This window comes from Macaca thibetana, chromosome 4 (genome assembly GCF_024542745.1).
Source record: "Macaca thibetana thibetana isolate TM-01 chromosome 4, ASM2454274v1, whole genome shotgun sequence".
NCBI lineage: Eukaryota > Metazoa > Chordata > Mammalia > Primates > Cercopithecidae > Macaca > Macaca thibetana.
The window spans coordinates 22,543,495-22,605,551 of record NC_065581.1 but is presented as its reverse complement, the minus strand read 5'-3'; the positions used below and the strand labels follow the sequence as shown (position 1 = coordinate 22,605,551).

At 37.6% G+C, this 62,057-nt stretch overlaps 1 protein-coding gene and 1 long non-coding RNA gene across 3 annotated transcripts; both read right to left on the bottom strand.

The window, feature by feature from the left end:
• Positions 1 to 1,353: 1,353 nt before the first annotated feature.
• Positions 1,354 to 37,580, bottom strand: LOC126952041 (uncharacterized). Of its 2 annotated transcripts, XR_007724774.1 has the most exons (4): positions 37,344 to 37,580; positions 9,731 to 9,834; positions 7,327 to 7,429; positions 1,354 to 1,883 (listed from the first exon to the last, which is right to left on the bottom strand). It is a non-coding gene; the product is annotated as an uncharacterized LOC126952041 (long non-coding RNA). The 2 variants fall into 2 exon arrangements; XR_007724775.1 differs by lacking the exon at positions 37,344 to 37,580 and having other exon boundaries at positions 9,731 to 10,293.
• Positions 37,581 to 40,333: 2,753 nt separating this feature from the next.
• On the bottom strand, positions 40,334 to 42,540 carry HDGFL1 (HDGF like 1). Its single transcript, XM_050786381.1, has one exon. The coding sequence runs from the start codon at positions 42,380 to 42,382 to the stop codon at positions 41,630 to 41,632; it is 753 nt and encodes a 250-aa protein (XP_050642338.1). The 5' UTR covers positions 42,383 to 42,540; the 3' UTR covers positions 40,334 to 41,629.
• Positions 42,541 to 62,057: the final 19,517 nt, after the last annotated feature.

The following is a 62,057-nucleotide window of genomic DNA, read 5'->3' as shown; positions in this document are numbered from 1 at the left end:
CAAATTGTTATGCTTCCTGCACTAGGGCCAGTATAGTCTATGCATTGTAATTGCAAAAGATTGTTCTGTTCCATTTTACACCAGAAGAATATAGTTACCTACGTCTGCCATTTCCTATTATGAGAAAAATAATACCCTGCAGACTGATACATTATAAGCAATACATTTATGCATTAGTATATTTCTACTTTGAAAATGAAAGATTATTATTTTTCATGACCCACATTCTGCCACAAGAAAAATATATCCAGGTGTATCCAAATAGTCTCAAAGACTTGTGTATATATTTTAAATGTTTCTGTATTGGGACCTAGTCTAATTTAATTTGAAACATCACTGAATTTTTAAGTGCTTAATTTTTATGTAATAGACTTGAAATACAGAACATTTACTAGTCAATTAACTTTTCTTCCTATCTCTCCTCTAGTACATTTTTGGAGATCGGATGCTTTCCCTAGTCACCTGATCAATCCGCACTGTTCCAGGCTGATAAGCACGTCATTTTCAAGATCATCCTCCATACTCTTTATCTCTGTGTACACATAGAATATATTCCCGTTATTTTTAAAAGTTATCTTTCTCAACCCCATAACAAAATCGACTTTATAAACACTCATTGTGTTCGGCCGGGCGCATGGCTCACATCTGTAGTCCCAACACTTTGGGAGGCTGAAGTGGGTGGATCACTTGAGGCCAGGAGTTCCTGACCAGCCTACGAATATGGAGAAACCCCGTCCCTACTAAAATCACAAAAATTAGCCGGATGCAGTGGCACACACCTGTAATCCCAGCTACTCGGGAGGCTGAGGCACGAGAATCACTTGAGCCCAGGAAGCAGAGTTTACGGTGAGCCAAGATCGCACCACTGCACTCCAGCCTGAGTGATAGAGTGAGATTCTATCTCAAAAAAAAAACAAAAACAAACAAACAAAAAACACCATTGTGATGATAAATAAACTGAAATGTATGATATTTAGAAATTGCTTAAAGCTTATCTCTGTGCTTCTATCATACTTGCCATGGTTCTCAGAAATTCCGAGTGATCATGAATCATCTGCTGAGCGTCATTATTTCCTCCAGATTCTTTCAGAAGACCTGGGAAGAAAGCCCATTTGGCAATCACTGCATGGGAATCACCTACAGGAGAAAAAGCAATAACAAATAAAACTACTAGAAAATCAAAAGGTTATTTGTTGCTTTGAGATATATTTGATATTTCCTAATTACTTTTTTGTCAAAATTTGATTGTGTTACACTGATTTATGTTAAATGTTTTATTCCTAGACATTTATTAATTGAAGCAAAACATATGATGTAATAAGAAGAAAGCCACCCTGAACTCAAAATTTTATACAACGTAAATCACAGGTAAAGAGATGAAAGCTGAACTCAATGCTAAGCAACTGAATATCAAATTGTACGTCTGTTGGTAATGAGCAGTGTGGACACCAGGTATGTAAACTACCTGGTCTTTATTTTCCATATAAATTAAATTCCATATTCCAAGTCAGTGAACTTTAGAGCTGAATCAGCTCATGTAGTTAACTCTCTCGTTTTAAACAGGCTACGAGAAGATACATTATTTGACATTAGCAATCACTCGATCATCTACTAAGGCAGGTCTAGACTCTATGTCATTAATTCTTTCCTTTAATGGACACTACGCTAAGGACTGATAGGGTAGGAGAAATCATTTTGAGGCTATGTAAAGATGGTGGGGAGTAGGTGTAGGTGAGAAAATTGATAGTTGACTGTTACTGCAATCCAGGCCATCTGAGAGTGTGCAGAAGTCTCCTCAGTCTTCTCCCTGCTTCAGAGTGCTGTGGAGTTATGGTCTAGTGCCAGTGTGGATTCTTCTCTCTCATTTGATTGGTCTTCCTTTCCTAGAGATTGTAAAAAGTCATCCCTCAATTACCTTGTCAAGTGGTTGTTAGATCTTAACAAAAGGAAACTAAAGCAAAAGGGCCAGGTGTTTTTTATTTTGTCTCCCCAGCAATGTTCTCGAGATGTTTGGATTGGACATGATGTGGCAGATACTCCTGTGTTTCCGCCCTGTGTTGAGAGCATGTGGACATTTGACCATAATACAGGAAGGCAACCAGAAAAGCACTCAGAAGAGGCACAGTCAACCCTCAGTATCCCTGGGGGATTAGATCCAGGATTCCCCACAGATACTGAAATCTGTGGATGCTCAAGTCCCTTATAAAAAATGGCATAGTGGCTGGGTGTGGTGGCTCTTGCCTGTAGTCCCAGCACTTTCGGAGGCCAAGGCGGGCAGATCACCTGAGGTCAGGAGTTCAGGATCAACCTGACCAACAGGGTGAAACCCCGTCTCTACTAAAAATACAAAATTAGCCAGGCGTGGTGGCAGGCGCCTGTAATCCCAGCTACTCGGGAGGCTGAGGCAAGAGAATCATTTGAACCCGGGAGGCAGAAGTTGCAGTGAGCCAAGATCATGCTGTTGCACTCCAGCCTGGGCTCCATTTCAAAAAAAAAAGCATAGTATTTGCATATAGCTACACACATTCTCCGATATACTTTAAATCACCTCTAGATTACTTATACTACCTAATACAAGGTAAATGCTATTTAAATAGTTGTTATACTGTGTTGTGTTTTTACATTTGTATTTGTTATTGTTGTATTGTTATTTTTATTGTTTTTTTCCTAATATTTTCAATCTGTGGTTGGTTGGATCCATAGATGCAGAACCCATGGATCTGGAGGGCTGACTGTAGTCTGTGTGTGTATGGGTGTGAACATGGATGTGTGCCAAAATCTAAAGTCAGTTTCTGAGGACCTACGTTCTGAACAAGATAAAGGGCAGACATGCTGAAGTTTTAGGTTTTTATTTTTTTCCCTTGTGTGAGTGGTCTAAGGGAAAACTGTAAATTTTTAGAGTCTAAAATGAAAGTGTGGAAGAGAATTTTTCCTGATCTCTTTGAAGAATATCTGTTCTGTAACTGGAAGACACTGATTCTGGGCGTTCTTATCTAATTACTCCTGCTATTCTTCGGGGAATATAAAAAAAGAATAAATTTATCATTACAAAACATACTTTACAAGTAAATGTCTAAGTTAATAAATAGACTCTTCAAAAGAAAGCATTTTTTTCTTCCTAATTCTGTCTTTTCTTTTGCATTAATATATTGGAAGATGTCTCCCTAACACCCTACATCTTTAGAAATTAATCAAGTTCTAATTTCTTCTTGTAGGGGTAATACTATAAATGTGATTATAAATACATCATATCTTTAAAAGAAATTCAGGTCACTTCCTTTATCATGTGAAGAACAGTACTTATTGGTAAAGGGGATGTCGAGAGGATAAGATAATTTTGGAGGAAAACAATTTAGATTTCTGGAATCTTGCTAAGGTTAGCCTGAGATGACCTTGCTAAGGTTATATCCTGAGAAGAATAAATATCACTATTATTATGCAGAAAAATGCTGTCAATACTTTGATATAAACTAAGTCTTACTGTACTTTAATGGCCTTATCTAGTCTATTAGAGAGATATTTTCAGACATTATCATAATCACATGTGAACTTATAAAAGCCTGAGAGTTAGCACAAACTTTTGATGATGGCTTTTTTCATGAGTGAGGCACTGTGACTGTAAGCTCAGGTGTCACTAGAAAGAGGATTCCATCAGTAAAGGAGTAGGAGGGAGAGCATGGAATCTGAGCATTGACAGTCCGGAGGTACATTGCTATTGCAATATTAGGATGGTTAGTTTTGAGTGTCATTCTAAAAATATTTTACCAGTAGTATATATATGTATGTAGTAGGAATTTATATGTGTTAATATTATCATCTCAGAGAATGAAGGCAACAAATTTTTTTTAATGCGATTTCACTTTTAGTGTTATACCTGTCAAGAGAGGCTCTATTATTTAATGAACATGCTAAGTTGACATAACTAAGAGACCCCAAAGCACAAGGGTTTTTAATAAGATTGACGTTTATTTCTCTCTAACACTGGCTGGAGGGGAGTGGTATAGTATTGGAGGATTTCTCGCACGGTGGAAAGAAGGGAAGGGTCCCAAGCTTTGAGGATACACCCTGTCACTTCTGCTCATGACTGGAATCTAGTCACATAGCAGTCCATGCTGTAAGGGAAACTAGGTAATAGAGTTCTTCTCTGAGCAGATATGCTTTCAACTGAAACTGAGAAATTTACTTTTTAAGTCAGGAAAAAAGGAAATTGGTAAACAACTGGCAGTTTCTACCATTTGGCATTCAATTAATTTTTTTAAATTGACAAGAAAAATTGTCTATACTTATGATGTACAACATGATGTTTTGATGTAAGTATATGTGGTAGAATGGCTCAGTCAAGCTACTTAACATAATAAAGTGATATTTATTAAATGAATAAGTGCCATTTGTTTGACATTTGTTTAAAATCCAGAACCATATGGATTCTCAATTGAGTCAGGACAGTTTTCTAAGACAATGTTATATACTTTAGTATATACTTTTAATAAAAATTTGCATTAAGAATCATTGATAAGAGAATGTTATTCACAAATGTTCTTCCCCCCCCATTAACAATAAATAATGAATTTTCTTCTTCCTACATGAGTATTTTATGTTGTATTACGAAATACTGCTATAGTTAAAAAGAAAACAAAATAAACAAATGGAAGTTTGTTAGAAATTATTAAGGTAACTTCATATACTTACCCATTCCAACATATATAGTGAGGAAAATAACCAAATATTGTTACCCATTACTGCCCATGGAGAGTGTCTCCAAGTCTCTTTTATCTTTCCAGGCCAATTGCCTTGTTCTTACTTAGGCCAATTGGCCCATGTTTATTTTCCTGGCAGTTTAAGTAGATTGTCAACTGCTGGCCCTGTACCACATCTCTGTCTATTATTTCAGAATGTGTAGCAAGGCTGAGGAAGCTTAATTATTTCAGAGCAATGGTTGTAATAATTAAATAACAGGCACAACCCATTTTAAGAAGAGTGGCGGTAAGTAATTTCTTTCCCTCCACCAGATCTTGTTTAAATTAGCTATGTTCGTTTTCTAGTTTGTTGGCCAGCCTGAATTGAGAATTCAGTCATTACCTACACATTATGCACCACTCTGCCACAGGCTTTCAAATACACTTATTTATATGCAGCCTTTGGGCTTCCCAAAACTATTTTAAAAGCAAGCTGACCTAGAGATGCTCATGTTTTCTCAAAGGGACTGAAATGTCTGGCTTATAAAGGTAATTTTAAGGGCAACGATTTATTTAAGTTTTGAACTGGAGAGCAACAAAATTGCACATAAGATACTGATATCAAAATTCAAAACAAAGAAAATTTTAGAGAATAATGAAGGCAAGTACAGATAATATAAAAGTAAATCAAATTCTAATCTAAAAATACTCTTTATAATTTCAATTAACTTATTTTTCTAATGCTACATAAACATAAAGCTAAATTATTTATAAATGCTTTTTATGTGTTTTAGCAACATTATTAGTTTCTCATGTTTCAATTTCTCCATGTGGATGCTAAATCCATCCCTTTGAAGTAATTAACATAATCACTAACATTATAAGATCATTTTCCTGACTCCAAATAAATGACCATCAATCTGGTGCCTACTTTCTATATTCAGAAATGCTTAAATAGTTCATGATTAGTCAAATGACTATGGAAAAACACTGTGCATAAGATGAAAGGAATAATGACTCATACCCCCCACAAGGAAGATGAAACTCTTCCACATCAGAATTAATTCACTGTAAAATATCTGAGTATCAGGAAGATAATTGAAAGCACTAAAAATAAAATCAAATGCAGTAGGTAATCGAAAGGTCATGAGATTGGTCACTACACTATTATGAGATTTTTTTAAATGTTAGTAAAGCTTATAAATATGACCATAGCTTATATTCTGAATATAGATTACTTTTCAATGAAGTTTTTGTATGTAAATATATCTTATGAAAATATTTTATATACTATAAGCTTTCACTTATCAAATCACACTATCAATGAAAAAAACTAAAGGTTACCAGACATGACAAACCGAAGATTTTTAAAATTTTGGTAAGGATGACTGTAGCTTCTATTCTGAATTCAGAGCAACATTTAAATGATGCTTTATCTATCTAAATATTCGTGTAATGAAAATGTTTCTATGTTACATGTCTCACATTTCTCATCTCATTGAATGTAAAATGAATCTGAAACTTTAAATGAGCACCCATTTAATTTCCCCCCCAAAATACTTTCTGTTGACAGTAGGTTGTATTGATTTTCAAATGGGAACCTATATTGTCTGAAACAAATCAGAACAAATGAGGAAGATATTATTCCTAATTTAAAGGTATAAGCACATTTGCTTATAAGGAGACATGTTGATCTGTGTATTTTTACACAGTGGATCAGTGATATCGGTTAACAACATAACTTGCTAACCAATTTTTCAATACTGAACTTAGGGCCCAGTTCTAAGCAAAACTATGAAGAAATGTGTTTACTTGTAGCATCTCTGTGTGTGTGTGTGTGTGTGTGTGTGTGTATCCCTTTTTTCTTAAATACCTGCTGTCTCCTGTTGGTCCCTATTGTCGTGATACTCACGATCGAAGTACCGTGGCATGCATCCATTGAGCTGTGTCTGTTGTGGTTGGGATTCATATGACTGCTCAGTGACTGTGCTACATGGGTCATAAAATATTTTGAAAACCACCCCTGGTGAATACTCTCTGAGTCAAGCCCCTCCTTTCATGGGAAACTTTCCTGCCAGAACTCAGTGCCAGGGTTATCTTTCAGGGTTATCTGCTCTACTTTAGTTCTTACGGTCCTGGAGAATCATATAAGATCTCTCTTTGCTTTGGTCAACATAAATCTCTGAGGTGAGTTTTTAACATAGCTTGAGTGACTGCTGTCTGATTGTCTATCACAGACTGTTACTCACCCTAGGGATCAGGCTGTGTGTTGATCATGTCTAGGTGTTGTCATGTACCTTAAAGTTATTGTAACTCTGGAAGGCTATTATGACAGTTTTCCGAGCAGATGGCTTCGAAGAATTTTGAGAAATGGAGACCTTTTTCTAATCTGTATAAATAGTTAATAAATATAATTTCAAATTTCCAAATGGTTAATAAGTATATCATAAGATGTTTAACATCATGTGTCATTAAAGCAAAGAAAATTAAAATCAGACATGGTACTACTGAACATCCACCAGAATGGCTAAAATTAAAAGGATAAAGAGGAAATTAGACTCTCATACACTGACAGTGGGAGTACACCTTGATACAATTACTTTTGATTACTGCTTGGCAGTATCTGATAAATCTGAACACACATACATACCCAGCAATTCCAGCTGTGAGCATATATCCAACAGGAACGCATATATATGAACTCCAACGGACATATACAAAATGTTCATGGCATCCTGTATAAAAGTCCCAAACTGGAAATAAAAACAATGTCTATTTACAATAGAATAAGTAAAAAAATTTTTATAATGGACAATAAAATACCATATATCAAGGAAAATAGAAGAAACACTGCTACATGCAAAGATGAATAAATACATTGATCAAGAAATCTAAAAGGTACACAGTACATTATTCTACTCATATGAAGTGAAAGAGCCAAAAAAAAAAAAAAAAAATTAATCTGTTAGGCCTGGCACAGTGACTCACGCTTGTAATCCCAGCACTTTGGGAGGTCAAGGTGGAGGGACTGCTTGAGCCCAAGAGTTCAAGACTAGCCCGGGCAACACAGTGAGATCCCATCTCTACAAAAAATTAAAAAAAAAAAATTTAGCTGGGTGTAGTGATGTGTGCCTGCAGTCCTAGCTACTCAGGCTACTGAGTTAGGAGGATCACTTGAACCGGGGAGTTCAAGGTTACAGTGAGCTATGATTATGCCACTGTACTCCAGCCTGGGCAATAGAGAGAGAACCTGTCTCTAAAAAAATTAATTAATAAATAAAAATAAAAATCTGTTGTGGCTTTTGGAGGCAAATGACTAAGGATGAGAGGGAAGCTTTTGATCTGAGTGACAGTTAGATATGGTGTTCACCTTGTAAAAGCAGACTGGTGACCTACTCTAATCCCTCATAAGGTAGCACTAGAATGCCATGGTCAAAAACGACCAATTTTGTCCACATCAAAAAAAATCATTCCTCTCTCAAGGACTAATTCATATTATCCAAGGCAAGACAGTAAGATAGGAAAATAGAATGCCAGTTCATCAGTTTAAATTAGCAAATACAACTGTTTCATAGACCATATCTGTGTCAATATGATTGACGCATTTACTCCATGAAAACAAACTCACGTGGAGAGCGATATGATACAAATACAAGAAAAATAAATATTGACTAAGAAATGTCCTTCTACTTCACAATGCACAGACTTTATCATGCGAGGTATGAAGGGCAAGTTTGTTAAGTCAAGGGGCATCCAGTTGTATCTAACAACACTTAAAGTTTGCTACTCAAACACACAAACCTTTATCAAGGTCATCTCACAGCTCTCAAGTGGTGTCAGACATAATTTTGACATAAAAAGCAGTTTGCATGTAAGAATTTCAAGATACTTATGGAAAGTGTGACTCTCAGAGAAAGTCAGGAATTGATATTATTTTATAAGTGGTAAGCTAAAGTTTAAAAATACGAAAACTTAATCGAAGTCATGTTTGTTTTGAGGTCATAGGTAAAACCAGAAAAGGACTCAGGATGCCAGGCTTCCATGCAGAGGTACAAGCATTCATTCTTTCAACAGTTACTTATTTAGAAATTGTGTGTGTGTGTGTGTGTGTGTGTGTGTGTAATTTTTTTCCAGCTGTTGCTCTATGTGTCACAAGGCCATTACCAAACAAGTATTTGCCCTCAAGGTGATTACAATGTACAGGGAAGACAAACAATAAGAATATATTAAACAAATAAAAAAATTAGTTAATGATACCCTGTAAGCTCTGAGGAAAATGCAAATCAAGATCAGGGATCAAGGCTTACTAGAATGGGATACTAGTTTCTATAAGGAGGACTTCAGGGGTACTGTCTGCAGAGGAAACACTTGCACATGCACCTGAGTGATCAGATGAAGACAGTCAAATGAAGAGATGAGATGAGAGCCATCCAGGTGGAGCAGACAGAAGGCATAAAGACCTTGAGGCAAGAACGAGGTTGGCATGGAACAACAAGGAGCTCAGTACAGCTAGAGTATAGTGAGAGGGAATGTGGCACCAAATGATGTGGGAACCAGACCATGCTGGGACTTCTAAACCGCAATGACTGACTTGGGTTTTATTTTAACTGAAATGAGAAAATATGTGTAGGACATTGAACAAAACATAAAGGTAATGCCTATATTTTTGAAAGCTTACTGTGGTACATTATGTAGAAGCATATTTCTACTTGAGAAAATTTGGAAGTGAAATACCTTTAAAGTGTCAACATATGTACTTCCCAATGGATATAACATTCTCTAAAATGTTTTATAGTAACACCCAGTTGGGTACCCATTCCTACTTTTACCAGGCAATTAATTTCTTGGAATTTTGTGGTTGATAGCATCATCATTGCATTCGTAAAAATTTATGAGATATCTGAAATAAAGTATGGGCTCATCTCAAAGTGATCTGAAGAGAAATTTAATTACAAGAAATAGTATGATTCACTGTAGTAATCTGTTCTCATATTGCTATGAAGAAATATCCAAGACTGGGTAATTTATAAAGAAAAAGAGTTGAATGGACTCACATTTCCACATGGCTGGGGAGGCCTCACAATCATGGTGGAAGGTGAAGGAGCAAAGTCACGTCTTACATGGCAGCAGGCAAGAGAATGTGTACAAAGGAAATACCCTTTAAAAAAACATCAGATCTCATGCGACTTATTCACTATTATAGGAACAAGTTGGCAAAAACTCATGCCCACGATTCAGTTACCTCCCACTGGCTCCCTCCCCTGACACATGGGGATTACCAGAGCTACAATTCAAGATGAGATTTGGGTGGGGACACAGCCAAACCATATCAACTTAACATTGCCAATATATGATATAGAAAATTCCTTAGATTCTCAGAATTGGTATGACATTTATGGTTCGCTGCCTCCATAGCTCCACATATTTCTAGCTTAAGGAGAAAGGGGATTTCTTGGGTAAATTTTCTAGGTTTAGTCAAGATTATCATCTCTAGTGCTCCCAAACTCAGAAATTAGTTTTCTCTGTTAATCCAGATTCCTGCAAATGAAAAATCTTGACTACATGTTACCTCTCAAATTACAGATTTCATATTTCTCTCAATTCATTTGAAAGTATGAACAGCGGCCGGGCGCGGTGGCTCAAGCCTGTAATCCCAGCACTTTGGGAGGCCGAGACGGGCGGATCACGAGGTCAGGAGATCGAGACCATCCTGGCTAACACAGTGAAACCCCGTCTCTACTAAAAATACAAAAACTTAGCCGGGCGAGGTGGCGGGCGCCTGTAGTCCCAGCTACTCGGGAGGCTGAGGCAGGAGAATGGCGTGAACCCGGGAGGCGGAGCTTGCAGTGAGCTGAGATCCAGCCACTGCACTCCAGCCTGGGTGACAGAGCGAGACTCCGTCTCAAAAAAAAAAAAAAAAAAAAAAAAAAAACGAAAGTATGAACAGCTACTTACCATTTTTTTTTAAGAGACAAGGTCTTACTTTGTCCACTTGGCTGGAATGCAATGATGCAATCATAGCTTAATATAACCTCAAATTCCTAGGGTCAAGCAATCCTCCCTCCTCGGGTTCCCAAATAGCTGGGAGTACAGGCATATACCCCCATGCTTGGCTAATATTTTTATTTTTTATGGAGACAGCATCTCACTATATTGCCCAGGCCGGTCTGGAACTCCTGGCCTCAAGCAATCCTCCTGCCTCAGCCTCCTCAAGTGCTGAGATTACAGAAGTTAGCCACCATGCCCAGCCCCCCATCTTTGCTTTACATGAAATCACAAGTTGCTTAGCTTCTCTTGTAGAACAAATGTCAGAAGTGTGCGTAGGACATTATCTCCAAATTGGCTATCTCTTGAGTTCACCCTCAGGTGAAACACCAAGCACCAGGAAATAGGTCAGGGATGAATCCAATTTCATTAACATCTGAAAGCTTTCATCTGGTGGAACATCCAATCCTCCTCTCAGAGCAAAACCGATCCCTCCCAAGAAAGTTATTAGTCAAAAGGCCAAACTCAAATCCCTGTGGTGATAACTTCTAGTGCCATGAGCACTGGATTAAGTAAGGTAAATAATAGATGGCCTGTTCACAGGGGAATTCATTTCAGCCCTTCTCAAGAAGCAGATGGAATTTTAACCCACTCACATCTGATCTCAGTTTGGAGTCATCCTTCCTTTTTTCTAAAGAGCAGACACTGAATTTGGGGCTCGTTAAATCATTTCCCAGCTATCTTAGCAGTGCCTAAGAAGTTGAAAATTATATGATGAATCACTGTTCTGACCTTTTGTCCTGATATAGTTAACTACCTCAGTTATTTGTCTTCCAAGCCCAAATAATCATGTTATAGCATTTAACCTTACACTGGCAGGGGTGAAGACTCAAGTGTGAGTTACTAGAATAAGCTGCTTTTGACTTTGATTGTGTATATGTGTGAGTGAATACACACACACACACAACTATGCTGGACAACATTTGCTTCCTACTCCAGATTCACTCTGGATGAACCAAGCTTGCTTCTCACTGAGTTCAACTAATGGGAGGACCTGGCAGGAGCTGAGTGAGGCCAGGGTATGCATATCCTGAGTTCTCTCCCTGCTCAATTGCTGGCCAACAGTGGCTGCTTTTCTCCACAGAGGGCCACACCTCCTCTCAGGCTGCCCTATCTTCTGGCTTTGGGTCTCTCTAGCTCTCTTAACCTTGCCACACCTTTATAAAAAGTCCCCACATTAATTTCCTTTTGTTTGAGTGTACTATCTCATTTCTGCCTTGCCATACTAGCCTTTACTTACAGAATTTGATTTCAAAAATATTATATGGAGACTAAATGTCCATTGCACACATTATTATTATTTTATTTTACCATAAAAAGTCAAGGGGATGAAGTCATCTAAGGATTTTCATTAGAATTAGTGTTTATTGTAAAAGAGCAGTTTTATTTAGCTCTCAAAACTATCAATTGGTGAAAATTTGCCCTCGCACGTATCAGCCAATAAACTAAGGTTAAACTTTTAGAATAAATAGAACAAGATGAGAGCTAACATTTATTGTAACTCCTCTGTGTACTGGAGAATTTACATACTGCACTCTTTAATCATTATAACAACTATATGAATTAGAGTAAGAATCAGAGCAAATATTCAAAAGCTAACCTCGCCCTGAGCTATTTCTACTGCATCCATGCTGCTGTCATTCAAACAGGTTAATTTATATATTTTTAAATTTTCATTATTTGCTATCCAAAGAAATGAGAAGGAAGTCAGAATAGGGAGGAATTTATGAAAATTAATCAACCATTGTAATCACTGCTGCCTCACGGTATTCGCTTTGAGGGCAACCATCTCAATCCCAACCACCTCTCTCAAATTTAGCTATCAGCTTTTCAGCTTAGTCCTTCTCAATCATTTGAGACTCTACTTTTATGAGGTGGACGCTCCATAGGCTAGAAGAGTGACTTTCTGTCTACAGTCCTTTGTAACTAGAAAGCAGTATCTCTTTAAGGTAAAGCCACTGGCTCCTCTATATTGGTGAACATTAATATCCTTTCCTTTTCAAAGCAAAATGCAGAGTACATGTAGTATCTCCACAACGCCACAGGTTTTGAACACAATTTCACCTCTGGCATATTAGCTGACATGCAAAAATCTAGCACCAACGCTTTTCCACCTATGTTTCTTTCTTGCTGTTAACAAAGGGTTTGTTCAGCTCAAGGATTCTCAGCTCTCCCCTGGCACATTAGCGAGCAGGCCACTGACCCTCATCTCGCCTCTTTGCTCTGTGATTATGGGACACTGAAAATCTCCTGCAGCTCAGATTCCCATAGCTCTTCTGGCCACTTCCTCTGTCTGGTGTCTGACCTGCCTCTGGGTCTGCTAATTTAAACTCAGTTCACTAGGGCCCCACCCACAACAGGAGAAGTACTCTGTTGCCTTTCCATTCTCTCAGGGCTCCCATCTCCACCTCAGCTCTGTGACATCATTCATCCATCTGCAGACTTCTTCCTGTGCTACTCCCACAGCTTCGATCATGGGAGTGGATGGAGGTGGGGATCCCTGTTACCCGTCAGCTTTTCCCTTAGCTTAACTGCAAATGACCATATCGATTGCAGGAGGGCAGAGTGTCCAGTCAGCATCCCCAGAGAAGACTGTCTGAGGGGGGTTAGCCTTTTCCATTTTCCTTTTAAGGATTCATTTTCCCTTTCGCTTGGGATTTGCCGTTGCAATTAATCTCTCTAAATCTGTGTGTTCTGCCCTCCCTTTTAAGATTCCTACTTCTATTTTCTCTTCCTTGGTTGCTGTCTCATTTCCTTCCACCTTTTCTTCCTTTCTCCCTTCTTCCCTTTTTTCATTTTTCCCTTCCTCTATTCCACTTTTCATTTTTGCTCTCTTCTGAGCAAAACACTAAGCAAAGAACAGCAAGTATGTTTTCAAAGGTAATAATTAATAGGTAAATCCCATATGTTTGGTAGTCTTTAGTGGGAAATATGGCTTTTTCAAGAAAGAATGCACTTAATAGAAAGTGCCATGCCCATGGCAGAGGGAATACCAAATAAAATGCACATTTGTTAATGCTGTAAATTCAATAAATATACTTAACTCTCCACATTTAAGAGGACATTATAAGCTGAGCAGGAGGGTTTGAAAGCTTTCTGAATACCTTCACTATATAATCTTAAGAATTAACCTTATTCATACTACAAAATAAGTTCTACTCATGCATGTTCACATGGCTATTATATTAACACCAAAGATAGCAAATACATGGCATGGTTCCCACACATTTACAGCCCCCCTTCCACCACCCATGGCCGTGTTAACCTTTCCTAATCAATCATTAGTATCTTCCATTTGGGCTGAGAAGCTGGCTCCTGCCTTTCTCAAAACAGTATTCCAAGCAGCTTCCACTGATTGATAGAGGATATCAGTTGAGGAGAGGTCTTATTTTGCATTCCCTTAAAAGAAGTAGAAACATCAGATATTAACCATGATTATTGCCACATATGGCATTATGGGTTGGTTTTTATACTTCAGTAAATTATCAAAAGGTGCTACCTTAACTGTGTATTATATTAATAGTCAGATACAAATATTTTAAGAAATTGACTATCCTGTGTAATTTGAAGACAGACACAGATTTCATCCTGAATACCAAAGTAGAAAGTCATGTAAATTATCTGAGCAATTCTTTTTATCTTACGCCATTTTCTGAGTCATAGAAACACCCTGGGGTAATCATATTTCATTATGTCGCTTTAAAAAACAAGGATTAGAATTGACTTTCAAACATAGTTTAAGATACCTTTTATTATTTGTATGGAGACAAAGAGAGAAGGGGAATGACAAAAAAAAATTTAAAAATCTGCACTATGGTGATTAGTGGAAACTTGTAAGTAGAACACTAGGGGCTACACAGAAAAAATAGTCGTTAAGGGGGAAAGCATTTCGTTTTTACTTCAATTGATAACATTCAAGTTACTTTCAGCATAACACTTGGAAAAATATTACTCAACATTCACAGGCAACAATATTACCCCAGCTTAAAATGTGTGTGTGTGTGTGTGTGTGTGTGTGTGTGTGTGTGTAGAGTTCCATCTAATTCAACATTACTTACATTTACCTTGACATTTACCTGGACTTTTGTAATGACATTTATACTTAACAATTTATTCTTAACACATATTCTACAATGTTATTCTCAAAAGAATCTCTTAGTAAATATTGGTCAAGAATAAGGAATAATGATATGTCAAGGAAACTAATATTGGCTTTGACTTTTAGCAATTTTTTTTCATTTCTATATAAAAAAATGAGGAAAAATTAGCATTCAGGATTTGAGCTCTACTACATGTCTCATGAACAATTCTGGGAATGATTTCAATGCCATGGGAGAAATTTCAGTAATACAATGATAGGTTGGTGTGAGACAGGTCCCACTAAAATGGCTTAGTTACATTTCATTTACTCAGAAACTCCTACCTTCCAACCCTACAGTTACAGGACACAACCCCTGGCTAGTCAAAGAGGAGCCACAAAGGTTTCACAATAATTTGACAAAAATTTATTGAGTGTCTTTTATTGCTAGAGTAAGTGTTTCTTAGAAAGTGAACAAGACAGATACGTTCCCTGCCTCATAGAGCTCCCAGGTTAGTGGAGAATGCAGAAAAATACATGGACAACTACAATCTAGTGTGTTAGTATTTTCTAAATGATGATTCATGATAGTGCTGCATGGATATCACCTGGAGGGCTCTTTAAAAATACATATTCTCAGGACTCTGCTCCAAGCATCCTGAATCAGAACCATGTGTATTAGAATGCCAGGGAGGCCAAGAGAGACAGCTCATTTCCTAGAGGAAATGAATCTTGAGAAGGGATGGGAAGTTTTCAAGGAGGAGAGGCTTGCGTGAGGTTGCTATCAGGGCAGGGTATGAGCAGGTGCTGGTGGGGGCAGGAGAGGAGAAGTGTGTTATAGTCTGAGGGAGCAGAAGGCATGACACCTTACATAGAGGCAGGCATTTATATGGAAGCATCAGAGCATACAAAATGGAGGGAGGCAGGAGTACAGATGTAGTTGACAGCTATAAAACTACAGAAGGAAGCTCTAGCTCATGAGGAAGGGCTTGTTAAAGAGTTTGAACTATAGTATCCCAATAGCAATTGGTAACCATTAAAATGTTTTAAGCTGAGGAGAGATTTGCTCAGGATCGCCATTAAGTCAGTGTTACCAGCTCAGGCAATGCTGGAGATAATGAACGCTGATGTACAGAGCACAGATAAAAATGATAGTTTGGGAGAAAGTGAGAAATTCCATTTGAACACAATTTTTTAATCCCTGTATTTCCATCCTGTAGCAGTTAATGGTTGTGAAGTCCAGAGGAAGGTTATGAATGATAGACAGATCTTGGAGTCATTAATCATCCATTCAATAGATATTCTTTGAGCTCCTCCTATGTGCTACACCAGGTGCTAAATTTAGGCATACAACCGTGAATAACAGGAGGCTTGGTTCCCACCATGGTGGATCATGCATGTGGATGTTCATTGAAACTCTAGGAGTACAGGAGATCACCAAGAAGGGTATGCGACTAAAATGCATAAGGATTTAGATGGTGCTTGGTACATGGGATAAACTAGCAAGCAAAAATCTAATAGTGATAATTGCAAAACAGAGAATTAGAATAAGTTGAAATGATGCCAAGTGATCTAATGCACATAAAATATCTCTTTGAAAACTGAATGACATTTTTAAAAAGCCATCAATGTGAATTATGAATATCAAGGGGGAGAGTAGTAAAAGGCAGAGGGAACGGCTAACGTGAAGACCCTGAAATGGGAGACAGCCTGGAAGATGATGAGAGAAATAGAGAGGACACATGAGTATCTCCTGTTGGGCTCTGAAAGCCACTTTAATGCATTGGAGTTTTAGTCCAAATGAGAAGGGAAATCATTAGATGGTTTTAAGCAGGTAAGTGACAGGATCTATATTATATATATTCTTACACATCACTCTTGCTGTTGTGTGGATAATTGATTTTGGAAGATTGAAAGCAAGGAGATGCTTTAGGAGCCTATTTCAGTCATCCAGGGAAGAAATGAATGTGTCTTGGTCTAGAAATGATTGGGTTCAGTTTATTTCTCTGAGTGAAAAACAGCAGATTTGCTAATGAATTAAATGTAAAGAAATTAAAGACAGGAACAGAGAGGACTCTTATATTGAGAGAGCAACGTGGACAGTATAGCAATTCATGAAATGCAGAAAGACATAAAAGAATGAGATACTTGAGTTTTTCAGAAACACTCATATTTGATAATGTTTTGTTCTCCAATTACAACGTTAATTTGATGTTTTCTTTCTCCAACTACAATGGAAGCTACTTGAAGAAAAAGACCACAGCTCCTATCAACAAACATTTTGGTTTTTTCTACCCTATTTTTCTCAGGTTTTTGATATGATAACCTGAAGTAAAGAAGTGCTTATTGAATGACTGGATAAATGAAAGAATATGTTTCTATGTAGAAAATAAGGCACTGTGTTTCTGCTGCTTAATCTTACTATGTTCCCTCAGACCATTAATCTCTACCATGAAGTACTTGGTCTTTATCCACTGAAATGGCAATAAAGACAAGTTGTAGCTCTTCCCCACACTTTTAGGAAAAGAAATATGAAAAACAAAAGAAAATTTCTTTCAACAGGCTTTTCCAAGAGAGCAAATTTGCCCTAGTAGAGGTTATTGAGCATTCAAGAGCTATTTGACTCCAGGAGAATGGATGTGGAGTCATTTATATTCCACATTCCATAAGTACATTATGCTAGATATCATCTGCATGTAATTTAAACCTCACATCATCCCAAAAGGGAGACGAGATGATAAAGGTGATGATGATGATGATGATGATGACGGCGACGACGACGATTGCCATTTCATAGATGTGGAAACTGAAGTTTTAGAAGAGGAAGTGACTTGCATAAGGTCATTTAACTAATAAGGGGTATGCATAGTCAGGACTCAAACATGCCATGTCAGTGTTCATAGCTTTTGCTTTTCCACACTAAGGTTTCCAGTGACAGATATTAATAAGACTTTTGTCTGAACAGTCAAACAAGACCTATGAAAGTCCTATCCATGACTTCACTAGCACTCAGTCATTTTTCTCCAGGTTTCACAAATGAGCAGATCAAGGGTTCTGCAGGAAGACCTGGCATGCATAGACACCTCTACATTAGTGCAGTCAAGGATCAGGAAACCCCTTTCTAATTTGGGCAACACACATATGAAGGTAAGGAAGCTGAGTCAAAAGTGCTGTCAGATACTTTTTTCTCCACTAAAATTAAACCCAGAACATTGAGGTGTCTGGCCCAAGGCCTTAAAGTCTGTGGTCCAATAATATAGCTGTGTGTCCTTTATCCCAAATGCCTATGTTAGTTCATGAGCCTCTTTGCCCATAAGAGGATATGTACAGGCAGGAGAGAAGTCAGGTTAAGGTACTTAATAAATGGTTCCCCATGAAATTTTCTTCCTCTATCCAACAAACTGGAAAATAAATTTTTTATCCTTTTAATTGATGATGCAGCACGATGTTACAGATAAAAGATTTTTAAGAAAACCTACAACAAATCTACTCCATTATCTTCCTTTCCTGAATCTGCCACACTGGCTGCCCTTATTTTTTAATTTATGACAGTTCAGTCTAACCCATTCTACATACACACACACACACACACACACACACACACACACACACACACAGATGCACATGATTCACTTCTATGACATCACATAAACAAGGAAACAGTTCAGGCAACATGGATTAATTTGGGGAATGTGATTGGCATTGAAGGAAACTTCTGGGTAAGGGGTTCTTACCCTTTATTGTGCCATGAAGCCCTTTTCAGTCTGGTGATTTCTACTGATCCCCTTCCCCAAATAACATTTTTAAATTCATAAAATACATAGAATGAAGAAGAAAGCCAATTTTACTGAAATTATATTTCAAAATATAAGAAAAAAGTTAATGGTGTAGTAATTAAGGCAATTTTTTACTGATATATTAAATAAAGAGATTTAGCAGTTGCTTTAATAACTACCATAATTTTCAAGTGGTGATGATCCTAAATAATCTTTAAAGCTATGTATAACAACCATAAGATGTCGTGAAAAACTTCTGTGATTCATATTGGTAAAAAATTATAGGCACCTGTAATATGTAGTTTGTCTACATTCAAAAACGAAGTAAATACCAAATTCTGTTATTGGATCACAAAACTAAAAATGTAATTTTTCCACATCCAGCGTCAATATTTAGGTTAAAAATTCATGTTTTAGTCTCAAAGTATTGGAGTCCTCCTACAACACTAGGAAGACTGTAAATTAACTTATATATATCTGAACTTTGCAGTCTTCAAAGGGAGTAAGTACTGTTATCTAATGCCCAAATAGGAATAATCCGATGCCCTGCTGCAAAGTGTCTTCAGCCAATTTAAACAAGAACAACTCTTAAATTATTTTTGGTGGAGAAAGTTAATCCCTGAATAATTTGAGGTGAATGGAAGTTTGCTATTCCTCTACAACCTTTCACCGGGTTATAATGAAAGTAAGTTTTCAGCCAAATCCTGCTACAAATATTGAATATATTAAACTTTTATATGCAATCAAACCTGAAATAATTGCACAAAATCTCACCTTCTGCCTGTGTAGATGCTGCAACCACCACCCTACATGAAAGTTTCACTCAAAATAGATATGAAAACATTCTGGAGGTGAGAAACTGTGACTTTTATCATACCATGCAATTGAGAACCAGCCACAGAGCCTTTAAGGAATCAAGCATCAGGGCCATCCTTGAGAGAGCTGGCTTTGAGTCTCCCCAAATTCCTACATGCTGTCTATGCAAGTGCCTGTAATATCAATAAAAGATTGTAGCCAAGTCACATCTCTGGGACAATTTTCATGTCATCTAATCAGTCAGAGTGCAGTTCTACCAGTCATGCTAAATAACAGGCCACCAAGTACACTGAGCAAATCCATGTCTAACATTCACTATGCTAATTAGCATATCCTCAAGTGCTATTTAAGATATGGAAAAAGGGCTTTTAGCAGCCACCTTTAGAATTAGCCTTCCTCATATGATGCTAGCTACCACTGGTAGAGTGTGGATTCGTGATCAGAGAAAGTGACTAGCCCTAGAACTGAAGCTCAAACTAAGTAGCACATGCTTTATATTGCATAGTATGTGTCAAAGTATTTAGAGATAAATTGTTATAGACACCATAATAGTCTCATTCATAATAGTTTGAATACAGCAAGTGCAACACTTTAATAAATTTCTGATACGGTTCGACTGTGTCCCCACTCAAATCTCACCTTAAATTATAAAAACCCCCACATGTCAAGGGTGAGGCCAGGTACAGATAGTTGAATCATGGGGGGCCGTTTCTCCCATCTGCTCTTGTGGTAGTGAATAAGTCTCACGAGATCTGATGGTTTTATACATGGGAATTCCCCTGCACAAGCTCCCTTGCCTGCTGCCGTGTAAGTCATAACTTTGCTCCTCATTCGCCTTCCACCATGATTGTGAGGCATTCCCAGCCATGTGGAACTGTGAGTCAATTAAACCTCCTGCCTTTATAAATTACCCAGTCTTGGGTATGTCTTTATTAGCAGCATGAGAACAGACTAGTACAGTTCCCTCCTCAGGTGTTTCTGGATGCCTGAACGAATGTTCACATGTCCCCAGATCTGCCATGTTGTCATTTTTACCTCAAATTGACCATCACTCAACCTTGATGTATTTTCTCTTATCTCCCCCCATCATTCCCTCTATCAAATCACCAATGCTTTAAAAACACTGGATTCAATTTCAGTATTGAAATAAAATCCTGCTTTAATAAAGTCTTTAATTTGTATTAATTATCTTAAATTGTCTTGTTTAGTAAGAACTCAATATATTAAAGTGCGAGTTATTTATGTACTAGTTTAGTTGTGTCCTTTTGGTTCCTTACAAGGAAGGAAATTTAAAAGGTAACATTAATTCTAGTTATTATGAAAAAGTCTAAACGTTTTTTATACAGGAAGCAGTAAAATGCATTAATTGTACAGGAACTAGAAAATATATGCTAGTGGCACTCACAAGTTATTACAGTCTAATTGTAGTTAATTTTATTCTCTGGGACAACTAATCTCTCGATAACATTTGCAGCGATTGATTAAAATCCACTCCTTGCTAAAATCAAGGTCTTTAGGTAATTGATGTGCTAATAGACCTGCAATTATTTGAGACTGTGCTTCCTCACAGAGAGCAAGTCAAGGAATGGATAAAGTCCAAATAATGTACCTATTTTGCAACAGAAGCTATGATAATTGCCAGGAGACAGCCTGCTTATCAGTTGTGAGAGGTTTTCATCCTTCATTAATATGTAGTTCAGTTGGACATCAGAGAAACTGGCCCCCATGGGAATATTCTCCGAATCTCCCATTATCTCATTTTCCATACACTTGGCTTGACCCACTTTTTATCTACATTTGCAGAAAGATCTGGCTTTTCACATATGAGCTTTCTAAACAATCAGCTAGCCGTGAACCTGCGTCTCCAAAGCTCCATGTAGTGTCAGCTGCCGTACATTTGGACAAGTGTGTACACCAATCAAATATTAGTTTAAATATTCCAGACTAAATATTTGAAAAGTAGACAAAATAAATATCCCAAAGGGCTAAGCTGTGAGTTTTCTATTCTGTGGCTTGTGCCCCCATGTGCTTACTGTGCTAGGCTCTCAGTCGGGGCCACACATCTTTAATGTCTTCAGGCATCTGGGAGAGCCATACAACAACTCCAGATTTGTTGCACATCAGGCTGAGCTCTCTACTGAGTCTAAACTTACCCACAGAAAAATTGGGAGCAATGCTTTTAAAATTCCATTAGTGAAACAAGAACCGTTTTCTTCTATCCTGACCAGACATGATCCAGGTGGCCAAAAGAATTGTTGCTTGAGACCAATTTTCTTTTGTTCTGGGGCTTGCGAGGCAATGTCTAAGTGGGGCACAATTCTTTGCAACCTCTGCTCTCTTTATCTTTGCTCTCATCAAGAATATTCTTGTCCCTGAGTTTATAATTGAAGTTCACTAAAAATTACTCTTTACAATTATAATAGGAGGGATAAATGGGTTTATCTTTCCACTTCATCCTCACTATGGCTCAAAACAAATATCCAGTGTGGTCAATTGTAGATAAGTAACAAGAAAAACACAGCTGTTCAAGTAAAACACAGTTTCCAGGTACTACAATAATGGTTAATATATATGATGGTGCTCACTATTCCCAGGCTCCGTGCTGAGTGCTTCACTCATACCATGCCATTTAATTCTTACAACACGTAAGTATTATTTCACTTAGATGGCATCCTAACAAGTACTGTTATTCTACCCATTTTACAGATGAGTCCACCAAGGAAGGAAAAAGTTAGCTTCACTTCACTAAGTTCCCACATGGATTAAGCAGCAGACCCCAGACCAAGACCAGAATGCAATCCACTCTTTGATGAGAACATACTTGGATATGACCTATGCTATTTTGAATGAAATTTAGCAAGGACGAACTGTCCATCAATCATTTTAACCAAGTTCACCTTTTGTTGCCATTTAAGTTTAATTTTGTCCCAGGAAATTCATAGTGAGTGATTGTGATTACAATTTCCTCATTTTCATGCCTCTGACATTCTTGTTGAAGATGCTAATCTTGTGTAAAGCTGTCTTTGGAGTTGATGATGCTGCCACTTCTCACTCCTATGGGAAATGGAGAGATGTGGCGCATAAAATAGAATAAAATGTATTAAAGCAAAATAAAACCGCTAATAAGAGTAATCACTGTAATAGATTTTAAAATCATTTTAAATTTAGTTTTAATTACCTAAATCCATCTCAGAATTACTACTGATGTGATGAGAAATTCATAAATTCTGTGCAAATGGAAAACAGAAATTACATTGTTTATTAAAATACTACTTTACTACTCCATCTCTATATTATCATATATCCAGTGTGGTAAAATATATGTAAATTTATGCATGTATACATAAATTACACATTTATACATATAAACTTGAATTTATCAGAACTACTCAATTTCATCTTGGTTAATAATTTGGTATTATTAACCTTCAATATTCACATCAAGATATATTCTCCTCTCAAACATGATAAAACGAAAGCATTCTAAGATTATACAGTGTGTTTTCTAAACAAAATTCGCTTCCCGTTTTAGAAAGTTGATGTCATCAAGGCATCACCATCAAATTTAACTTCTCTATTTTTCTTTAGATAAAAATAGATAAGAAAGCGTTCTAAGTGTGTCAGTCTAAGAAAAACTTTAATTAGAATCTCTGGCTGTTGCTTAGGTTGCATTCTACAACTTATTTCAGCTTGACAGTAGGCAGGAGACTTCCCCTTCAATTTTAGGTCGAAGTCAGAATAAAAAGTGCTTTAGAAAAAAAAAGATAACTGTTTTCTGTTCTCCTAATTCCCTTCTGCCCATAGAAGGAATCTATGCAGGATATTTGCAATAGCATCTCAAACCCACCTGGCTCTCCTGTATTTCTCACTTGAAGACATCAGATGGCTGATTCCACAGGAGCCTGTGGTTGGATCAGAGTAGAAAACTGCAACCTGAGAGGATTGAGGGAAACCTTGCAGAGCCCCTGGGGTAGTGGTCAGGTTGGAGGTTTCACATCCTCTAAATGAGGGTCGTCTTTATTTTGCTGCTCAAATCTGGTGGGCTTTCTTGCCAATGAGTTTGCTATGGGCTCAAAACATTGTTATTTTGCCTGAACAATCTCTGTGGTTAATGGTTGGTGTTAGATACTGCATGAACCTTGGGTTTGAAACTCAAGACATACTCCTGTGGATTCTCAATTTGCCTTTTAGTTAAGAGCAGAAGACCTCCAATTTATCCAGACCTGTGGTTGAGCTGTCAAAATGCCTAGTCTGAAAATGGATAGGCCTATGGCCAGGAACTCGCTGACAAGGAAACCTATAGTTGCAGGGCTCAAAACTTCTCAGATGATAGGATATGGGAAGAAGTCAGTGGATTTATTCAGAAGCTCAAGCTACAGATAGAAAATGCTACCCACGAAGAGGTAGATCAACCTCCTAACTGATGTAATTGTCTCCACTGGAGTAATTGTCCTCAAATGCAGTATCAATCACGCTACTCCCTTGCTCAAGATATTCAGTAACCAGACCCACTCTTAACACGTTGCAGGGCCTAGGGCAAGAGTACAGATGGATACCCACAACATGGCGTTAAATCTATACAAACTATAAATCAATATAACAAACTGATGAACAGACTATGTCCCCCTTCTGTGAAAAATATGCCTCCATACTGAAAAAATTTCAACATATATGTAAAGCTATCGTTGTTGAATGAATGTGGCTAGGGACAAAGTAAAAACAACTAAACTGTATTATTGTACATTTCTGAGTATTCTTTGTAGAGTCTGATGATGTTAGAATGAAAAGTCACAAAAATGCATTGATTATTATATATTCTACAATATCCATTTTAGAAAAATTACTAATTATGTCGTGTTGAAGATTTGTATATAATTAATGTTCTAGAGATAATAATGACCTAAAAGACTAAAAGTATTCAAAGTATACAAAAGTGGAATATATTTTCATTGAAGATGTAAATTAAATGTAAAAAAGTTATTGTTCATATTTTCAAAGTCTTTTCTTTCAAAATATTCAAAATTGCCTATAAAATTACAAGGGAAAAGACATATCATTATCAATAAAAATGTTAAATATTTCAAAGTAAATATTAAATTTTTATAGTGTTTAAGAATTAAATCTTTTGATATAGATAAAGCCATTTTATCATTCAACATAAAATTATGTAGTTTTATATATAAATATTTATGCTTATATAGTGTGTGTATGAGTAGGGATATATATAGAGAGAGACAGAAATAAATATTTTGAGTAATTATAAATATTTAACAGTGTAAAATATTTTTTAACCTTCATATGCAAAGTCTGGAAATATCACCCTAATTCTTGTCTCCTTTTTTCTACAAACTAGAACGTGAAGGGAAACAAGTAAGTGGACCTCTTTTTGTCCTGTTTGGAAATTGTTCTTAGTTATGCAAGAATGTACCGCAGGCATGTTATCTGAGAATTGGTGATCAGTTAATATAAATTTTTAAAATTTTTAAATTCTCTCCACTTTTCCCCTCTGAAGTTCTTCCTATCTTCGAAGCAGTGTCCATTTCCAGGGCTGGCAGTGGCATATCCATAGACCTTCACAGCATGCGGTCCTCATTCCCTCTAGACACAGTACCAGAGATGTAGAGAAGTGTTTCCCTGGGGACTAAATGTTAGTCACTAAAGCTGATGTTTGAGATTATGTGTTGAACTGGGCCAGCAATAAGTACTAAAACCTGAGTACAGATAGAAGTGGCCTTGTATTCTTTCATACCATTTTCTCCTCTTGTGACTGTGAAATGCAGGCCTTCTTAAGCATGAATCCCAGAGCAAGGGCCCCTGGAGCATGAGGCTAAGAGCAATTATGTCAATAGCTACCCTAGTCTTTACTATAAAATCCATATATTTTAAACACAAGATGGAAAATAAGACTCTATGGACAAACTCTCTCTCTTTTTTTCCATTTGATGCTTTCCTCATTCTTACACCTTCTCTCTAGCAAAAGGGAAGTGCTTTTATTATTATCCTTGCTTTTTCTTACATTTGGTGCTTTGAAAACATTCGTCTCTTTGCTTTGAAACTCTTACACCTCACCCCTTCCTGATGGATTGGCCATTAAAGACTCAAATCAGACATTACTGTTTCTGGGAAGCTTCCCCTCTGACCAACCTGGATTAGAGTTCCTTCAGGGTACTCCTACAGCACCCTCTGAGCCTCCTTCCACCACAGAATTACAATGAGTTGTAGTGTTCTACCTACTAATAAGAAAATCTCTCCTAATTATGAGCCTGTTAAGGGCAGAAGCTGAATTTTATTTGATGTTTTTCATCCCTCCACCTAGTACATTGCCAACTGATACATCATTGATGGTTCATAATAATCTGATAAAAGAATAAACTATTAAATAAGCAAAGGCACTTAACTCTGTCAGATTATCACCAATATACAGATATTATCAATTCTGTCTATGTTCATCTGTTTGTTTGTCGCCAGAGAGCAAAACACACTTGCTATGGAGTAGCACCTATGCCCTGATCAAACCAAACCAAGGCCCTGGGATGTCCCTCTAGAACACACAGAAATCCTCAGACACATATCTTGTTCAAGCTCTTCATGGGCCATCAACAAATACACTCCCCTCAATATACACAGACCTCCTTTCAAATAAAAGCCTAGCTGGATGGCATCAAGTCTTGCATATATTCGACTTACTCCTTATAAGCCTCAATTTCTTCCTTTTGTCACCACATGTGTGAAAAGACAGCTGATGCTGGCATTCCACGCAGAGTTTTCAAAAAGGTCACCTAGCATTCAGATTTCTGCTGGTGAAATTCATTCCTTCTCTTTCAAAAATTTAATGAGAAAGGACAGCTTTGTGAAATGGAGGAGCAAGAACAATATTGCTTAAATAAATTGGAATTTGCACTTTGATTACCCTGCAGTTTCTGCCATACTTTGCTGGAAATGCTCCCTGTGGTGCAGGTTTTCTCTGGAGTGACATCATCATATGAAGCCATCCTCCATATAATTATTTCCATCCACATTTGTAGAGGACATAGCAAGAACGTTCAGCAAAGAATACTTGATACATATAGAAAAATTTAAAACTGTGGAGTCACCAGAAAGCCCCATTAAAAGGCAAATGATATATATTTATGCATGCCTCTGACCCCAAAGGAGGTATTTCACATTCATATTAGAAAAAAGCTCTCTTTCAAACAATGAAACTCTGGTAACAGCAAATATCCTATGCCGTGAAATAACAAACAGCGTGCATAGTTTCCGCTTTTCTTGGACTAACACTTATAAAAGGTGTAGCATAAAGGCAGTAGGCATATTTTAGTCCACATCATCAAACTTAAATCCTTGTGGAACTTAGGCTCTGTCAATGCTAATACCAAGTATTGAGATTTTAAAATGTTATTTTGTCTACCCTGGTTTCCCTTTTAATGAACTTGATTATTCATTTTAGACTATGGATTTATAAATCCATTTTAATAAAAGCAAAACACTAATACATAAAAGTATTAATTTTCTCACATATCAAAATAGCTCACTGAAAGACAGGATTTTTTTTTTTGATAATTTAAACAAAATTTAAAATGTGAAAGCTGTGGATGGGCTTTCCTGACAATCTGTGATTTACTCAGGCTGACTTTACCCATGGGGGAGACTGCAGCCTCCCACTGCTGTGAGTTAAAGGGCATGAGCCGGCTCTTTGTCTCTTGGAAAATAAAAGCTTCCACCATCTGCTCACTGAGGCTTTGATTCTGTTTTAAATGTAGAAAAACATGCATTTAACACTGCAGTTAGCGATAAGGTTCAAACTCATTCATTCATGCATTCATTCACTCGTTCAACACAACCATTCAGAGAAAGAAAGGAATATTGGATATGAGATTAAATTCCTCACTTAATAAAACAGAAATGTAATTTTTTTCTTTATAACCACTGTTTTCAAATCAGTTCCAAAAAAATCAATCTTGCTTCCTTGTCCATTAATGTGCTCTCAGTCAGATTCCATGATTTTTCAACTATTACCATTTGTGCAAAAGTCCCAGCTGATTTCACTCAGTTTAAAATTTAAGTCTACAAGCTCTCTAAGTTTCTTTTGCTTTCCCTTGTCCAACATAATTTTCAGCCTTGACGACCACAACTGGCTTCTCTCTCTCCTCTCTCTCTTCTCTCTTCTGGGCTCTGGCACCTCTGGGTTGCAGCCCAGGAGGATGACTGGGACAGAGGGCAACAAGTCCTCTTATGGTGCCACTATCAGTCATCTTCAAGCTATTGCCAAAATCCCATGTTGCAGGCAAATCAATACCTTTCCTTTTGGGTGAGGGGAGAACACTGTGCCCTTCCAAAGGCCCTGCAGAGGTATTGTCGCCTATGTGGCCCATGGGCATCAGTATCACCTTTTCCCACCACCCTTCCTTGGCTCAGGACCTGCCATAATACACTCTCAGTATCTTAATGCTGTGGTCTCCTCACAGAGCAGGCTGACCACCTGCCTTCGCAGTTCTCCCTGATGTCCCCCAACTCCCAGGGACACACATCAGATTCTCTCAAGCACGAGCTTCAATGACATCTATTTCAGCTGCTTGAAGATCTTATTTTTATACATATATATATATATATATATATATGTACATTCTTAGATGCAGTTTTACTCTGAATGATAACATATTTAATAAAATCTCAAATGTGAAATGGGGTCAACACTGCATATCTATATAAGCAATAGGGCCTGGCCTGTATTGTATCACATACCCATCTAAACCAAAGGGCAAATACCCACCTACCTCCCCCCAATTTATGTTGTGGAGAAACTGCCATTACAGCCAGATTTGTCTAGATGTGAGACACTCTTGGGGCTGAGCTTTCAGGGTTTATAGTGTGCTTTCATTTTCACATGGCACCAAAGACATTAATCAAGTTGACCTTCTACGATAACACTGTCAAGAGCTGTCAGATACATATATTTTCACTTTTCTCGCATTTCTCGTTTCCTCGCTTGAAATTTGTAACAGTAAGTGGTAGCAACTGGTTCCAATTCTCAAAATTGGAAACTAAGTTCTGACCTTACTCGTAGGAGAATGAAATATCTCTTTTAAAATATTTTACATTTTCTGTTGTATCTAAAGGGTGACTTGCCCAACTCTGTAAGGAAAGCAAGGTCACTTTGCCCTCATGGTGATGTTTTCTACTCACTAGCATTAAGCCAAAGAGAAACTTGTCACCCTTTAGAGGTCACTGTCAGAAATCAGAAATGCTGACTGTCATGGAAAACTCTATTGCTGGGATTTGGGTAATGGGTTATCCCAGTCGTGAAATAAAACTCTGTTTGCCAGAAAAGAAACCATTACATTAAACGAGACTGCCCTGCTCAATACTTTAAGTACAGAGGGAACATTAGGCTATTGAGGTTAAAGATGTATGTTTTATAACATCACAAGAATAAAAGCCCTTACTGGCTTGTTTGAACAGAAGGGGTTTTAAATAAGTCACTCACACCTTCAGCCTTCATGAATCTTAGACTTCGTCTGCACATGTTTAAAGAAACTTAACACCTCTTTAATTATACATTGTAAATCAAATTGACCAGAAGGCAAGTAAGACATAGATTGTGGGTTAGTGTTTTCAAATTTGGTTTAAATCACTACACTTTCTTCATTTTTTCAATGGGCATTACAGCCACACTCATAATCCATCCTTAGATCTCACTAAATAGGCCTCTTCACTATTAATGCAAAAATATCTAAATGTTGAGCTTTTAAAATATTTCCTGTGAAGTTATAAAAGTTAATCTACAACTTTCAGAAAATCTCATACATTTCCAATGTAAATTTTTAACTTGCCACCACAAAAAAGAAAACAAAAACTTTTTACTGTTACCATCTTAGAAATGAAGGTAGAAGAATTTATCATAAACCTAGTATTAGCTAAACACTTGCAGTTATGCACGTGTACAGAAATATGTCCTTCTCGAATAATAGGGCATAATTTTACATAAAAATACCTCTGTGGCTGATTCTTTAAGATTCATTGATTACTCAATGAATGTTTCCAGCAAGTTTACCTGAAAATGCTGGTAGAGTCACTTAACAAAGGAGACACAGGGCAGAGAAACAGCTGAGTTGCTCACCATGAGGGAGAACTGGACCTGGTCCAGGGTCAGAATCACTTCCAAACTATACAAATTCTGGTCATTTTCCTCGGTTCCAAAAATACCGTCAATGCTCCATAGTTTTTTCACTTTTTAAAATGATAATTTCACTTTTATTCTATTTATATTTAGCTTCAACTTTTGTTTAACTGGTCATGAACTAAAGGAAAAACAAAAAGATTTCACATGGTTGATAATACATTCTATACGCTAGTAAAAAAACAAAGGTATATTTATCGTTATGATAGTAAAGGCTAATTCAAAAATTTATTGATTATCCTTTCTGTGCATATTTATATTAAACTGCAGTTTGATTCCAGTCCAGCCATACTTAAATTCCAGATACATTATGCTGGTATATCAATGAATAGGTCAAAAAAACTGAATAAAGTTTGATTTTTAGTATAAGAAGAGCTTATAAGATACGTAGACATTTCAAATTAAAGTATAAACAATTCATAAAGGTGTTAGTGATTCTACTTTGTCTATCTTAATCTTCAGCTCTGGAATTCATGGAGTGAAATTACTAATTGAGATGATCACATATTACCTTATCATGTTGTTCAATGTGGGGCATCCATTAATTTGCTGTGGCACCAGTGTTCTGTGGTTACGTTGCTGAAATGATTTTTTTTTCCTGAAATAGCATCCCTATTTCTGGCAAGCCCACTTTTAAAGCAGAGTCCAGTGACTAATGAGTGTTAATACCTTGTGTAGAGACAATAAAATAACCTCTGAAATGGGATTGTAGGTAAAGTAAAACTGTTTTACATGTCTAGATACTGCCTCCTTGATAAGGAAACCAACACCAAGAAATCATAGAAATGTGCCTCCCTGAGAAGTGTTTCTTGTGTGTGCAAGATTAGGCAATTCTCTGTTGATTAATTTCTTTAGTAAAATAAAGTTACTAACTTTGAAATGCCATAAACAATACCCTTTTTCATTTAATCATTTATTTATTAATTCATTAGGCATTTATTCTGTGCCTACTAAGCACCAGTCCATATACAGCATTAAATGTTAGGAGTTTATTTCAATCTATAGGTATACCAATGTATCTGAAAGAGATCGTTACCAACAGAGGGGAAGACCAGAAGATTCATCTAATATCTGATGCATTTTATCAGGCTTCAGGAGCACAGCAGGAAACCAAGGTATTTGGTGACTGACTGCATGTATAATGAACAGGGCAGCAAGGTTAAAAAGACAGCCACACAGCTACAACGAATTCAGCAAACTACATCTCACTAACACATTTGGTTTAAAAAAATTTTTTTTATGAATTCTGAGCTACCTTGAATCACTACCAGGCTCCTTCTAATTACTAACAATGACAAGTCTGCCCTCTCAGTTGAAGCTGGAGGCCCCAGGCATCTTTGCAGCAAAACCAACAAATGATTGGAATACTGTGATTTAAACTCAAAACCAAAGCACAGTTGGAGATTTTTTACAAGGCTGCTGTCTTATGTCTAGGGTTTGTGAGATCATAGAGGATGCAGAAAGACAACACAAGGTCAAATCTACATCTCATGCACAAAAAACAAACTGGTTCCCTAATCCATTTGCCGTAGCTCACAATCTAGAGAACAATACAGGATGAATAGTAGGGTCGCTTGCACAAAGACCACGCTAGTGACCTCCCATGCCCTGCTATGAATAATGGCCATTATTAGGGGGAGGCAGTGGCGGCAGCAGCAATATACTACTGTCTGTCCCCTGGAGCCGAACGGCGGAAAGTGCCGAGAGAGCAGCCCTGCAGATATATGGTACGCTAATTATTTTTGTGATATAATTCTTGGGGGCATCTATTTATTTTAAGAGCTATAATAGTCCTCCAAGAATAAAGAGGCACCTTGTCACCAACCATCTGTGACGTAGTCTTTCTTTGTTGTTGTTTTTTCAAAATTGATAAATTGGTATCCATCCTGGTCCTACAGGATCAGAAAAAGAGATTCACCAACATGCAGCTTCTTGAAGGAGGTTCCCTTCCACTCTGGGTGGTAACACACATGGCAGGCTACGACTCCATGTGAAGGTCTGGGAATCATTGCAGCCCAGTATTTTTAAGTTGTTCATTATTCTTTATATTTAACCCTGAGGGACTCTCTTTAACAAGTTCATGGGGTGACCACAATCAAAGGGCCAGAGGTTTTTTTCTCTTGTATGGTGTAGTATTTGTAGAGTTGATACAGGTGATGTTTTTTCTGAGGAGGCAAAGGTGGAACAAGAGAAAGTAGAATGTGTTTTAGTTTTGTGTTTTTCATTCCACACTGAGCCCTTGGAAGGTAAAATATCATTGTAATTATTCTCTCTCTTTTTTAAACCCATAGAGTGAAAAAATATTATAGCATACCTGTACTGAATTCCATCTGCTTGTCATTCAAACATTTACAATAACATGACTAAAATAAAATATTAACATGACCTAAATATATTTAAATTAATCAATAAAAATGAACGATACTTTGTGATGTGCTCTGCTCTGTCAACTACGTAGTCATGTTGACAGTCACAAGAAATATTAGAGGGTGGATACTCAAATACTTTAGTAATTGATATGGTTCGAACAGCTCTGATGTGTGTCCGTTCCTTTTTCTGCCTCACCACGGGACTCTAGTGTAGCTTTTTTTCAAGGCTGTGACATTCAGTCCTAATGGCAATGCCTGCTCACAGATGAGTAGTTGTTAGGAACACTAACAAAGTAGAAATAGCAAAACTATGGGTTTTCTCTACATCGTGAAAGAAGGCTTTTAGCTTATCCTACATGAATCTCTTTACACAGTCTGCACTATCATTCCAACCCAGGCTTCAATTATTTATCTAAAATATTGGCATTTCAAGTTATATTTTACAAAAACCCAGGACTTCACAAGGTCTGTACTTGGAAGTCTGGATAGTATATCGAGAACATAGTAGATTTATGTCTATTATACCAACTCTAAACTCTGGCTCCTGTCATCAAACAATTCAGATTCTGGACCAGAAAAAAAAAAAAAAATGGAGAAGGCTTCCAAAGCCTAAAATGATTTTAAAATGACAAGAAATGTAATAGAGAAGTATCTCTACATGATTTAAGAAAAATTTGACCTTGAAAGAATTGCAAAATAGAAATTTGTCTTTAGAATATTCCCCACCTGCATACACATACTTCCCTTGCTATGCATACTCCAATGTCAACCACTCAGTTTGCATTTAAAAATAAGTGACATCAGCTATAAAGATGGGGATGGAGTGGGTGTTCAGGCAAATATGCCTACTCTGCAAAGCTTAAACTGTAGCATGCAATAACAACATGCCTCATGAATACTCCATGGCATCCAGCTCATTGGCATCCAGCTACTACTAGGACTCCTGTCTCATGGGAAACTTATCTCACATGCGCACATGCTCTCAGGATGCTGAGGTATGCTGTTAACATGTGACTAAATTGTGACTTCATTACGTTAAGTTAGTCTATAAAAACAGATGATGATTTGTGATGCGCGCTCTGCTAGGTATTGCAGAAGATTTAGAAAAACAAATTTCATGGTCCCTGTGGTTGAGTATTTTCTATTTGAGGAATTAAATGCATGCAAAATGTTAAATAAAATAAAGGTCAAATATTGGTCTATATCACAACGCAAAAGATACCACACAGGTATATATAATAAATGGGTACCAAGCAATGGGTTTGGTTATAGGATTCGTGTCTCTCTCTTGGCTGGGAGGTGTGCCACTAGTAATAATTTATAAATGGTAAAGGATTTGAGTTTGTGGATTATTTCTGTTTTACCAATTATAATGATTCAAGGTAATCTTTATAAGGATGCCACTCTGTTTACTTACTTTCTAATGTGATGACTTAAGGAGAAGGGAGAGAGAAAGCCCCAGGTGTTCACATAAACTTGGCCACCATTCTTACTGCTGTATTTGAAATTGCACCATCTTTGCCTACTACTCTCTAGCCCTTGCTTTGTTTCTTCCAACGGTATTTAAATCTTTCTAACATCAATATAATTTCTTTATTAAGTTTATTTCTAATTGCCTTTCTCTACCTGCTAAAATGGAAGTACCAAAAAGCCAGGAACTTTATTTATATTGTTTAGTAATGTATCTCAAACACCTAGAAGAGCATGTGGCACATAGTAAACATTCAGTAAGTGGGTGCTGTTGTTATTGTTGATACTGCACACATAGAGGAATGTTTACTGGCATGAAAGTCTCTGGAATCTTTTCCTATCCATTAAAAAGATGGAGAACCACTAGTACAGGCAATAGAGCTATAAACTCACAGTACTGCAGAAATATTTTGTTCTACCAAAATGGTTGAATTTGAAATGAGCCATACACTTCCTAAGAGCAGTCTAATATACAAAGCTTAATTTTAACATAATTGAAAATATATATTCCTCACTTACTCTCTGTCACACTCTGATATGATCACATTCTGAAATGGTCTCATTTATTCATTGTCTGTTTGTCTTTCCCATGAAATACAGGCTTCAGGAGGGTAGGTAGCTTCTCTGCCTCATTCACTGCTCTATCCCCATGCTCACAGTAGGCCCTCCTGCAATGCAAGCACACCCCCTTCCTTGTGGCAAGAACTCTTTCTCCTCCAGTCTTCACATCTAACAACCTCCAAAATATGTGGAAGCAAAGTTATTAGGTTTCTAATCATTCTGCAGATTTTAACTTTAAAAAGAATGAGATTCATAAAATAGGACATTTATCCTTGTCTTTTCCCATTTCTGCTTTTCTTTTAAAAGGCTTATTGAGACACTATCATCAAAGTATTCACTGACTAAAATCGGTGCGATGTCCTAACATCTAATGGTAAAAAGAAGGACAGAAAACAGGTGGGAAAAAGAATGGCAGCTGATGGGAATGAAGCCTAGACTGAAATACAGACGCTGCTGAGGGAGGATGTGTAGAGAGACTGCACCAAGAAGAGAACTAATGATTGACAAATTCTGAGCACCAGAAGAACCACAAGTGAAAGGGGGAAAGCAGGTCTTGTTGACATGTGAAGGGTAGGAAGAAAGGAGCTGAGCTGAACATATTTTTTAATGAAATGTTAAGTAGATCACCAAGAGAGGTGGATAATGACTGTGATGAAAAGTTGGCCATGGTGTGTAAAAAAAGAGAAAGAAAAATTAAGTGACACTTGGTAAATCACAGGAGGACATGAAACCAGAGAGAACTTCTGGAAAGAATGGTCAAACCCTTGTAATACTCCAGTGCCTTTTAGTAATCGAGTTGGGCATTTCATTAAAATTATGTGTGAAAAGACAGGTACATTAGAAAAAAAGGCCAGGAAGCCAAGAAATAACTAGAGCAAAATAATTACTATTTCTATAGTTGGAAAAAATCAGGAATAATACAAAGTGTTCAAGGAGACACATTTAAGAAACACTCCCGGAAAACAATGAATGGATCCTAGGGAAATAACAGGAGGAATAAAACTGGCCGCAGGAGGGATGAGTCATGCCAAGAAAGAGGAATCTTTAAAACCGGATGTGTCTGTATAAAGTAGCTCAGCTACCAGTGAGGGAATTTAAGAAGATATTGAAGAGCAATATGAATAATTGGAAGGATAAGATTTTTAGCTCCTCTCTGTGTATAGGCAGACTAAATATAGAATTAACATATAACCAAACGAGGTAGCTGCTTGCATCCGGCAAAGGCCTCCAGTGTTTTCTGAAAAAGGTGATAAGTTGAGCTGCAATACATGAAATGGTAACATTAGTTCTCTGGATACACATGAAAGGGGATGGAATTAACATGTACATAGTGCCTGTTTTGTGCTGGATACTATGCTTGATATTTTAACATACATGAGCACATTTGCTTCTCACAACAAAGCTATCACATGAAAGTCATTATCACAGCTTTTAGTTGAAGGAAGCCGAGATCACATAGCTCTTAAATGGTGGAGTTCAGGATTTAAATCTAAGATTGGATGACTCCAAAGCCAGAAACCACCAAGATGCTTCCTATATTAAAGGAAGTTGATGATAAAATATCAGAATATTAAAGAGAAAAATCACTAAAGCAGATGAATGTTGTGTTTGACATGCATATTCACAATCAGATTCAGAGGGCAAACTTGGATAATTTGACTTATCCTCCTTAGGCTTCAGTCTTGCTAAGGTCTGCTATTTTGTGATACCAACACCTATTTAAAACAAAATAATCTTGTTTAATCAATGGTACAAACTGAGCAAAAAACCATCTTTGGCTCCCCTTACCATGGTTTACTAGGCATGACAAAATTCCTCAAACTTTCCTCTTAGGGCTGGAGTAAGGGTGGGTGAGCTCCAGGATTTAGCCATGCATTCATTCATTTTCTTATTAGCAACCATTTATTGAGTGTTTAATATATATATGAACCAGGCACTTGGTTTAAATAAGCAAAATGATACAGTCCTGTCCATACAGAATGTACAACCTATTACTTCATAAAAACCAATAACTATAGGTGAGTGCAGTAGATACTATAGAGGGAAAACCAAGGTCTTATGGGAACACATTAAAGTGATACCTCATTTTGATATTGTACTTCAGGGAAAGTACTATGACATAGTACTTCTGCATCAAGAGGAAGAAGAGAAGAGAGCCATAAGCTTTCTGAGCAGAAGGAAGAGCCTTCTCAAATTGATTTAAAAAACAAAAAACAAAAAACAAACAAACGAAAAAAACAGAGGGAAAAAAAGGGCACTCACCAAACGACTCACAGTTCTTGGACAATGACCAAACATCAGGCCAATAAAGTAGAATAAATTTGTTTTTCTTTGGTCCCCAATGCAATGACTTGGCCATTCTATGACTAGGGCTGCCCTTGGTCAACATATGCCCCAAGCTGCCTCTGGCCACCAGAGCCTTTAGCTATGATCTTTTCTGTGTATCCTCTGGCATTCTCAAGACCATTTCAGTGAAATTGAAGTTTGCATGTAAAATCAGATTGCACAGAGAAAATCACCTGCTGTCAGAATTACTCTAGAAAATCACTTAGAATGTCTCTATTTTAGATATCTCAAGGTCTAATACAGTTAGTTTTTTTACCAGCAGTGGAAAAGATAATTATTTATATTCAAGACAGATAACTGGCTTAGAAGATTTGGGCCAAAACCACATTGTGGGGTGAATAGATCCCCTTCCTTCAAAGACATTAAATTCTGAGAAGTGTCTACAGCAAGTGAGATGTCTACACGACAAGAGGTGGAGGGAATGGCAGATACAAGTTCTTTTTGGCATACTTACTCTTTACTGTTGTAAATTTTTGACTGAATGGTGAATACATGGCTCCTGCCTGAAAGCAAGCAGGATGCTCCCTTGTCTACCTGGGGCCCAATGCATTGTAGAAAGTTAAACTACGACAAGTGACCCAGATGGAGGGAAGATCTAGATAAAATAAATAGCATTACCTTGACATTAAAAGGTAGATTTATCTGGGTCTGTAAGAACTGTCAATGTCATCAAGTCACCTAATCTAGGCAGCTATGACATGGACACAAAATCACCCCAACTCATACTTGCCATTAGTGTACTGGCCAGTTTACCCTGCCTGTCTGCTTTCAGAATCGGAATGTGTTCAACATTACATGACTTTTACTCCAGCACCACGATTATAAGGAATATTTGACAACAGACCTTCAAACATTTAGAACGTATCTACTGTGTGCTTATTGTGACATGTTTGGGAAGTGGGAGTAAATACTAATGAAACACATTTCCTTTATCCTCCAGTCTAGCAGAAGAGCAAGCAATACACAGGAAATTAGAACACAATCAGTGCAAGTTTGGGCTCTACAGGAAGACACAGGAGTGGGTCTTACCTTGAGCCAGGCTCAGAAGAGGGAGGCAATTCTTTCAAAATGCAGGGAGCTGCATGAGTCTGTAGCATGAGTAGTAGGGGGTTTTTTCTTTGACAAGTGTTGATGATGAAGTGAATAGAAGATGCCTGTGTCCCCCGAATACAAACTATATTTTCAGGAAGAATAAAATGTAGGTATGAGCCACAAAGAAGAGTCTGCACCTCTGATGAGAATCTGCAGAGCAGTTGAAAGCTCAATCCTGCCTAAAAGAAAAAGAAAACAGAAAAATTGACAGCCCTCAATGGCATTTCAGTCCCTTGCTGGAGTAATGTTTACGTGAAATATCAAATACTTTGAAAACCTTATAGGAAATACTATGCTAAATGTGTCTGCAAATCACTGGCAATATCATAAGCATACGTTTACATGCAACTTTTAAACAAGATCTTCCAAACACGCATGGACATGTTTGGACTACTGACAACATAACATCAGCAAAAGGTTGAGCAGCACTCTTTGTTCAGTTAAGTAACCAGTCATTGATCAGTAATTTTGTCATAGAGGCACATGTTATTCAGAGGAAAACAAAAACAGCACTGGAATTATTGGGAATTTTCAATAATTGAAGAAAATACTAAAATCAGCATATTTTTCAGTCCACTCAAAAACATCTCTTGACCACTAAAGCATATAAATGGGATATAATACCCAGGAAAACAGGGCTGAGAATATAGATTTTCTCCATAGTTCCCTTTAGTAGGTTTAATTGTATTTAGTAACTCAGTGCATCATTCATTAGATATACTACTAGTTGGACTATCTTTTTTTTTAAGCTTCTTGCTTGCTAATTGTGATCCATGCCAAATTTCTTGGAAGTGATTTTTTAATTTTAGATTCAGGGGAACCATGTATAGGTTTGTTACATGGATACATTGCATAATGGAGAGGTTTGGGCTTCCAGTATAGGATTACTGTTTTCACTTCAATACCATCGTCACCAAGAAGGCAAATGTGTGTGTCAAGTCCTAGTAAACAACTATGTCTATCCCCAGTATTAGAAGCACAAAAAGAGGAAAGAAATAGTGCAAAGAAATAGACACAAATGGTAGCAATTTCATTTTCTATACTTCACATTATTGAATCATTTCAGTAGATGTGCCTCCATAAAAGCCTTATCAGAATCATAGGCCCGCCTGCGGCAAAAATACCAATCCATATTCAAACTTCCTATAGTCACATACAACTTGAAAAATACTGAATGCGCGATTGTCCTCATCATTTCACCAAATCATTTAAAGACAAAACAATTGTCAGGTGCTGCCCCAAATGATATTGTTTAAACACCCACTAGCAACATCTATTAATATATTTTTTGCCTTTCAGATTTCTAAATGTTTGTTTCAAAATAGTAGGAGAATAACTACTCCCATTGTATTCAGCAGAAAGTTTTATTCAATGGGAAGCAATAAAATATAATGAAACAAAGCACCTATGATTCAGAATGAGAAAGACCTGCTTTTCAATCTTGGCTTTGCCATTTACTAGTTGTATGACTTTGGGAAAATTGTTTAACATCTTTGAACCCCAGCTCCCTGAGTCCTAAAATCGAGGTATTAGTAGCTACCTAATTAGGCAGTTGTATTAATAAAGACATCACATGTAAAACATACTGTACTGCCTGGCTCACTTTAGAGACTCGGTAATAGCTACTATCATGATTACTTGTTATTAATACTAAAATGGCTTTTATTGACTTCTGATTTCATTGTTAGTGCTTTTCTGAGACGGAGTCTTGCTCTGTCGCCCAGGCTGGAGCGCAGTGGCGGGATCTCAGCTCACTGCAAGCTCCGCCTCCCGGGTTCACGCCATTCTCCTGCCTCAGCCTCCCGAGTAGCTGGGACTATAGGCGCCCGCCACCTCACCCGGCTAGTTTTTTGTATGTTTTTAGTAGAGACGGGGTTTCACCGTGTTAGCCAGGATGGTCTCGATCTCCTGACCTCGTGATCCATCCGTCTCGGCCTCCCAAAGTGCTGGGATTACAGGCTTGAACCACCGCGCCCGGCCGTTACTGCTTTTCTAAATGTGCCCTTCAGGAGAAAGAGTTCGGGTTTTGGACTACTAAAACCTGTGTTTGAATCCTGAATGTTCTGTGGAATGCAGGAAAGGCCACTTAACCTCTGAACCAGAGCTTCTTCCAATGAAAAATTTGAGTATTAATGCCTACATTGCCAGATTATTACAAAGATTGAATGAAGTCATCTTCAGGACACAGAGTAGACACTCAGTGCCTAATAACTTCTAGTATTAATATTATTGCAATAGCAGTAGTTGAGAAACAAGGAATCATCTGATTTATCTATCTTGGAGCAAAATAATACCATCTTTACAGGGATGGAAAACAAGGTTGTCTTCAGTTGCCAACCATGCTGGTTAGTGACACCATAGCATGTTCTGTGAGAAGGACTACAGTATTTAGTGAAGCCACGTATGAATTGCAATGTTGATGAATACAGAAATTAGGATGCCTAATACGTAACCATTATTATATTTAAATATCCTGGGATATCTGCACAAAGCCACTTACAAATGCAAAATAGTCTACCAATACTATATTTTACAAACTGGGAGTATAAAGCAACTGTCTTATTTTCATGAGTAAGGCATTGGAAAAAACAGTAGTATTACGTGGGAAAGCAGGAAAAAGAAAAAAGGACCAAATCCTTTCACTCTATTTTTCTACAAAGCAATTCTTTGGCAAAGCATTGTCCCAATTTGTCATCATCCAAACATTCTAAGTTAACTTGTTTCCATTTATTCAAAGCAGCGGTAGCGACTATTATAAATGAAGTGAAGCATAGAGACCTTAAGATAACAAAGGTTTCTCAAGGGTGATTCTAAAATGTCCCTGTATGTTACAAATAATTGCTTTAACACAAGATGTATAAAAAATAAGAGGAGCATTCCATTTAAGAACCAATTACTTAGAAACCAAAGGAACAGGCCCGAGAAAATTTGCTTTAATCAACTGGTTTTATTTCCTAGAACTGAAATATTCTACGGTTGGTTCTCAGATCTAAACTTCCGAAGCTGCAGTCAACAATTTTTCATCAGAGCCCAAGGGAGAGGGGAAGGGGTAAAGAGACAATATATGGAGAAAGGCACATAGACCATTAGGAAGAGGGGGGGAGGAGACACATCTTCCTCTGTTTTATCAGTGGGCTACATACTAGACCTGTTGATGGGACCAGGTGATGGTACCTGAGTGGAAAATGACACTGAGGAACAGCAAAGCCTTACTACAAGTCATAAAACCTCAAACAGAAAGGGAGCCTTCTAGTTTATCTCAAAAATGGAATAGCAATGGGAAAGCTAGGGCCAGTGTGGAGGCACACCTAGGGGTAGTTCTTAAAAATTTTTGGAACTTCCTTTTATTAAAAAGATTTTCTAAAATATGTGTCTTTACGTCTGAGTGGTATGTATGACCGTAGGGTGGCCTTGAGGCTGTGGGGAGAGAAAGCGGCAGCCAAGGATCTTCCCAGGGTATCCCATCAGTGGCCCCAGAGATCTAAATGGGGACAGATATTTCTCAAGGTCCCCACCCAGGATACTGGGCAAAGTCAAGTTTTCAGATCTCACAAACAACTTGGAAGCCCCCAAACGTTTTGATGAAAAACGGCAACTCCCGGAACCTCTTGGGTCAGCAAAAGGATTTGTGGGGGCGGGGGGGATTCCCCACATGCTGCCCCACTTTTCCCCGAATGTCTGAAGCTGGGAGGTATGGCAGGCGTGGACGGGAGCTCAGGAAGATGTCACTCTCCTGCCCGCTAACTACCACAGCTTGAAGACTGAAAGTGCCCCCTGCTCTTCATCTTTCAGGTCTTTCGCTCCTACCCACATTCCTAAGCAGAGGTCCATAATGTCTGGGGGAGCAGGAGGGGTAGGGAGGGGTGTCTAGAGGTGAAAACAGCCTGCCTGAGCCTCAAGTCGGAAACGGATCCAGGCAACGGTGGGGGCGGAAGGGGTGTTGAGCGGCGAGAAGAGGGAGAGGAAAGCGGGGATGGTGGCCTCACTTTATCGCAGGGAGGGAACTGAGGCCCTGACTCAGATCACAGAGGCGTGGGGGCACAGAGGTGAGAGTCAGGTGATCTGCCATCCAGGGGCCGGGCAGGGCAAGGGAGTGTAGGTTGGAGGAGGACGGGCTGGGGAGGGGGAAAGGCAGTCCCAGTTTGCAGGCCATGGCCAGATTCCCCAAGAACGACCGGGCCGCAGCAGGAACAGGGCAGGGGCTCTTCTGGAAACGCTGGTAACTACACGCTGTCGCGATCTCCGCCGCCCGGTGCCTCGGCATGCCACTCCTGGGAGGCCTCCTCCTCGGCAACTTCTTCCTCCCGGAGCTCCTCCTCCTCTGGCTGAGGCGGCTCGCAGGCCAGGCCGGGCTCGCTAGGGGCGCTGCCGTTCTCCACCGCCACGAGGAGCGGACTCTCCTCGTCGAAGGCCGCCGCCGCTGCCGCCGCTGCCGCCGCCTCCGCCTCCTCCTTCTCCTCCTTCTCCTCTTGGTCGGGGGCTGCCTCCTTGGGTCGTTTGGGGGCGTCCTCTGGCGGGTCCCCCGCGCTCCTCTTCAGCGGCCCCTTCTCCTCCTTCTCCTCAGCGGGCTTGTCGTCGTGCGGCTTCCCCACGTCGTCGCCGCCGCCATCAGCGTGAGTCGGCTTGTCCGCGTCGCCCTCCGCGGCCTCAGGCTCCGGCCGGGGCCCGTCTCCGCCGCCCTTCTCCAAGGCTAATGGGCAGTCGGCGGCCTGGACTGTGGGGTTGTTCTCGATCTCCCACAGCCCCTCGCTGAAGCCGCGCCTCTTGTTGGGCTTGCCGAACTTCTCCTTGCACTCCTTGTACGGGAACAGGCGTTTGGGACTCAGGAAGGCCGTCTCGTGGGTCCCGAAGAAAAACACCTGGTAGCGGTTGGGCTGGGTCATGTGCTCTATCCGCGCCGGCCAGTGGGCATAGCCCTTTAACTTGGCAAACACCAGGTCCCCGCTCTTGTACATGGGCATGCCGTAGGCCGACATAGCTGGTTCTGCGGACCCGCCCTGGGCCACACCGGAAGTAGACGCCAGGGTCTGCGCGCGCGCAGTAAGGGCGGCTGCTGGGCGGGAGTTGTTGAGCGACCTGCTCGAGGGACCCGGCGCCACCTAATGGGCGGGCAACGCTCGCGGCCCCGAGAAGATTCCACTGCGAAGAGTGCATTATCTCCCGAACACGCGAAGCCGGTTGGACCCACCCTCGGACGCCATGATGTCTAGAATGCTGGAGGAAATAGCTGGGATGGCCGGGTGGCGGTTGTGCTTGTGGTGGCCTTGTGCTGCTAATCAATCTCTAGGGCACCTGGGCCACATGGTTGCATAGTTTAAATAAACGGTACCAGAGCGGCCTAGAAAGGGGGCAATGTGACAAGAAAACACAGTGACACAATTAGTACATGTTTCCATGAAACTAGTAACAGCCTAGGGCAAGCATGCAGTGTCCCTGTGGGCCCTGATCTGCTCACTACAGGAAACTACACCTGCGTTAGGAATAGCTGAAGAGCTGACTGTGTCAGTGGTTTCAACCCTTTTCTGATTTTCTCCGGGACTAGCACTGGAGCCTGCAGTGAGGCTCAAGAACTAGGTGAAAATCTGGTAAAGAGTTAGAGTCAGCAGTGTGGTTAGGATGTCTAAAGTCCACATTACTGGGTAACAAAAATGTCACACATTATTATATCTTTAGGGTCACAAAAAGTGTATAGGACCACCACCACCAAGGCAAACAGACATCTAAATATTTCCTACTTTCTATGGAAATGTTCACCTTGGATGCCAGACATGAACTTTAAACTTTGTTGGTGATTGTATTGTATTGTGAAAGATGAGGCTATATGGTTGTAACATTGAGATCATGGCACATGTTTTCAGTATCTCTCTAGAAGAGACGAAAATTGGGTTCATTATGCATAAGAATTAGGTAGAGATCTGCTCATATGGAACATGCTATTGGTAACTAGAACTTCCTGTGAGCTACAGACTAAAAAAGTGTAATCTCAGCTGAGAAACTATTTTAAAAAGAGAATTTTCTTCAGCTATAAGTCTCTTCTAAACATATGAATGAAAGTGTCAGTGCAACTGCAGGTGTTTACACAACTTTCTACATCTTTTTTGGATCCTGCTTGCTAGCTGTGAGCAAGCACTCTGAAACCTACCCAAATTTATCATATCAGTACTCTTGAGTATTATAACTAGACAGATGTTCCTTCCCAGTGTAACCAACAGACTAGACGAGAATCAGAGCCCTTAACCCATTTCAGTACCACTCAAATTTGTTTCCCATTTGCTGGGTTGTAACAACCATTTGAACTCTGAATGGTTGACAGACATGCTCTAGGCAAAAGGAGATATCCCCTCCCTAACAAGGTGAAATGAACATGAAGCCCTTTGATAATTCTAAAATTCTAAACAAGTTCTTTCAGCTCTTCTGTCAAGCCATTTTCTTAGAATGCCTATCTGCCCTACTCATATCTACCACACTTTTATTAAATAAGTAACATCAACAATGCATCAACACTTCATTTACAAATCAACATCCTGCTACAAAGATGAATCTGACAAGTTCCCTCTTCTGAATTTTACAAAGTGCTAGAAAACTAGAAATGTTTAGTGGCCGTAGAAGAAAATAGGAAATGATAGGCAGCCATGGAGCCCATAATAGAAAGGAATTTGGAATTTCTGTAAGCGGAGATATTGCTATATGTGGCTTTTTTTTTTTTCAGCTAAGTATGCTGTACCAATGCACATATCATGTATGAAGTTTGCCGAAGTAGGAAAAAATCTAGCTAGATGGCATGTCTAGAAGAGGTATTTGGTTGTACAATGAGCTCAATCTGAAGGCAGGACCAGTTCTAAAAGCCAGCTGCTGAAGCTGAAGGTGGCAAAGATGCCTCACTAGAAAAAGCCAACATCAATAGTTGGGTGGTTGAACTACAGCAGGTGAACAAGTATGAGGGTGTGAAGGCAGGACTGGGGATGTAAGGGTTAGAGCAATAACCAACACCTATGGAAAACTGAGAGAAAAAGTATAGCAGGAAGCAAAGACAAAAAGATCTAGTAGAGAAAGATCTAGGTCTGCAAAGAGCAGTACAGATTCTATTAAGCAAAGAAGTGTTGTTCCCCAAGTAGATCTTGTGCCTCCACCCTTGCCCACTAATACAGTGTGATGCTGAAAGGCTAGCACAAAAGATGTTTACTTTTGAGGAGCTTAAAATCTCATTTAAGAGATGAAGCCCGGGAGAGTTCATTACAGAACAATACAAGCTAGCCTTCAAATGCCAAATTGTGTGTTCTTAAATACTGAAAGAATTCCAGGAGAAATCAATGGGAGTGTGGTTACTAGGGCAGGCCTATAGAAGGGGTAGTAGGAGATAGAATAAAAACAATTCTGGCATTTCTCACTTGTTTGCCAGCTTTGTAAGGCCAGGGGTTAATATAATCTTTGTGAACCTCTGCTACATGATTTCAAGATATTTAAAGTAATACTCAGAATTTCTTTCAGGATTATTACAAATATTAATGGGATTATGGACATGAAAGCCTAGACGATGGCTATGAAGGTCTATGATGTGCCAATAAGTGTGAAGTTGACTTTTATTATGGATTAGGCTATTATTATCATTAGGTTATATGAGGAAAAAGATATATCCAAAGTAGTAGAGAGTCGTGAATAAGGGCACTGAAGGAAAGTCCCCACCGGCTGAATTACATATTATATACAGAATTATATATCCAGCACATCTTCTTCTGTATGAAACTGACCTAAAAGTTTTTGTTACTTGGAAATATGATCTTGTAAAACAGTGTTCTCTAATTACATTTATCACCTGATGGTAGCTTATTCTACCATTAGAAAAGGGAAAATTGGAGGAAGGTTGAGAAGAAGCAACCATTTAAATAGAGTTTCATGGAGACCACTTTCACAGATACATCATTTCTTCTATTCCTACATTCTCAAGGATGCAATTAAGTGGAGTGATCTTGGCTGCTTTTACCTTTGAAACCAACTTGCTTTTAAAGCTATTGTATCTCTTGCTCAAAGTGAGGAGAGTAGAGAGGATACATTCCTGATGACTTGGTTTGGTTTAGATTTAGCTAGTATATAAACAAAGTACTCATGAGCCACTGCAATGATTATTTTTCAGTAACTAAAACTCCGTGAGTATAACTGTTTCTAATAGGTCAGGATGTTTTAAAAATCATGTGTACCGGGAACACCTGTTTGTCAAGAGGACCTAATTTCAGCAGCAGCATACCTATCAAAACACCTTAGAGTCTAAAACATATAACACTTATCATTTCCCTTTTCTGGAAAACTAATGATAGGATTTAAAAGCTGCTTGGCAACAATTATGAAACATAGGCAATAAAACAACGCAATTATACAAGAGAGAGAATAGATATCTAATTGATGTTTTCTTGTTTAGTTACTTTTAAATTCAATTAGCTTGGTGTAAACTATGATTTAAGAGAAACGTAATTGTTTTCTGTGTGCTTTTGTCTTCATTAAAAATATTAACTGCCTCTGGGTTTATGCAATAGAAGTGTTTATACATGGTTAGTATTTGAGATCCAGCCTTTTCTTTTTAAAATGTTCTAGCAGACATAATCATACAGAGTAAGTCCTCCCCTCCACCATGGGTAGAAACTCCCCCACTGTTCTTTTTTGAAAAGTCACAGGATGTCTGCTTCCTCTATATTTTGTCACCTCTATGTTTCATCCATGTCCACTAAGCCTAGCCTCTAAAGCCTCAGGGATTTGTGCAATACTGGCAACTGCTCAGAGTGGAAATAAATTCAGTTTCAATGGGGATGTTCTAGGAGCCAAAGAGTAATTTAAGGGATGTTCCCAAAGAGCTATATCATCATCATCAATTTTTAAATATTTTTCATTTTTATTTTTAATTTTTGTGAGTACATATTATCATCATCAATTTGAAGTGAGTAAAATCTGTACTTGTCTTTGATAATGGACTTTGAGGAGGGAGACATGAGAGTGCAGATTTTCCAGGTGGTATATGTGCACAATTGGGCCCCCCTTGGCCAACCATGAATGTGATGACTTGGTTTGGTTGGTGTGCAGGAGGGGGGCTTTTGGGGAGATTGGAATTGTTTGCAAAACTTCTCTTTTATTGGCCATGGAAGGAAAATTGGCACTCCAAGATTAAGAAAAGTGGCTGGTAATGAATAATTCTATTTCATTATTCTTATTTGAGGGCTTAAATATTTTGAAACTTATTATTTGGGAAAAAAATTAAATAAAGTGTGTTTAAATAATATTAATACTTTGCTAATTTTGCATGATGATATTTATTCAAGCCCTCCTACATGAGTTATTTATATAACTAGCAAAGTTTAAACAAATAATAGTTATCAATGCTGGTGCGTATTCAATAATTGGGGATTAGATGCAGGTAACATCTATTTACATAATAATTACCTGATTAGATGGCCATACTCTGTAAGGTTTTTAAAGTAAAATTTAGTGACTTGGAAAATGCTTGCAATTTGAATAAAGAGACTGGATAAGATATATGGCACAGGTAATTTATGTGCTTATATGAAACCATGTTCCTTAAATTTAACATGTGGCTAATTCTAGGACCCATTTGAGAGAAAGGGTATTTGAAGTAAACAGGACAGTGGGCGTTAAACGGGATGCTTGCAACTATCAAGTATTCAATTACTATTAGCTCTTAAAATAGCCAGTACTGGCTCTATTTTCTTAAAGTACTTAATTTTTTTCATTACGTGATATATATTTTTGTTGTTACTATTTTTGCTGCTGTTGTTGTTTCCTACAAATTGTTTCTGGTTCAGAATTTAGCTTGTTTCTCTAATTTTATTATAAGCATATAATTTTTTCTTACTTTTTGGAGGGGCAGTGTTGTTGTTGCATTAAAAGCACAGTTTGAAAGACCCGAGATCAACAAAGTCATGTTTACAAGCAAATATGAAACTCAGTTTTGCAATTTCAATTTTGTATTGCTTGCCATTACATTAAGTTGTCATGTAAATGCTTAAAATGATCAAAGCTTTTAGAAAGCCATGCTCAAATTTTTGAGGATGTAACCTCAAAAACTCAATTGTCTCAATTTTCTCTTACTCTTCCAATAGTTTTCTAGCTTTCAAAATAATTACCAAATTATTAAACTTCAGAAATAAGTAATTTATACTATTTTCATTTAAAGAAATCATCAACAGTGTGCATGATAATGAAAAGGTGGGAATTTTTAACTAAAATGTCTAATTTTGAATTACTGAAAATGATATTTTGAAGATAATTTTTATTAATAATTTTTTTCTATTTTATTATTGGAAATGCTTTTAAATTTTTAAGTAACTTTGGCTTAAGAATATAGGCATTGCGTTGCTAGTTATCTTTCTATCTTCATCAAAAGTTTATTGAAGGTAAATGGCTTTCTCTTGTCAAACATTGTGAGGGAAAGGCTGGCTGTTTGTAGCCTTCAAAATAGTTTAGGATTGTTCTATAGTAGGTAACATGTATATTATTTGTTGAAATAAATAGGAAGTTTAGTACTTTTATATAAATTCAAAAACTCGTATGTAATAGACTAGAGACCAAGTAAAAGAAAATCAGAGAAGTAGAAATTTAAAATAACTGTGCTAAATCAGCATTGAGCTCAGTGAAATCCTCAACAACCAATGCCTCTCTCTTTTAGAGTTGGTTCATTTTTAAAATGAACCAATGATGAACACACACTTTTAAGTACCTTAATAAGATTTTCTCAATAACACAAACAGTGACTTTCTGAACAAATATTATAACCACTTCTCACTTTGACCACTCTTCATGGTGAAAAAACTTCTTTCTTAGAAAAAATTTAGTATGTTTGATACTTGTAAAACTGAAATACTGAAATAAAACCTTTTGGATATAGTCTTATAGTCTTTGCTATTCAAAAATCAGACATAACCCATACTCTGTTCCTGCTTCTCAAAGTCTAACCTTAATGAGAATATATCATAATTACTAAAATTACAATAGAACTGATAATTTTTGACTATAATTTATTAAGCATGTATTATATGTTGCAAACTTATACAGGCATTTTACATCTACTTTCCCAATTAATTCTTGAAACCCTTTGCTATATTGCCTTTGCCCCCCCCTTTTTTTTTGCCCTACCCAATTATTCATTATAAGCATAATTCATTGAGGAAATACAGCCAACCAGAGAAGCTGGTTGAGGGAAGAATGAAGAGAGAAGAGTGAAGCAGATACAAAAAAAGTAGAACTGTCAGGAGCTGTAAATTACTATAAGGATCACAAAAGAGAGGAGAAAACTGTCAATCCCTAGAGAAGCTTTAGTTTCCAAAGTTTTTTCAGTTACAATTTGAGTTCAGTATACATACATCTTTACATTAAAAACTATTTGCCTTAAGATATGTGTGAGCCTCTGTGTCTTAAAATAAAAAGTACCAAGTAGAACAATAATGAAACTGATGATAGTGATTGGAATAGGATTTGTAAAGGCAAAATGATGTTAATCACACATCAAACAATGTTGATGTAGACATGAAATCTCTCCAATGTAAACATTATAGATAAAATGTCAAATTCATTTAAAAATGATCAGCCTTTCTTTTTCTCCTAGGCTATTTATAAGTGTAATCTCTAACCATGTAAGATAATTTTTTCAAGGTCATAAAGTGACGTATATTCTGAGATTTTTTACCAGCCACCATCTGGCTTCATGATAGCTGACCACGCATTTTTCCCTTTCAGTAACAACAAAATCGATAAAAGTTTTTATTGAACAGATAAATAAAAACTGCTTACATATTAAATTGAACAATTTGATATTAATAATGAATAATGCTTTGGTCAATTATAATTTTGAAATAGTAAATTTAGTTATTTTATCTTTACTAATTTTAGTTGCCTCCCACATTTTCAATAAAACTGAAAAAAACTGAAAGAATAAAAGCATATAGCTTTTTAATATTGTGGAAAACTAATTTGGCTGTGTTCAGTTTTCTCATTTTTTCTTCAGTTTGCCTTGTAGGACTGTTATAAATTGACAAGAAATTTTTGGCTATGTGTGTAGAAAACAGCAAAAATTGAATGAAATCTAGAATATAATGCATTCTTTAGGACACCACTTCAGGTTATACATTAACATGTGGGTGCTTATGTGCTTGATAGAGACTTAAGTGCTGTGGGAGAGATATCATGAGTATAGAATATTTTAACCAATCGTCATACCAAGTGGTCTGTGTTATGTCAATTCGTTATTTGTTAAAAACATTATTGATGATCTGCTATGTGATCTATTTTCTAATTCATATTATTTTCAAAGTTATATAATCAATAAAAATCAAAAAGCTTATTATTTTGTTAGATACTTCTGTATGCCTGCTGATTTTTAATCTGCTTTATCGATTTCCAATATAAATGTTAAGATTTTGGCAAAATCCATAATATATGTGGATTTTTCAATTTCCTTTGAATCAGGTTTGTTTCTGTTTTATGCATTTCAAGGCTATATTGCTAAGTAAATACATAGTTTTTATTGTTGTATTCTACTCCCTTTAGATTCTTCATTTTATTGGAATGAAATAATTGTCTCAGCAAATGTTTTTGCCTTAAATTCTACCTTGTCTGGTATTAGTATGCTCTAGCAGCTTTTTGTGATTAGTATTTGAGTGTAATGGATCCTTAAGTTTAACTTTCTAATGTCATTTTTTAAAATTACATTTCTGAAACCAATACATAGGAAGACTGCTTTCAGTCTAATCTCTTATCAGGAGAATTTAGTCTTTTTAATAACATTTTGTGATAAATTCAGTGTCTACCATCTCATTTTTCATTTGGGTTCACCATAACTTTGTAGGATTTTTTTCTCCCTGCTTTCCTATCTTCTTGTGTATTGATCAGATTTCTTTCATCATTGTTACCAGTGTTGCATTATTATTATTTGTGCTTTTCCTTTGTTAGTTTGAAGGGTATAATGTTCTTCCTTTAGCAATTATATTCTTTAACATACACACTTAACTATAAATTTTTCTAGTTAACTCTAAAGACTTTAGCTTTTATAAAATAACCCCAATACCATACTCTTTGTCTAAAATTTTATTTTTTCTCTTTTATGTTATATAACACTTATTTTTTATAATTAGTTTATTAAATTTATTCACAATTTTATCATTAATTTATTATTATTTCTTACATACCCTTCCTTTACTTTTGATGAAGGAAATATATCACTTAGTAACTGTCTTAGTGAAATTATGGACAGCCAGGCATGGTGGCTCATGCCTGTATTCTTAGCACTTTGGGAGGCTGAGGTGGGCGGATCACCTGAGGTTGGGGTTGAAGACCAGCCTGGCCAACATTGTGAAACCTGTCTCTACTAAAAATACAAAAATTAGCCAGGCATAGTGGCACATGCCTGTAATCCCAGTTATTCGGGAGGCTGAGGCAGGAGAATCGCTTCAATCCAGGAAGTGGAGGTTGCAGTGAGCCGAGATTGTGCCACTGCACTCCAGTCTGGATAACAGAGCAAGACTCCATCTCAAAATAAAATAAAATAAAATAAAATAAAATAAAATAAAATAAAATAAAATAAAATAAAATAAAAAATGAAAGAAAAAAGAAATATGGAGTAGTGGAATTCACTTAGCCTTATGTGGCTAAAAATGTATTTATTCTAACTGCACTCTTAAATAATATATTGGCTGAGTATACAACTTATATTCAAAATGTATTGTTTTAAGCATGTGAAGAAATTATTCCACTGTCTTCTAGTATCTATTGTTGCTGCTGAGAAGTCTACCCTCAGTGAAACAGTTATTCCTTTTCTGGTATTATATCTCTCATGTTTCCAGCTATCAAACTTTTCTTTATTCTTAACATACTGCAGTATATCTAGATATTTACTCAATTGTCTCCTTTTAGAACACTTACATATGTATATTAAATTATCTCAATCTATAATTCATGTTTTAACCCTCTCTATATACTGCTGTACACTGTAGAATTTCTCAAAACTATATTCCTATTTATTTATTCTTTCTGTCTCAGAGGTTGTCCCATTTATTATTTCAATAATAATACTTTTCTTGTTAAGAATTTCTATTTTATGTCTACCTTTTATTTCATTTATATCTGTTTTAGTCCATAATTTCTTGTTTCTTTTATGGATTTATTCATTTTTTACCCTTTCAGATTTTCTAAACATATTTATTTTGAAACACTATTGATATTTTCCTCTCCTTTTAATTTAATCTATCATTTCATTTCCTGCTGCCCAGTGGTAGTGTGGCTCAAGGTTCCCTGGCTACAAGATTGTCTTCTTCTTTGTGCCTCTATAAAAGGTAACATTGTAAATGTTGTACCACCCAAAGTTAGTACATCAGGGCTTTTTTCAGCCTGTCTTCAGTGTCAGAAAGTTCCACTCTGGCCCAGCATGAGACCAGCAGTGAGGCCAACTCTAGTCCCCCTCTGCAGTGAGGGAACTTATTTCTTTCTGTCCTATAGAATCCAGAATACTTTGTCATCTCTGCTTGATTCCAAGCTCTAATACCGGCAGACCTGCAGTATTAGTTTCTCTTAACATTTTGCATTTCATTCCATTCTAGCTTATAAATACATTACTACTTCTAAGTTATTTGATTGTATATTTTATATTTCATCTGCTATTTGCTGTGTGTCGGTTCAGAAAGAGAATATTGCAAAGCATGAATTCACAACATCTTAATTAGGCATCAGGTGGTTATAAAATGTCATGCATACCCCTTTCCTTGTCAGTTTGCAAGCTGAGGACAAAGATTCTATGCATAAAATAATTAGAGAAAACAAAACAGATTCTCAGAAACACAAAAACACGCACATATTTACACAAAAATAATCAGGGAGACTTTAGATGTGTCAGCAATTGATATTTTTCTTAAGGAACGTGTAAGATTTGAATAGACAATGACTTTATGCATTTTATTAATAATAATTATCTGCTAACTTCTTTACAGATTCACTTTATTGTGTGTCTTGAAGATGTAGTGTATGTACCTATCAGCAGTGGTTTTTGAGGGCTACAGTGACAGTATGTCAATCATCTGGGTAGCTGTAACAAAATATCATAATCTGGGTGTCTTACAAATAACAAAAGTTTATTCCTCACATTTCTGAAGGCTGGGAAGTTCAAGATTGAGGCACTAACAGATTTTGGTGTCTGGTGAGAGCTCACTCCATAGACTTCTGTCTTCCCACTGTGTCTGCACATTTTCACATGGCAAGGGAGTCCATGGGGGACCTTTTTGTAAGGGCAATAATCCCATTTACCTCCCAAATCCCCATCTCCAAATAACATCTCCCCAATGTCCCTACCTCCAAATGTCATTGTATTGGGGATTAGATTTCAACATATGGATTTAAGAGGGCATAAACCTTCAGTCTATAGTATGCTAAATTATAGTCCTCTTAGTGCATAGTTATGTGGCAATATTGAGAGAAAATAATTAAATGAGACTGCTCCTTCCTAGCAATCTTAAGTAAAAGTTTGTCTGAGGAGTCACTCAAATTTGAAGCTCCTGCAAAAGGTGAAAAAGTATATATGTCTATGTCCTCTAAGAAATATTAAGACTGCAAGTTGCGTATATTGAATTTAAAGGAATATTCCTTGAGAAAAGTATTAGTAACAACTAATTAGATCAGTATTGACTCATTACTCACAAATCTTCAGTATCTAAGCTAAGTGTATTTTACCTTCCCTCTGTGCCTGAGTTTGCAGCTTTAAGCTACTTCATAAACTTTTCATAGCTTTGGAAAAGTCTAAAAATAATTGCACTGCATAATGCTCTAACATATCTCTGATTCCTTCTACTCAGGGCACTTCCTAGGGGTTCATCATACATGCCAAGAGCCAGCAAGTGAATAGTGACAAAAGGCAAGACATTTGCTCACAGTTTACTTAATGCCTCTGTTTAAGTTTCTCTGACTCACACTGCACCTTAGTCCATTCAGCCATTTTACAGAAATAACGGTGGAGATAATTGGGCCTGTGCCTTGTTAGTTCTAATGTTTAGCTTGACTCAGACTAATAAAACCACAAACTGAAGAAAAGCATTATATCTCTTCTACTGCATGCACAAGAGCAACTGCAGGCTTCTGACACCGGTTTTGGCAGGGTCTCCAAATGGATGACTGAATAGCTTCAAAGTAGGTGATGGAAATCAGGAGACAGGAAGATTAACCCACAAGACATGTATGTTTTAAGTCAGCTTGACTTCTATTTATTGCAACCCTGACATTGGAATAAACCTTTTAAATATATTTTGAAAATGCAACTAAGTGTAAAACATGATACCTCGCTTTAAAGCTCTTTTAATTGAATGCACCTGGTGCTTCCCCCTGTCAATTTATGTTAATGCCACACACATGGGCAAACAGGACCTAATTACAAATTAAGCAATAAAGCTGTTTGTAAGAGCAAATGTTCTCCGGGTCAAGTCCATGAATTACGTGTGTGTGTGTGTGTGTGTGTGTGTGTGTGTGTACATGAGAGAGAGCGTATGCAAGTGTAAATGTAAATATATGTACACTATATTTCTCGACCTTTGTTATACTTGGCAACTTATTTTATTGAACACTAGTTTTACAGAGACACCTTCTGTGCAGTAACTCAATTTTCCTAAATAATCAGAGGAATTCCCTAATTACCTAAAGTTCTGTGTCATTCTAATATTAAGATTCTTTAAACTCCATGAAAAATAACTGTTTCTTGAGTGATCATTGACTGAGTCCTCTCATTCCAGATCTGGCTGCTGTAGATTTGAAATATTGCTGAGAGTTCTGACACTGCCCACCTCACCCCACCCACTAAGTCTTTCTCCGGGTAGCCATGTAGAAGCCGGAGCTCAGGAAGCAAGCTGATGGCCAACTTTATGTCCCTGTACTTGACACTATCATTGTGGAAATTAAAGCACCTGAAGAGCTGGCTTTTTCCTGCTCACTATCCACTATTGATGCAGTAGTGCTAAAAAGAAAGACCTGAGAATGTTTATGATTTACTTCAATTTATGGAACTTTGCTCCTGGTACCTAAACTATGGTAGAATGTAGGTTAATTTTTGTTGAGTTCAGTTACATATAAATTTATTGAACACCTATAGGCACAGAAATGACAATGATTAATTAAATAAAATCCCTGTCTTCAATGAGCTTACAGCTAAAAATATTCTTATCTAATCCTTGCTTTTGCTTCTCACTGCCATGGCACTGCCATGGTCTCAGATCAACCCTGGACTCAACCATCAGTAGACAACAGTTCCAAAGTGGATGCCAAATTTCAGTCCATCGCGTGTGTGTGTTGCAGTGGTGGCCGGCGGGGGCAGAGGGGTGGGGTGTGGAACTGTGAGAGGGAAAGAGACTGAAGGTGAGGAAAATTTTATCCTCAGTTGATTGAGTCATTATTATTGGGCTGTACAGGGGGCAGTATTATTCTCTCCTCTTCATCCACACTTGGTCCTAACTCCCATCTGCTTCTCTCTTATTCATACACCATTACAATGTATATGCTACAGCTTCCTTGTAAAATGTGCAGTATTGTCTTGTCTGTGTTCATGCTTTCCTTTACTTAAAGGTAGTGTACTATCAATCTCATTCCATCTCTTGTTTTCACTAAATACTACATCTTCATGACATATCTGAGTGTATAGGTATAGTGTATTTCTAGCCGATACATGTATCACTGCACAGGCAATGTTTTACTTAATTCTTCTAGTGACCAACACTTGGATTGCCTCCAATTCCCCACTAACACACATGCAGGCACACACACACAACACACACAAGCGCTCTAATGAAAATTCTTGTTTACCTCCTTTGTGAAAACTTCTTTGTCATACAAAAACTACTCGAGGTACTATGAGAGTGATTTAATGCCGAAATTAGGTGTTTAAACACCATAAAAAGGGCTAGAGAAATGACAACAATCTAGTGAATGCTTCCACTAGATTTCAGAGAATCTAGGAGCCTGAGGAGCTGCAGCTCTTTCCGACCTGCGGTGGGAGATTTTCAGTGAGACATTCAAAGGCCGCCGTGAAGTCTCAATCCAAACCCAAAAACGTATTAGCCCTCATAATAATACAGGTCTCAGCAGCCTGCCAGATCACGAGCAAATGTCTCTTGCTGTTGAATCTAATCCAGAGTTTGGCTGGCAAGAACTTCCTAAAGCAGGCCCAAATTTCCAGCCCTTGCAAGACAGGGGAAGAGTGCAGGAAAGAGTATATCTTGTTCTACTTTTTGGATTGATAGCCTCTAACTTCCTTCAGATCTTCCATTGGATTTTTTTTTCCCTGTATTCTTTTTAATTTACAAGGGTTCTCTTTGATTCTCTGACTCCTCTATGTAGTGTTTGATTTTTTTTTTATGGATGTAATATGTGTTCTTTCTTCTCTAAAAATATTAAAAACAGTTATTTTCAAATTTTCTTCTCCTCTCAGCTGTGTGTTGATTTTGAGTATATTTCATTTTCTGTTTATTTTGCTCTGTCTTTCAAGTTGAAATCTGTCTTTCCCTTGCCTGTCTGGTGGATGACTGTTCATCCTTGTTTTAGAATGAGACACTAAAATGATGCTTGGAAAGTCTTTGAGAGGGAGTGAGCCTTGTCCAGTGGAGTTCTCACTGTAGGGTAACCTTCTGAGGACTAGAACATTTTATTGGGGTATTTTTCAATGACAGTATCTGTGGGTTTCTTCTCTTGGAATGGTCAGTTTTCCAGAAAAGATATCACCCATCTGGAAGGGAAATTATGAAATGATGAGGCCTGAAAATGGGTTTATTGAGACTTGCCTAATGGAGACACTGAGCCGAAGCAGGGAGCTGGAAATGAGTTTGTAGATGTCCATCTCTTTAGTCCTCCTCTTTCAGAAAGATGACTCACATTCTCACTCCTGCCTTTCCTTGTGTCTGATGGCTCTAAATCCAGAGCCCACCTAGGTCAACTTGGTCCATGGCAAATGTCCAGGCATCTGCTGGAGTAGAGGAAGGATGGTCACTGGACTCATAATTCTAGACAGATCAACTGGGGGTCAAAAGGCTTTTTTATTTCAGCCTTTCATCTTTCTCCCTGGTTACAACCCTGTCTAACTCCCACCTTCAGCTGTAGGAGCTGCATCTAATCCCTGAGCGTGCCTGGGATTCTGCTGCAATATCAGCTTCTTCTGGGCCTCCTTTCCTCCCCTGCATCCCTTCCGCAGGCTTAGCCGGCTTTTCTGTTCCATAAATCAGCTAGTACATGTCTATTTCCCCATGCTTCTAATTTCTATTTACTTTTCTGATGTCTCCTCTTTGGTTCTATTTTTCCTTATGTATTTGTGCTTCTTTTATCTTTTCTAATGTCATTTTAATGTACTTTAAGGAGAGAATAGAGATTAGCATTAAGTTCAACTTTTGCCATGTTGGGAGGTAATCAGTACAGATGCTAAATGAGAATCCCTGGATGATAATCCTCTTATATTTAAAATAATAAACTTGACATAAAAAGTATAAATATCTAACTTTGTCTAGATATCTATTCATCCATCCATATTCTTTTAAAAAATATAGAGAGACAAGGTCTTACTCTGTCATGCAGGCTGGAGTGCTGTGGCACAATCATAGCTTACTGCAGCCTCGACCTCCGGGCTCCAGTGATCCTCCTGTCTCAGCCTTCCATGGAGCTGAGATTACATGCACATGACACCATGTCCTGCTAATTTTTTTTCACCTTTTGTAGCGACCTGGTCTCATTATATTGTCCAGGTTGATCTGGAACTCCTGATCTCAAGCAATCCTCTCTCCTCGGGTTCCCAAAGTGCTAGGATTACAGGCAGGAGCTACTGTGCCTGATCTATATTTTATTTTTATGTGTTCAGTCATTATATTATGATTTTTGATGATGATTATCCTTTAATATACCAGAATGTTGCTGCTATTTTCAACCTCTGTGAGTAAACTATATTGAAATTTGCTCCAACAGCTGAGAATAATCATCTTCAAGTGTGCACATTGTTTATGAAGAAATAAGCAATGGAGTGAGTTTCTCATTTATTTGGGTCATGTTATTTAAATATATTAAAAATGGTTATGAACTGGACAGAAATCTATTTTTGATTGAGAAGAGTCTGCCTGTGTCAACCAGGAATGTGCTAAAAATCTCACAAATATTGTGGGTTAATTTCAAGTTTATATTTAAAGGATTCTTATTTCATCCAAATATTGTTCACACTTCCAAATGTGAATTTCCATACTTTCCTTATGAATTTGCCACTGAATGTGTTATTTTGATTAGTGTTGTCAGGAAGTACCTAAATATTTTTCCCTCTTGATTAGTAGTTAACATTCTTTAACAAATTCTTTATTAGTCACAGGCCGATATGGCATATGCAGGAAAAGATGCTGAAATAAAGGCTTTAGATCTTGCTCTGTTTCCTATTCTTAAATATAGGCCTCCATGTTTCTTGTGTGTATGAGGAGTTGGGCTAGATCACTGATTGCTAATAGGGATGGATATAGTAAAATAATCATTAACACAACATAGTCATGACTGTCTCCAGTGGTTTTAGGGATGGAACCAGAGTCACACACACCTGCTTTCAAATCCCAGCTAATCCACTTAATCGTTTTGTGATCTATTATTTAATTTTTGTGATAATCATATGTTATATGAACAATTGGGATAATAATAATACTTTCTCACTCATATGCCTTTATGTGAGTACAGTCATCTCTGGGTATACCCAGGGGATTGGTTCAAGGACCCCCATGGATATAAAATTCTGCAAATGCTCAATTCCCTTATATAAAATGGAGTAGTACATTGGTGAAAATTAAATGTAATAAAGTTTGTAAGACACTTAATTCGTGCCTCAGATGTAATGAGCACCCAGTAAACATTAGCAACAGGTATAAAACAATATTACTATGGCACCAAAATAGTGCATAAGACTGCAGAGAGAAAACCAGTCATATAATTTACTCTTATAGTCAACATTTGTTGAGTACCTACTAAGACCAGATGTTGTTCTATGCACTAATGAAGCAAAATGCCTTCATCCCCAGAGCTTGTTTACATTCTAGTAGAAAATGTAATAAAAATATTATATGATATGGTATAATATAATATGATAACATACAGTGAAAAGGCCTCAAAGAAAAATAAAGTAGGGCAAAAGAATTGAGCATGATATGGCATAGTGTATGTTCTTGTATATAGTGCAGCAGAGAAGCCCTCTCTAAGGACACGTTTGAGTAGAGACTGGAGTAGACTAGGCAGATATGTGGGGGAAAAGCTTTCCAGCCAGTAGGACCAGAAAATGTAAAGATGCTGTGTGTAAACAAGCTTGTATGCTCAAAGAATAGCAAGCTGGCCATGTGGCTAAAGACAGGAAGGACATAATCGTAGAAAATAGAGACAGAGATGTAGACAGAGATCAGGCAACGTAAATCCCTGTAGAATATAGTAGGGACTTTGAATTTGACTTTCCTAAGTGTTATTAGAAATGATTGGAGTATCATGAGCAGAGAATTAACATGATTTGACTTAAGTTGCAAGCACACATGAGTTTAAATACTCTATGGAAAAGTTACTGAAACTTTCTGGCTCATTTTTTCACTTGTTTGAGGGAGAGTAAAAAGAGAGAATGTAGGGTAAAGGACAAACGCAGTGCTTGGTGCAAAGTACATGCTCAATAGCCTTAAAATTTGAAATTCTTCCTCTTCACCTGAAAGTCTGGGACAAGAATAGACACAAGACCCATCTCAACCAGTACTTTCTTTCCCACTAGTTAATCCCAGCTCTGACATTACCCTTATTACAGCCACTCCTTTCTATGAAACCATTTTTCCCCTAAAAGACTTCTATAATAATGCTTGTTTTCCCTTGAGAGGATTTAGTTACCTTGGCATTTACTAACAGGGTCCATTTAGTTGCTAGTTGATGATACTTTGAGCAACCAGGGCACAAGACTTGTATTGCAATAGAAATAATCGTAAAAGTAAGTGTATATCAGATGGGGCGCTCCACAGAGAGAGCCCCACAGTGGGCCCAAAGACAGCAGTGTGGTTTCTGGTCCTGGGGCTGAAAATATAATAAAGTTAGATAACGGCAACCTGGAGTGGGCTGATGAACAAGATATTGTCTTCAGACAGCTCTACATTTCAGGCTGGAATTTCTTTATTTCTCCACATTTGAGAAGTATATGTCCCATGGAGCCACCCAGAGAGTAACAGACACATTCATACTAGAAGCCAAGGTTTCAGAGCCAAGCTCTTCTCAGGTTCAAGGTTTGACACCCCAGGCTTTCCTGGACTAAGTGTTTCATTTTGAAAAGAACATTTTCCATTTGATCTTTGCTTCTTATTTAGTCCTTCTTAGCTTCATCTTTTATAATAATATTTGTATTGGGCCATTGCCTTTCAGTGACTCAGCGAGTGGATATTCAGGGGTATGTATTTCTTTTCTAACTAAAAGAATGAATTGTGAAAAATTTAAGGGTAGAAGAGGGCCTGTACAAAATATATACTTTCTTGTCAGTGATTCAAAGACTGCCTTGGACATTATTTAACTTGAATATTATATTAAATTTTGTGTCAGGAAAAAATATTCAAATGTAAATTATACCTGAAATGTTAGTAAAGTCTGTTGCGAAATCTAATCATCAATCTTTTCTGGGTCTGGCCCATTTAAGAATTCTTCTTACATTTTTCATGACCTGATTTAGAATCTTTGCAGCAGATGTGGCTCTTTGTATTCAAGTTTCCCTGTACACTGAAACTCAACATTGAGTCCCCAGGTCTCCACATCTGGGAAAATCAGGCCAAACTCAGTCTTGACTCTTGTCTCCATCTAATTAGAGGGACAGAGATGCTTCTGCTCAGGCCTCAGAAGAGACTCACAACTTTGGCCTTCATATCTTAAATCGCAGCTCTTAACAAACCTAGGATAACCTGGTAGGTGTGACTATTACCACGTGATGAAAGACTAATGTTATGCACTTCTCAAATGGGAGTGCTAAGTGAAAATAAATGAGAATCTAGATGTTATTTTCTTTTGAGTCATGTGGACCTAGTCCCCAAGCCTTTTTCTCTTTGTTACAGTTTCATACAGAATTCAATATTAACTATCTATTGCTATAAATTCTCTTGCAGCTGTTCCAATTAGGTTATTCAGATGCAGTTTCTTGTCATTTTACCAATGTTCCAGCTGTTTCTAATCCTTTTAATGTAGTGCTTGAGAAATATGTTATAAATACATGAGAACATAGTTCCCAACAGGTAATATCTGTCTCAACTTTTCTTGCCTCTGACTCTTAACCGAATTATGGGTCCACACAATCTTGCTTTCTCTGTTCTGTTTCGAAGCTAGCCATTCTAACTATTCTCGTGATCTCATATTTTTTCTACCTCTTCTCTGAACTTGTTTCATTAATTGTTTATTCTTCCTCTAGCTTAATTTCTTACTCTTTATTGGATCTTCCACTTGGCTTGGATTAAAGGTCTCTCATATTACATTTTTTTCTTATCCTTCCTTGTCAAGCTCTCATCCTTATCATCATTACTCCATTATTTTCATAATATTTGGAAAAGTCACTTCGCCATTTAACTTTTACTCCTCCACTCACCTCTTTATATACCTTTTCTCTCTACCACCTTACAGGAAGTGTTCTTTCAAAATTACCTTCTAATTTGTGTGTCCTATGACCTGTCTTCATTCTTGATGATGCCTTATTTCTCCTCTAGATTTTAAAATGTTGGCTACTCACAGCTTTTCAAAATTGCATCAACGATGGTTCCCCCACTACTCTTTTCAAAGTCTGTGTTGAGACTAACAGACCGTCTCAATCTGGATAGAGTTTATAGTCTAATAGAGTAAACAAACTTGTGCACAAACAGAACCCACAAGTTCTTCCCACGCTACCTTTTCTGGTAACAAGGCAGACTGAATTTCCAGAAACTTTGTCTGGAAAGTTTTCCGAAAACTGAAATTGATCCCAAATGATTTTGTTTTAAAATCTCTTCAAATGCCCTGATTACCTGGCAGGAAGGAAAGGAAATCTTTGAGGGCAGGAAAAAAGGTGAAAGTGTGAGTCAATGGAGGTAAACAAACTCTGGAACTAGCACCTTCCTTGAGAGCTGCCGGATCTAAATTGTAATGGCAGACAGAGGCATAGGAGGAAAAAATATGGCACCCAATCCAAATGGGATGTCGGGACAAAGCAGGCTCTCCTCCTCTAGACTTTCCATCACATTCTATCCTTCAGCTCTACAGAAAACATAAAACTCCTGAAGAGAAAGCTACTGAGTAATACTTACATTTTAAAAGAGGAAGACCCGGAATACTCAGATTCAGAAAGCCCAAGCAGAATAGTTGCAATGAAAGAATTATATACCACGGAAACTATATTTAAAACGGGATGGTAAAGACATTTTTAAAATTGTATACCCAGAAAAGGACCTTCACAAATGTATCTCCTTATTGGGTAAATATAAACAAATATAATAATAACACCTATTTTGGAGAGATAATAAAAATTATTGAATCAAATGCATATAATAATATAGCATATAAATCAGAAGGGGGTAATTGGGGTTAAAGTAGTTAGCTTTATCATACTTTAGCAGAATAGTCAAAATTTTAAAATAATTTTAAACATCTGAAAGT

What these genes read in the sequence shown, in the direction of transcription:
- HDGFL1 (XM_050786381.1), bottom strand. Translation starts at nt 42,382, where the DNA reads ATGTCGGCCTACGGCATGCCCATGTACAAGAGCGGGGACCTGGTGTTT.